Source organism: Telmatherina bonti, assembly GCF_933228915.1.
Source record: "Telmatherina bonti genome assembly, chromosome: 12".
NCBI classification, from domain to species: domain Eukaryota; kingdom Metazoa; phylum Chordata; class Actinopteri; order Atheriniformes; family Telmatherinidae; genus Telmatherina; species Telmatherina bonti.
In genome coordinates this window covers 18,323,440-18,384,700 of record NC_136610.1, presented here as the reverse complement: position 1 = coordinate 18,384,700, position 61,261 = coordinate 18,323,440, and the positions used below count along the sequence as shown (strand labels likewise).

At 37.8% G+C, this 61,261-nt stretch overlaps 1 protein-coding gene across 1 annotated transcript; it reads right to left on the bottom strand.

Moving 5' to 3' along the window:
- Nucleotides 1-767: 767 nt before the first annotated feature.
- Nucleotides 768-13,676, bottom strand: LOC306763281 (integrin alpha-6-like; the record flags this gene model as incomplete). Its single annotated transcript, XM_079250063.1, has 25 exons — nucleotides 768-854; nucleotides 1,390-1,515; nucleotides 1,623-1,727; nucleotides 4,025-4,135; nucleotides 4,259-4,357; nucleotides 4,448-4,624; nucleotides 4,732-4,834; nucleotides 5,004-5,078; nucleotides 5,176-5,255; nucleotides 5,333-5,416; nucleotides 5,565-5,721; nucleotides 5,834-5,955; nucleotides 6,095-6,235; nucleotides 6,393-6,532; nucleotides 6,801-6,865; nucleotides 6,951-7,040; nucleotides 7,139-7,263; nucleotides 7,379-7,467; nucleotides 7,725-7,921; nucleotides 9,200-9,413; nucleotides 9,587-9,706; nucleotides 10,883-11,153; nucleotides 11,238-11,317; nucleotides 13,267-13,388; nucleotides 13,501-13,676. The coding sequence occupies 25 exons, from the start codon at nucleotides 13,674-13,676 to the stop codon at nucleotides 768-770; spliced, it is 3,156 nt and encodes a 1,051-aa protein (XP_079106189.1).
- Nucleotides 13,677-61,261: the final 47,585 nt, after the last annotated feature.

Sequence of the window (61,261 nt, the reverse complement as noted above, 5' to 3'; positions counted from 1 at the left end):
GCTAGCTTGAATTATGGCTACAACTATGAGGCAAATTAATCATATTTTGCAAAATGTTGAATTTAAACGGTTTTTCCATAGCAATGCATGCTTTTTCAGGCACTCTTTTGAAATGCTTTTTAAAGCTATATTGACACCAGCAGACAAGCCTTCCAAGATAGTAGAAACAGTAACTGTGTACATGATTTTACTAAACTTATTGTATCGCAAATGAATCACAAAATAAAATGTTTCCCAGGCGTTTCAAATAATAGTGTTGTAATAATGTGCTTTTGATGGATAGCAGTTAGCTAATTCAGTGGCAGCTGCAATTGTTCCACAGAATTTCAGAAAAATATTTTGTCCTACTCCCTGTACTCTCACGTTCCTTCATGGTAAAAGTATGACACAACTTTTTATGTTAAAACTGTTGGTATAAAATAAGTGTTTTGTCTTTTTTTTCTCCAATAAAAAATGGAAAAAGAACATTTTTTTTTTTAGTTTATTTGAACAAAGACAGCCAAATGGACAGTTTAAAAAAACATCCCCCAAGTTGTGGCTTAAAAAAAGACTAAGTTAAAGCAGCAATATAAAATATTTAGCGAAATCTAGAGGTGATGTTTCAGAGTACTACCAAATTTAAGTTCTGCCTCACCTTCTATCAATACTAAAGTAATTACAAGTTTATACCAAAATGTTCTTCAGCTGTGTTAATATACAAAACAAGGTATGTGTTCCTGAGAAAAGTTGAAGCCATGCCATCACCAGTTCCTGCACATCAAACCTCATCAGCCTTTAAGGAGAGTCCATCCTGTCTTTGGTTTTTCAACATCTGTGAGCTTTTTGTTGTGATCAAAACAGTGGATGCTTCCACGCTGAAGAAAGAAAAAGATAGGCAATACAAAATAAATGGGTAACTTGGAAAGTGCAATATGGTGACAGAAAACAAGTAAATTTGTTGCTCTTTATGACTAAACGCAACAAACTAAAGTCCACATTCAGTGAATTTGAAAACTTCTGATGTTCCAAGCTTCAGTGCTTTCAAGACAATCAATATACCATGTTTATTATGTTGCATATTTATTTAGTAATTTTCCATCCTTTAAGAAAATGACTTTTCAACAAAATAATTTATAATTGTCAAATGTTGCTAACAAACCAATTTGGAAGACGGAAATATATTAATGAAAATTTTAAGGTTAAGGAGGTTTTAATTGGAAACACTGGCATCATTTGTTGTTTTCGAAGGTTTTTAAGGTTTGAAATAGAATAATAGGCTTGATAAAATTTTTAAAAACTGCAATTAACATGACATTTTTTGTGTAAAGGTAATATTACATTTACTAAACTTTTGTCACAGCAGGCTGAACAGAGTTTCTTTGATTATCACCTTGTTTTATTTTCACTCACCTTCCAAACCAAGAGACCAAAAAACAGCAAAAACAGAAGCGCTGCAATGACTGTCAGGAAGATTATCCACCAAGCTACTTTGATTAAGAAATCCATGTTTTTCTCAAGGAACACTGTCAGCTTTACCTGTGGATGACAAAATAATATGTACGTAGTTAAGTCACAAAAATGACTGTAAGATAGTAAGGTGCTTGGGAGAACTGATGTTATATTGTAAATTGCCTGGAACTTGCCTGAGTCCTGGTATTTTCTGTTTTCAATCCAATATTCTCTGGAGAGTTGGTTAGACCGAGAGTGGCCTCCAAGACGATGTTAAGGTAGTTTAAAGAGCCGTAATCCTAATATGACATGAAAATTAAAGAGTTAATAGTATTTGTGACCACAACTGATGGACATGCTAACAAAGCGGAAAATTTATGTCAATATTTTGTAAATAAAACCTTAAAACTTCAGTAACCTGAAATTACTCAAAATTATCTTTTCATTTCATATCACTTGAACATGGGCCCATAGTCAAGATGTAGTTATGTATACCATGGGAAAATGGCACTTTTAACTTAGAAGGGAAAAGTGTGGGTCAGAAATATAATTTATTTGCTCAAACTCCTAAAACTACTTAAAGTTAATGGAAGTTTAGGTAAATCATAAGAGTTTAGAAGAAAAATAATTATAAATTACAATATCTGTCATACATTATACATATTTTCTAAGTTCTGGTGCTGGTCTTTGCCTGTTGCAATAAATAGTTTTTGCATTTTTCATGTTAAATGACTAGTTTTGCGACATACATACTGTGCACTAACGTTTATGTTGTATATATACATGTACAACCTCAACAGTTAGGTTGTTATGTAAAATGTAATTAAAAACAAAAATATAATAACTTGCAAATAATTTTACCCCAAAAGTTATTGAGTACACTACAAGGAAAAAAAATGTAATATTCAAACTGAAAAACTTTGTTCTTTTATGGAAATATTTACTCATTTTTAATTCGATGCCTGCAATACAGTCCACAAAAACTGGTAGAGGGACAACAAAAGACTGGGAGAGTTGATTAATGCGAAAAAAGACAAACTAAAAAACTCATTTCTGGAACATTCCACAGGTGAACAGATTAATTGGAAACAGGTGAGTGTCATGATTGGGTATAAAAGAAACATCCCCAAAAGGCTCAGTAGTTCACAAGCAAAGATAGGTCAAGCTTTGCCACTTTTGGAACAACTGCATGAACAAATAATCCAAAAGCTTAAGAATATTTCTCGACATACAATTGCAAAGGACTTTAGGGATTTAATCATCCACATCCCATAATATCATCAAAAGATTTAGAGAATCTGGAGAAATCTCTACATGGAAGTGGAGCAGAAAACCAACATTGAATGCCTGTGACCTTTGATCCCTCTGGCAGCGCTGCATTAAAACCCAACATGTATAAAGGATATTACCATGTGGGATCAGGAACATTTCAGAAACCCATTTTTAACTAACACATCTACAAGAGCAAATTAAAACTCTAGTATATAAAGCCAAAGCCATAAATCAGCAACATGCAAACAGGCTTTTCTGGGCCCGAGCCCATCTTAGATAGACTGACATTAAACATAAAAGTGTGCAGTGATCTGACAAGTCCACTTTTCAGATTTTCCTTTTTTTTAAATTTTTTGTTAAATCATGAACATTGTGTTCTCTTGGGCAAAGACAAAAGTTACTATCTGAATTATTTATGTAACCTTCAAAAGTCACCACCTGTAATGACAGAGGAGTGCGTGAGTGTTCGTGGCATGGGTAACATTTTAAAAGGCACCATTAATGGTTAAAAGATACATACAGGTTTTGTGTAACAAATACTGCAACACAATCCCACATTCTGCCCATGTTACAGCATCATGGCTATATAGTAAAACTATGTGGACAGAAGACTGGCCTGTATGTCAGACCTATCTCCCATTGGAAATTTCTGCTTCATTTTGAAGTGCAAAACTGAAGTATGGAGAGGTGATGTAACACAATAGTAAACATGCCCCTGTACCAGCTGTTTGGAATGCATTGCAGGCATCAAATCCAAACTGAATGAATATTTGCAGAAAACAATAAAGTTCATCAGTGTGAACATTCAATAATTTCTTTTTGTAGTTTGTTCAATTGAATATTACAAAAGTTATATAGGATTTGGACATGACTATTTACGTTTTACAACTTCATTTGAATTGGAGTTTTAGTAGCCCAGTAAATGCTGTTTCAAGGGAAAAATATTCTTCACTTCATTAAAATAAAAAACTTATCTTCATACAAGAGTACGTGCTCTCATGAAGCCAAAACATGCATAAACAACTCCGAGGGTAATGTTTTAAATTGATTCGATTAGTGTTTATTTGATGTATTGTGTAACAGAAACATGAAATACCTGTGCGTAGTGTTTTGGTGGAGAGAAACAATTTTGAGAAAAGAGCTCATGATTTTTAGTGTTCATTTTGCAAGAAAGTTGTAAAATCTTGATAGAGTAGTAAACTCTCTTTAGGATTGTAGTGTAGAGAAACTTTGCTGCAATTTCTGTGAATCTGTTTAAATGCTTGGGAAAAACTCTAATATTTATGGTCTTATTATGGTTTATGGTATAGAATGAATCAAACACCTCTACTAAAGTTGCGTTCCACAGGCGAGCATGCAGAACCATCAGTGCAGTACTGTCCAGGCCCAGGAGAGGGCAGCGTATCTCCGCACATCTGAGTCCATCTGAGCAGGTCTGACAGGGAAGACAAGTCCCACACAAAATACACGAGGGATTTGAGATCCAACATGTTACCTTTACTTAACATTTTACAACATAGTAATATATTTAAAACGGTTCAGATTCATGATTTCTTACCAAAGTTTTGTATTTTCTTGTTGGGAGAAGTGTAAAGTCATCAGTAGAGAGTGCTTCGAATCCAGCTTCGCGTCGTTGTCTTAAGGGAGCATCCCAACCCTTGATTCCAGATATAATCATGTTAGAGGTTTATAAGCATGGGTTCAATTTTTTAGAAACTGAGGAAAAAGTGGAATAATTTATAGCTACCTTAACATGTCTGAGTGGATTGATCTCATTTACAGGTGAACAGGGGGCTGAATGTACACCTGTGCTGCTAACATGAGTCAAGTACAGGAGCCATTTTCCTACCGAGTTCTCCTTTGGCCAGAAAATGTTTAATGATGCATTTGCAAAAGACCTCAGTGGTCTACCTAAATTTGTAATCTGTGTAAGGAAATATAATGTTAGGTGGACCTACGTTTGAATAAAACGCAGCACAAACATGCGGTCAAATGCATTTTAAAACAAAATAAAGGCAAACATTAACTCACCTTAAATTCATATTGAACTGATGGTCCTATTTCGTCCATTGATTTAATGGCGCTTTCACCCTTCACGTTTTCACCAAGCGAGACTTGAGAAGGCTTGGCCAACCTGAACCATAGAAGGAAAATGTTTTTGGTAATAAAAACCAATTTCTTATAATGAACGATTCAGAAGATCTCTTTGCATGCTTGATTAGAAAAACAACAGTGGTATCAGAGTCATCACAACAAAACAAGCAATATCTGCATAATAAATAAAAACAATAGGCAGTACCTACCCTTGTATTTGCAACCTTAACTCAAAAACCACTTTGGCGAATATCTCAACTGGCTGTATCTCCTGGACGCTCGTCCTACATCACAGGCATAACAAAACATACTCATTTATACAAGTTTACAGTCCAATAATCAATTACTAGTGCAAATTTCTGAAGTGATCCGCCTACATACGTTTCAAGTTGCAAAGTGACTTTTACATCTTTTGCACTTAATGAGATGCTGGAAGTTGTGAGAATGACATAAAAGGTCACCTAGAGGGAGTAAAATAACCAGTCATTCAGTGTAAAGGGTGACACCCACATGGAGAAAACAAAACAACACCTCTCACCTCAGCATTCCTCTGGAGTGGATTCCCCAGTTCGCAGTCTATTAGTGTTCCATTGTCATTGGCTGAACAGCTCACTTGTGTTTCCTGTGGGTTCAAATACTCTCATAAAAGTGTGGTATGAAAATACAAAGTGTAACTCGTGCTTATTTTGTTTCACCCCAGTGTCCTTCTTGGATAATTTCTTACAGTAACAAAACCAGAGTACTATTCATTCAGGGCTGTTTTTACTCACATCTGTTCCACTGTGGACTATGGATGTGTAGTGCAATGTGTCTGGAAGCATAATAACTGAGCGACTCTGATGTGCATCATCCCCATTTCTGTTAGTCACAGTGATTTCCAGAGCTATATCTTCATCAGAAGGCGTGATGACTGCAACTCCGTCCTCCCTATATCACAGACGAGAGGGCGGTTTGGGTGGAAGGGGTTAGACTTTCATCACATGCTTTGCTGTGAATGTTTAAAACAAAACTCTGTTTTTGCATCTGCATTTCTGTTTACCTGACCAACGATTTATAAACATCTTGACCATTTTTTGTCTCTTTGGAGCAGAACTGGTACTGGAACTGCAGGTTACTTTGGCAGATGTTATCATTGCCACAGCCCTCATTTATTAGAGTTATCTGTATTTTTTTTTTTTTTTTTAAGGGATATAGAAACATTTTACTTGCTACATGTTCAAACTTCTATTACAAACAAGTTTTTAAAATAAATTATTTATATGGTTATAATGGATAGAGATGGACACTATGACAGTCATACCTCTGACAATGTGGTCTTCTGTTGGTAAAGATTGAGGATTGGAGTAATGGTTGACACATGTTTACTTTCACTGGTTGTCTCACTCCACAGAGACACAGTCACAGAGACGGGGATGCTGTGCAGCTTGTCGATGATATCTCTCTATAACGGAAAAATTTTTATGTTGGTTCATTGTGACGCCGTCAGATATTTGGAACTTAACTGCTCGAACAACAGTTTTCTGAGCATGTTTCAAAGAATTCACCAAAACACAGCGTATCTCTGTATATGTACATGGACAGTTATAATAACACAGTACCCGAAGTTGGAGCATTGTGTTTGTACAGATTTGTTTTCCTTGTTCAGGCAGCTCCAGTTTTCCTCGAGAAGAACCCAGAAAATTGACTCTGGGCCTCGATCTTCTTCTCTTAAAATCAGCCTTAAAAGTGTAGTTCAACACTGTGAAGTACATTTATTACAGAAGTCATCAACTGATTCGTTTCTACTGATAGCAGCAAACAACTATTGATAATACTAAATCCATGCCTCCCAGAGCAGAAATGTGTGAATATTTTTACTACTTCTAATATTTACTTTGCATGCAAGGCTGCTTCTTTCAAATTCATAAGGCAGTGAAACAGCATCACATGGTATATCCAAAAATATGTGTAAAAAAGTGAAAACATTACATGGAGTATGAATGAAAGTAAAAAGTAAGATAACTCACTCAGTATATGGTTAAAGGATGCTGGCTGTGCAGTGTAGGTGAAGCAAGCACGACCTGCAAAAGAACTTGAAGTTTGTACAAAAATGTGTTTAATTAAAGCTGCATGAGAAAAGAAAATGACAATCACAATTTCAAGTGTTAATGTCTCACCATGTCTGTTCATCACACCGTTCCTTTGTGATGTCTATTTGATTTGGCTTTATCTTCAGAGAGGTGCTGACGGTGATGACCGGCCGTGCTCTTTAACACAACATAAATTATTCAGCTGCTGATATGAAAAAAAACCTGTTTCAGACTGCTCTCTTTTTCTCCATGTCATAGTAAAATAATAAAATTACCTGAAAACAAAAACAGAGTCTGAGAGTGATCCAACTGCCAGATCAGGGTACTGATTGTCATCCACATCCAGGTTACCACTTAAAGAATATCCAAATAGACTCACTGGTGATACTGGTGATAGTACCTGAAGAAGGAGAGATTAAAAGATTGTAATCTTTCGAAATTTACTTCTCATGCCTGGCTATTTCCAAGCAGAGATTTGAAGTGCTGATGATTCAAAGCAAAGAAGACATGCATACCTGTGCAGCATTTCTGTTGATACCATCTGATGAGCCACAGTAAAGGAACACCCGACCAGAACCGTCATATGGTGCCCCCACAGCGATATCTGTTAACAAATGTTAAAATACAATGACAAATACATTAGTTTACTGTACAGCGATTTAAAAAAATGGTATTTTATACAAAGTTCTTGAAGCAAAAACTTCTGACTTCAAAATAAATATTTTATTTACTTTTCACTCGTATTTACAACAATATTCTATATGGTTAATTTGTTACTATCATTCTTAATCTCTTCAAGATTTTTTCAGCTTTTTTGGTCTATAATGATGTGTGCAAGATTAAAAATATGAATTTACTTACCTCCATAACCATCTTGATTGATGTCTCCTATATTTTCCACTGCAAGTCCAAACATGGAGTCTTCTTGTCCATGAAGTGCGATTGGGACAATCTTGTCCCAGTGTTTTCCCTCAGTGTTAATATAGATGAAGACTCCTCCCCCAACCCCCCCACCTTTCGCAAAGAACTGTGGTGCTCCTACAGCAAGATCATCCCACCTGCACCAAATAAACACAGCATATGTAAAAACAAGGGGTTTACAATCAATACCATGACCAGAGCCCTTTGCAAGCCTGTCCAGACATGATTTATATATAATTTAGGGAAGCCAGTGCACCAGCATGGACTCCTGCACTACTTCAGCAACTGCAGGCTACAAAATAGCAAATACAAAATGATCATAGAGTGAAAGGTTATAGCATAAACGCCTAACAGGATGTTACACCAAATATTGTGTTGGAACAATATTGTCTTTATAAAACTAAATATTCCCTGAAGGACTTGAATAAACTTTATCATTGTTAATCTCAATGTTAATCTGATGTAGCAATTTGGAGATTTCTTAGTATCCACTGCAATAAAACCTCAAACATAACTTCTGTGGACAGAATTTCTGAGAGCGACCGGGTAATTCTTGGGTTCTGATTTGTTCTCAGGATTGGGTTTCTGCTTTTTGCAGATCATGTGGTCTTGTCACCTTCATCAGACCATAACCTTCAACTCTCAGAGGAATGACTCCCAGCTGACTGTGATGCAAATGGGATAAGAATAAACACCTCCAAATTTGAAACCAAAGGCCTCTGCTGGAAAAAGGAGGAGTGGCTTCATTGGGTCTGGCATGAGTTCCTGCACCACAGAGAAGTTCAAGTATATCAAGATCTTGTTTGTAAGTGGATGTAGGAAGGAATGTAGGGATGTCCTTCAGATACAGGGTTTGAAGCTTGGTCCTCGAGGAGTAAGTCAGAGTTAAGCCACTGTTCTTCTGTAGTGACCAGGCATCAGGTTGGATGCCTCCTGGATGCCTCCCTGTGAGGTGTTTTGGGCACATCATATTAGCAAGAGGCTTTAGGGAAGACCTAGAACACACTGAAGAGACCTTATCTCTCAGCCGGCCTGGTAGTGTTTCAGAATTTCCCAGATAAACTGCAGGAAGCGTCAATAAGGTGAGTCTTTGCTTCCCTGCTTGAACTGCTGCCCCCATGATCAGACCTCATATATGTAGAAGATGGATGGATACTATGCATGGAAGTTAAACAACTTTATTGTTCATTGAACAGAAATTGTATCTGCTAAAATTTTGATGAAAATCTATCTGTGCTTTGAACTTATTTTGAACCAATCAAACATCTGACATTGTCAACCCATGCTTTTTAAATAAATAATATTCATGGTGATGAAGTATTAAAAATATGCTGAAAAAACATCTTTTGCACATTAAAATGACTGGAACTTAGTGATGAACATTATTCAAAGACTGAAGCAATAAATAAATTTACCCGTCACCGTTGAGATCCACCACTGCCACGTCATAGCCGAAGGAAGAAGCCAGACCTGGCCCAGAGAGAACCAGCATCACGGACAAATTTCTCTGAGCCCCAGGGTCTGCCTTTAGGAATGCCACCTGGCCGCTGTAGCCTCCTCGTGGTGCTCCTGATACGACAGTCAGCTCGCCCTTCTTGATCAGAGCCATTCCAGAGTCAATAGAGAAACCTGGAGACATGAAAAGAAGCTGCTCGACTACAAAGACCTCCTTCAAAACAACCAGAGTTTAAGACTTCGTCACATTGTCATATCACCATTTAAATGTTTATTATATTTTAATTAACAAGACTTAAGTATAAAAAAAAAAAAAAACCCTATCTCCTACTATCCAAGAGACTGACCCAGGTAGCTGTTTCTCTGGAGAGGAATGAGTTTTCGATCAAACTCGTCTATATCTCCAGTTTCCCGAGGAGCTTCACTGAAGATGTCCTGATTATCCAAAACTTCCATTCGTACAATTCCTTTGAGAAGCATCATGCACAAAAATACAGTGAAAAAGGAAAAAAAACATTTTAGAATAGAAAATATTCAGTAAATGATGCCATGTTTAAAAATGTGTGTTTAAAAACAACCAAGACAACTAAAATGATTGAATGAGGTTAAATATACATATGAAAGGGTTTGTGAAAAACATTTAAACAACCTTCAAAACTGTGACATTAACATTTAAAGGAATATGACTTATTATCGTCTATACTTTTGAAATGTTGCATTGCATAAAAACTGGCAAAACAACAAATGCATTATTACAACACCCATATTATGTGTATTTTAACTGTATAGTGTATGAGTGAATTTGATTCAGAATTAATTGTCAAATGATGCTTTATTTATTTTTGTTTGAGTATTGTTCTTGGGATGTTCATTTAATGTTGCTTTTCAGGCTGTATGTACATAAGACAAACAGCCATATCTGTAATGTGAAGTACTGCCCTTACAAGCAGGTATCTGTGACTCATGTAAGCATTTCCACATTGGAGCAGCCATAACAGTCCATTTTATTGTTTAACAAGCCACAAAATGGTTACATAATGTGACTGTCATGGTCATTGATAAAATTTTTCTGTTTGTCTTGGCTACATGTAAAATGAGTAATTTCCAAGCTTAAGGCTATAGTATCATTTAGGGGTAAAATATAGTTGTTTAGAATATATGGACACAGTTTTTACTATTCAAATTCTATTTGAATTGTATTTTACTATTTACTAATCTAATCTATTTACTATTTACTAATCTATTTTACTATTCAGCTGCTCTTACCACAGAGACCCTAAGTTCTTCAAGTGAAAATATGTTATAGTCCAGGTAATTAAAATGGATTCAACAGTTTGCTTTTCTGCACAATGACACATTAATTTAAATCAGGTGTATTGAAGCATGGAAACATCTAAAACTTGCTGAGTAGTGTCCTTCTGGGACCAGAGTTGTAGAGGTTGTAGACTCTAGTACTTACAAGCATGAACATGTCACATGTGTTTGGATTCAGTGTAAGAGAAATGTTTATGCTAAAATATTAGTGCACATTTCATTCATTTAGTTGTTTTCTGTGTATATTTAAAATAAATACTGAGCTCTTTTCAAATTACTTTCTCATTAACAAGATTTTTAAATTGGATTTTAAACTAGACTTACTCTACCTTTCCACTGATACGCTCCAGGTGCCCCAAATAATAAGGATTGGTTATCCTTGGCAAAAGATGCTCCATGACCCTGTTGACAGTATCCAAACCAATCATGGTTCTTTTGTCTTCGAGTAAGATGCTCATTATCACAAACCACCCTTCGCCATGTTCTGTCTTCCTCCCCGACCTGAAGGTTGTCTCCTAACAGGTAGCACTGACCTGTCAGCAGGTTAGGGACAGATAAACCTGAGCTTTCAATCCACTGCTGATATCGATGAGCGCAGGACTAAAAAGGAAAGAAGATATAGTAGCAAACTGACCACAACTGTGTATTTTATGTAGCTGTGAGAAAGTTGGATGATTTCCTTACCATAACATTTTTACCAGGACCTTGACTTGTGACTCTTACTCCCATCCACTGGTTGTTAATACCTTTACTATCTTGGAACTCTGAGGAAATGAAAAAATTAGATTTTCTTTCATGTTGTATTGTTACCATAAGTTTATTAAGTAGAAGAACCCAGACCTTAAAAATCCTCTCTAGGTAAATCTGGGAAATTAAATTATTGTGAAAGTATTTTTTATCGCAATAAGATACTCATTCTGCAAGAAAATATTCCAGATGACCTCTATCCTGATGCATTTTTCTAGTACATTTTTACACTTAAAGGAGTGTCTAGGATGGACTAATTTAACTAAATATACAACTTTGTTAGCAGTTCAGGCTGTGGTTCTCAAAAATTAAAGCCTATGGCCTTTCTTCAATCCTCATTCACATTCCCTTGGAGAGGAAAGAAGGAAGAAAAAGCTGTGATTGCTACAGGCACTTAACTTGGAGAAGGCCTTCAACACATGGCTAAAATCAGACAGATGATTGAACTACAACAAATCTGACTTTTGAATATATTTTACGTCTGTAAATACATCTAAAGCTCAGTTATCAGTCCTAAGAAAGATAAGAACATCCAACAGCATACACATCCTTGTGATTCCCCTCCTCATTAATCTAAATGGACATCACATTCTTTTAGAGGAAAATCATCTTTTATTCCACCTAAACACGTGGCTTATTGTTGGGTGATTGAAAGAGACATTTGGATAACTTTTAATGCGAAACTGAGAGTGGCTTAGAAGTATTTCACTAAACGAAGAGATAAAATCAAGGCCCTAAAGAATGACACATCCGCTGTTATCTAAAGTGCTGATAAAAAAAAGGTGTGGTTGTGATAGCATATTGTTGTCTGTATAACCAAGAAGTACAGTCTGTTATTCTGTAAAGAAAATGACTCATTATCAAACTACAAAAAAATGTAATCCTTTGATTACAACCCTAGTTCTGTAATGGAATGAGAAGGAATGACTAAACATGAATATTCCTTTATGATGGTTGAAATATTATCATTTTGTTTTATTACATCTTACTTAAAGTTTAGAAATTATTTACACCACAGGTGTTGTTAGCTGTTGTTACCTCAGTATCCTCATGTACGTGTGATTCAAATTATTCAGACAAAACCTTAGGCTACTAAAACAAACAACTTTCTCTGGATTGTTTGGACAAGATCTTTAATTCCCAGATGATCATAATTTTATCTGCAGATTCTTGGATCTCATGTGAAAATGAAGGTGGATACTGGTGTGATGGTGGAGCAGAGAAACAAGTAGCATATTGTGTTTGAGCAGCAGTAGTAAGCATAATGCAGAAAAAAGACAATGTGGGGCTTTATCAGCACAACTGGATTTGACATGTGGTATTTTAAACATGAGGCAGATAACATGGAAAACAACGGAATAGCTTAACTTGCTGGCCTGTCTTAACTACCTTGCAGGTGTTAATTCATAAAGAAGAATCAATCTTTTTCTGACTTTGGACAATTCTACAGGTCCCAGTTGTATTAAAAACTGAATTTTTGATATAGAACAAAACAACATCAAAGGATGGATCCATCCTGCCTGTGTCAACGATTCATATTGGTGGTTGTAGTGTAATGCTGTGGTGGATATTTTAATATCTTGATACCAAATAAGCACAGTTTAAATACCCTAGCCTACCAGAATATTTTGGCTGACCATAGCACCCATGTATTATTACAGTGTATCCATCTTCTGATGGCTACTTCCAGCAGCTTAATGCTACATTGCATGAAGCTAAAATCATTTCAACTGGTTTCTTGAACTTAGCAATGAGTTTGCTGTACTCTTATGATCTCCACAGTCCTTAGATCTAAATCCAATAGAGCACCTTGGAGATGAGGTGGAACAGGATATCCCCATCATGACAGTGTAAATGAGAAATCTTTAGCAACTGTATGAAGCTGTCATATGAATACAAACAAAAAATCTCTAAGTTAAGTTTCCAGCACTGTGTTGAAACAACAGTTCTGAATAGGTAAACAAACCTTCATTTTCAAACTCAATGGGCTGGCAGCGCTCAGTTTTTGTAGACAGATCACACCAGTAAACCACTCCGGTAACGTTTACTTGATTCTGGTGTTTTGCAAGTGGAGCTCCAACAAGCAGTCTGATGGAAGATGCCCAGTAATAAGAGTTGTAGAATAAGAAAGAGAAGAGTAGTTAGGAATAAAGTTTTGATCTGATTAAAATTTAGTTGAAAAACTTTGTCTTTCACTCACAGGTTCCTCTTTGCAGGGTTCAATTGCTGGTGGAAAGCTACAGAAAATCCAAACAGAGTACCTGGATCTCCTTTCTTCTGCAGTACATTCTCGGTGTCCATGTTAAAACCTCCAACAGAAAGGATTTGAAAATACCAGACAGTGCACAAATGCACTATGTGCCAGTGCTTTGCCATGATTCTGTACATGTTGTGCGCTAAGGAAACTAAATCCTCACAAAAGAGGGATTGGCTTCAGCAAGTCCTTACTGGCTATTGGTGTAGACACAGACAAACAAGGTGTGGTGACACGTAATTTATCTTCTCAGTGACAAACAGCACTCTTCAACTTTATGGTTGATAACCTTAGTTAATATTAACCAACTTCTGTTTTGAATAAAGTCAGATGTGAGATACAACCTCTGAGCAAAAGTCTCTTTTGGGGCGTTGAGACTTGAAATATAAAACATATATATGCTTCAGCGCCTCCTAGTGCTGCCAATGCAATTTGCAAGAATCCACAGAACCAGAAACATCACAGTCAGTCATGGCCACTTCTTGTTGTTGTGGTTATCTATCTGTGCTGTGCTTAACAACCTCTGAAGGCAGTCAGTGTTTCAGTGCCAGAGACAGGACATATGTCAACACTGTGTCCACTCAGAGGAGGCATAAACCCCATAACAACCTTTTCTCTAATCAGTCCTAAAAACCTGGATTTTGACGTCAGAAGATCACCGCTTGCTGTTTAGATCCCCTGCCGACAGGTCTTTTCAAGAATGTTTCAGCATAGCCTTAGATATTTTACAAACTGGAAACATATATCTGCTTTCAAGTGACTTTCCTCAGGCCCTAAATTCAGCCATCATCAAGCCTGTACTTAAAAAGAGAAATAACTTGTCGCTCATGTGCAGCAACATGCTTATGTCAGACTTCCCCGTTCTTTGTAAGATCATAGAAAATGCTATCTTTCAACACTTACACAACATCCTGACACCAAAGAACTGCTTTGATGTCTACCAGTCAGGTTTAACGCCCACACCACAGCATGGCGACGGCTCTAGTTAGGGTCTTCAATGACATCCACTTGAGCACAGATACATTTAAACATTTAAATCCTTTACTACTAGATCTAAGGGCTGCATTTGACACAGATGACAATTGCATTGTACTAGACGGACTGAAAAAACTTTTTTATACTGTTTTGCATTGCAATTAATTGGTTTTAGAACTATTCAAAAGACATGGACGATTTTTTGTCAATAGGTAACTTTAAATCTGAGTGCACTAAAATAACCGATGGTTTTTCTCAAGGCTCTATTTTGGGGCCACGGCTGTTCAACAACAATATGCTCCCACTAGCACAAATTATTAAAAAAATGACAAAATATGTCACCTTAGTTATGCAGATGACAAACAAATTTACATAACCATCTCACAGGAGACTATAATCTGATCAAACTAAAAATTGGATATGCCAGAACTTCCTTCAGTGAAATGAAGACAAAATGAAATTAGATTTTGAAGCCAAGCATGAAATTTAAAAGTCAACAATCAGCTTCAGACAGCTACAATAAAAATGAATGACAAAGCCAGAAATCTTGGTCTAGTCCTGAACTCTGACTTAAATTTCAGCAGTCACATTGAGACAGATGTGAAATCAGCCTTTTATCTCTTAAAGAACATATTGTGGATTAAAGACTGATGTTTAAACAGGATTAGAAGAACTTGCTCATGCATCTGTGATGGACTGGCAACCTGTCCGGGGTGTACCCTGCCCCGACCCGACAACTGCTGGGATGGGCTCCAGTTTCCCCTCAACCCTGGACTAAGTGGTATAGAAAATGAATTGTTCATGCATTTATCTTTAGTCGGCCAGACTACTTCCTAAAAAGTCCTGACAGCTGCAGTTAGTCGGGAACGCTGCTGCTCAAGTCCTCATTAAGACCGAAAGAGGGGAACATATAACTCTAGACATTAGATCTCTACAACGCTTCCGTTTTGTCAAAGAATAGACATTAAAACTTTCCTGTCAGTTCATAAAGCACTGAATGGTTTGGGACCAAAATACAGTCAAGATCCTCTGGTTTGTTATGAACCAATCAGATCCCTCAGGGTCACTCAGGGTCAAATCTACTTTCTATACAATTATGTATAATTTTATCATTATCCTTATTAAATTAGTTAAACAACTTTAAAATTTCCTTAATTTGTCACAATAGCTCATAAAAAAGCTGAAAAAAAACCCAGATACTCAATGCCCCATAAGGGCCTTTTGATTCCAGCCAAACTTACTACTGCCAAAGGAAAAACACTGTTAGAGGGTTTGGATTTTTAAATGAACCATCACGTTAAACTTCTCTTTTCCCCCTAAAAGTCCTTAAAACATTGTTTAAAAAAAAAAAAAAAAAAAATTAGACTCAGCATTTTATGTTCCAGCTTCCTGAGGGATCTGCTGCAGGAAGGGGGTGGGGGCATTTCTCCCTTGAAGTGCCTCAATAGGCTGCTGCCTGTCTCGGTCTTAACAGCATGGTTTCTATTTGGAGACAGAAAAGTGGTGCTCAAACCCGTTAATGTGCCTAATCTGCGTGCACCCCATTGCTGGTCACATTCCCCAGACCAGTCCTTGTTCCTCCTCATCCATGGTGACAGTGTTCCTTAATATGCATGTGCCACACCTGCTCCCTGTTAGCCAATTATCTCCCTGCCTTTCTCATGGCAGGGAGGGGAGGTACCAGCTGTAGCCAACTACCAGTTAGCTGCCTTGCCCCAATATCAAAACCAAAACCATAACAAGACATTTATGAATTAAAATATAACTTAATTAAAGCTCTAAAATCAAAAACTTGATGACAAAACAAACAAATCCGTCCCTCAGTCCATGTTTGACACTCAGTGTCATCTTAGGTACATTGCCATCATCTCATCCATTGACATATCATAAATGCTTTGAGTTGGGAAGGGTGATACCAAGACATCATTATTCAAACCTAACAATGGCAAAAGAGATGGTAACTATATGAGTAATATTTTTCATAACTACACATTTAGAAGATTACGTGCTGGATTCATATCAATGTTCTTTTAACCAACTCTGGTTAGATACTCTGCTACTCTGTTTTTCTTTCAAAATAGTCATAACAAATCTTCTTTTGCTTTGCCATTGTTGAAAATAATGAATAATAAAATCAATGATGACTGATTTTTGCATATATGTCCCACATGCACAGACCGACAAACAAACAATGATGCATGGAAAATTCAGTACTAGTGTGGCTGTGTGGTCAAAGTGATGTGTGAACCCACAACGGGTGTTTTTTTAGTTTCAAGGTAGGGGGCTAGCACTTGTGTAGCTTTTTCTAGCAAAAGCAGTGGAATAAAAACACATTTGACGACTTTTATTTTTCATTACAGCAGTGTAAAAATAGACTTACACATAGTGCTATGTTACACCACCTGAGTTCTGAGCATTTCCATTGCAGCAATGGTGGCGGTGGTTCTTTTCTAATGTAGTTCTTTGAAGGGGAGGAGAGAAGAAAGTGCTGCCTGGTTTGTTTAGTCACTGACCTCGCCTACAAGTTTGCAAAAGGTGTAAAGTTGTTAATTGGCCCCTCACAAATGTGCTTTCTTTCTTACTTAACCTCGCTTAGTCAAATAAAATTAGTATGATTCAGCGTCTTCACTGAATCTGAAAAATACCCTTCTAACTTCCTGTTTCAGAGTTACAAGGACCTTAATAGTATTCAGTTGAGGGTCTAATGTCACAGTGTCTTGCATAATGCAAAAACTGAGGCTATCACATGATTATTAACTACATAACATGTTGTCTGAATATGAAAAATGTGGTAGATCATCATTAGCTTAACCAAAAATGTAGTAAATTGGTTTAAAGATCTCTTTAAACACCTTAGGAGAGAGCAACCAATAAAAAGTTAGTTGTGTTATACTTTTAATGTTAGACCACGATGGTGCCATTGTTTTTCCTGTATTTTCTCTTTTCTGCTCAGGCACACACAAGTCAGACATCGGGTGGTCTTAAAAGTTGATGCTGAGAACAAAATGAAGATGCAGTCTGATCTCCAATTCAGAACTTTGACCACATAAACACTATCCCTTTATAACCCTTTAACTCAATATATTACTTTGAAATGAGACATTTTAACCTTAAAGTGTCCTTCTGGTATGTAAAAAGACCTTGATTCTGTCATTAAATTTAGAAAAGAAATTTTTTCATGCTGAAAATGAAAGAAATGAAGAAATCAAAAGTAGTCTCTCTTGCTCAATAAAGGGTTCAACATGTCAGTCATTATAAATATGTCTGATTGTTATTCATTTTAATCAAATCCATTCTGTGAGAATAATGTCTATCCAAAGAATTATTATTAAATGATAAAACTATAGTCATGGGGTAAATATTTTGAATCAGTAATTTTGTTTATCCATTTTTGCTATAAGAGCCCATATCTGGGAAAGCGGACCAAGAGCAACTCAACCCTTTTGGTTAAATTTAGCTTGTTGAGGCATCTGGTGAACTACAGCTTCATATCCTGTTGATGTCTTAAGTCACATTTGTTCTGAGTAAACATGCTCGGTGGTGTGTCAGAAGCCGAGAAATGGCCAGCCACAGCCTACGTTTCACAGTTCAACAGCCACATGTGGCTTTGCTTCCTTGTTTGACAAGTACTGATGTACAAACACTGCAGTGCTTCAAAAAAAGTGATCTTTGCTTTTTCAGAACAATGTGTGCTCTTTTGTATGTGAGCTGACTTTTGTTAGCATGTCTGAAGACCACAATTTCCCCAGTAAACAGATTTTTAGGGTATCCTCATAAATGAATAATGTCGCCTTTTTTAAATTTTATTAGCATTGCACCTAAGTTCAGACTAACTTTTATTTTTTAGCTGATATACACGGCAAAATGGGACGTGATCACCACAGCCTGATAGGCTTTGAAATAGTCTACATTGTGGCAGCCTTATATATAGAGACCAAACACTTTGATCTATTAATGTCATGTTTTTGCCTCAATTATAACTCCAAAAATGTTTGTAGAATATAAATAAATTACAGTAACAGTATGTGTACTTATAGTTTGATCTACCTGCAACAAGTGGCTTACGGAGATGTCTCACTCTGATTTCTGGAGAGGAAATATTAAAATGCCTACTTTGAAGTGGTGAGTTGTGTGAGTTGTCTTATGTGTAGCTCTGACATTTAGAGAATGGGGTAGGATTTAATAAGTTTACACTTCTTCTCACTTATTTCAAAGATGTAGATCACTCCTTTGTTGATTTTTATTTTTCATTTTTTGTGTCACGTGTGACCTCTTAATTTTGTTTGCTTTGTTGTTTTGTATCTATGTTTGAGCTATAAACTAACTACTGTTCAAAATAAACCAATAAATCAATCAACAATACAGTTTATGAGTAATTGTAGTTAGGTAAATAAACTACATGAAAATTATACTAAAGTCATTTACTATTTGGTATTTTTCCTGTTTTATCATCCTCCTAAGACCTAAGCTTTGCTTTGAGTTGCATTTCAGCTGTGGTAAGGATGAAACATTCAATATAACAAAAACAGCTGTTGTCTTTGAACATGAATCTCATTTAGAATAACACAAGTCCACATATGTGGACACTTGTTCCGAGTTTCCTCAGAACACAGTCAAGATACCACTTTGTAACAAAGAGTAATTCCATCCTGAACACTGTGGTTAACTATTTTATTGTAAATTTAGCTTTGTAAGGTTTTAACAGAAACACGAATGTAAAAAAAACAACTCTTCATTTGACAAAAACAGTAGTGCATCCTACAATCTTGAATGGTGCTTCTATTTCATGCTTTTTGCAGTGTGCCCAAACTGGATTTCTGGTGCACAACCTCTGCATGGACACCAACGTTGGCCAAGCAGGGGCTGAAGAGTATGATCATCCTGGAGGCATCCACATCGCCAGTGTGGACCATTTGAACAGCAATAGCACAGGGGCATGATCGGACTTTAGTTAAAGGCCCAGCAGCATGCCTAACGATTATTATTAATGCTGGGTCCCTTGATGGTCAGTTAATTCTGTCACGAATTAGCAAGGTGTGGGACCGAAATGCAGGCAAGACAAAACAGGAGACAGAGGGTATGCAAGAACTCATGTGTGATTCAAGACAAGGACAACTCGACCAACAACAGGAATGACTTAACACTGATGACAACAACGAACTGGCAAAGGTGAACTGAAACCAAGTTGTGTGCATATATTGTATATAATTCTCATTTGGCAAAATAACTCACTGAATAAAATCAGTCCATTTTCTGGAACAAAACTAAATGATTTACAAATAGAGTTGCCATCAGTTTAAACATTCACGTCACCAAGAAAATAGATGCAAGTAGAAGGATTGTCCTGAATAAATGGCATAATAAATGCCAATCTACGGAGGTATTTATCCTCAGTTTGTATGTATTCATCAGGGGCCTCATTTACCAAACTGTGCGTAGCAACGATGACTACAGGTGGCGTACGTACGGAAAACAGGAAATGCAGTGCAAAAAAACTTCCCGATTTACAAAGCAGTGCGCATGCACGTCCCACACTTGTTTTGCTTCATAAATCAGGATCAACACTAAATGTTGCGCACGTGAAGGAACATCTTGTCCCGCGCACGTGTTGGCCATAAAAAAGGTAAATATTAATCCATCTCATTTCCATGACGGTTCAGCAGGGAAAAAAGCAAAAAAGAGGACTTTTTTTGGAAAATGAGGTAGAAATTCTAATCGATGAAGTTGTAAAATGTAAAACATATTTTATCTGGTGGAGACAGTATGGACATCACCACCACCAGAAAGGCAGAGGAGGTCAGCAGGGGACAGATGCTGTCAGCTTGTCTTATCAGCGACTGGACTTATCCTGAAAGTAAAAATAAAATAGTCAGACAATAAAATGTAGGAAGAGAGCACATCTTCGTCCACAGGAGGAGTATATTTGCCAGGGAGGAAGGGGGGGCTGCTGCCCACTGCCACAGATTAGAAGCTGGTGGAGAAAATGAACGAGTCCAGAGATACGCTGGAACAAAATGCTCCAGATGATGCTGAAAGTGGTTCATTCCTTTGTTTCATATTATAAAATGAACGTACATAAATGAGACGTCTCGGACTCCAGTTTATTTACTGCGAACATGTAATGGTGGTACGATCAGAATAAAATAAATGATCTGGTGGAGCACACTATTGTCAAGGAAGATTACAGCAAGCCAGTTTGTTTTAAAATTATTTATTTTAAAACAAGTTTAAAAAAAAATACCCAGTAAAATAAATAAAACTTTAAAAGTTCTGTAAAAATTAAAACGGGCTAAAACCAGTTAAAAATAAAACACAAATGGTGTCAATCCAGGCCCGGAGTAGGGAGAGTTGGCTTGGCCACCATTAAAACCGGGGATCTCGCATGACGGCACGCACCAGGCTACCTGAAAGGACAAAACATATGCCAGCACGGAGGGTACTCTGCGCGGGAGCCTTAAGCTGCTTAGGTAGGGTGTGGCTACGATACTCACACGGCAGGCAGAGTTCTCCTCTGCCCTTGCGTGTATTCCACGTCGCCACACACTCACTCGTGCGACACCTCCGGCTGGTCCAGATCCCGATCCTGACACACTGGGAAACACAGCTGGCAGAGCCCCTGATCTGCCGCTACGTGTCGGCTGCCTCAAATGCTTCTTCTCCCAGTGGGTCTGCGATGCCCGGTGTGCGCAGCTTCTTCCAAACGATGTGATCCCTTCTGCTCCATGACTCTCCCTTTTTATACCAGCAGGATGAACTGCAGCAGGCGTGCTGATTCTGTCATGAGTCAGTGATTATAGCAACAAGGGGGGTTAAGTTTACATGAATAAAAACACAGCAAATAAACACACACAAATAAAAATGCAATAAAAGCAAAGCCAACTTAAAACTCTTGTGCCCGATCACAAACATACCGGTGTTCCTGTGTGTCCCTGCTGGGTTGCAGCACTGTAGATGTGGTCGGAGAGGGGGAGGTCAGTGATTCCACCGTGTGCCCAAGCTGCCGTGTCCTCGCAGAGGAACCAATAACTGCCATGAAGGAGGAGGTGCAGGAGATGGAGAGAAATAAAGACCACCCTAACAGAAACGACACTATGAGATAAACTAGGTAATAAATCGGGATTCTCCACCTCTGTGTTGCATCACTTCCAGACACTGCTTAAAGCAGTGAGATGCAACATGAGATGATGATCGACAACATAATCATTCAGATTGGATAATTGTACAGTTGAACGCAGGTGAAGCGCTGACACCATTTAGTACCATGTTATGTAGCATCTCCACTATCTGTACACATTCTACAGCTGTACAACAGGTTTCCTCCTGTGCAGGCACCTCCACCTGCCTCCATCTGCCCGATGTGTCACCACGGTGTGTCTGGTTGTGGCGCACATAGTTCTGTTCTGCGCTCTGGGTTCAGAAAAGGCGTGAGCAGCTCCGATTTGTCAGTCACTTCCCTTTGGAAGGTGCCGGGCTGGACTCAGAGTCTCCAAGCTCATCCGCAGGGACAGATAAGCCACTGTAGGCCTTTATGCATTTGGGTACATTTTATATCCAACTTCATGTTTTGTATCTGCAGGTTGGGGAACACCCCGATCAGCGTCATTTTAATGCAATTATTCATTTAGACTTTTATTATTATGGCAGCTGCTGTATGACTTATTGTGTGAAATGGCTTTTATAACACTGCTTCATTTCAGAACAGATTTTAGTGGTTGATGTTTTATGTGTTGGAGGAACAATATCAATTTTTTTTCTATTTTATTGCAAATGCTGTTAATGTACAACATTCTGCGTAAAGTTTTATATTTGATTTTGAACAAATGCATCAAATTTCACACAATTTCTTTGGTTTTATTTTCTGTGTCACCGTTTCCCGTTTCTCCATATTTTGTGCGTACGCTAGGGTCAGAGTTGGTGTGGAGGTAGGGACATTTTACCACCAAGTCATGTTTCGATAAATCCCAAAAGTTGATTATAATTGGCGTACGCTGGGTTTTGTGCATGCAACAGCTTCGTAAATGAGGCCCATGGTGTATCGACATTATAAATGATTAGCTTTTTAAAACAACACAATCCAATCCCAATTGCCCAGTCAACTCCCAATCTTATAACATTGACCAATTGTTCATATTTTTAATTTTACATAGTGGCCCCTGGAATTCTTTCCCGGATGACTTTAGCAACTGTCAGTTCTTGATTTACCCCGCATAAAAGTCCCTGTCTAGAATTTAGTCCTCACATGTCTTGTTTGGCCAGGAAGTCTCCTGGACACACAGAATGTCACAAATGTCCATAAATTTGACCATAATAACATGGCATTATTTATCAGTTTCACTGTGGGCGACATACTTTGCAGACTGGCTCTTGTGTGGAGCTGCAAGTGTACTACTTCAGTTCACCCCACCATTAAAAAAACACTTCCATTAATAACCTCTTTTTAACTATTTGGTTTCTTCTACTGTGTTGTTTATCATCATTGTCAGTAAATATGTAATCAATTCATCCGTTGTTGTCATAATTTCTGAATGCACAATTTCTGGTTCGCTCGTTCTGAGGAATTACTCCTTTAAATTGAGACTGTTTATTGAATTGAGAGTATTTCAGGTGTCTCATCCGCCTGAATCTTAAGTTAATTAAAAGTGATGAGTGGTGCTCCGAGGTAATTAATAAATTAATTAGTAGAGGCATATTCTGCTACACAGTAATATAGTTACTTTTAGCGGTGAAGCCCTACAAGCTGTTTCTACAGCATCCATGATGAGAGAAAACCTTGTGGCAAAAATGTTTCTCTGCTTGTTGTGGGGTTTTGATGACAAAGTTATTATAAGGATCCCTTTTTGTGACCTTTTTTTACATTTACGTTCCACTTTGGGGATTGTAGTTGCGGTCATGGCGATGTTACTGTCACATATAGGAGCTCCTGTTGTTGAGCAGCACTCACCAGCCCATTCATCCCCCTAGTAACATACTGGTGATTCCGGTTTCTAGTCCTAGGAGACAAGACTACCCAGGGGAACATGTTTTGGACTCCTTTAGACGAGCAGGGGTGGTTAGCCCCTATACCCCTTCTCGCGCAGAGCAGGCAATCCCAGGTTTTAGTCAGATTTGCAGTGCTTCTCCACCGCTGCTACTTGGCTGATCCGTGGCTGCAATAGTTGCCCCTCAAGTCCTCACTTACTCCTGCTTGTGTTTCCAATCCACTTTATAGGCCAGACACTTCTGAGCTCAACTGCCCCACTTGGCTAAGTCCATGTCTATGTTGCCTAACCTGACAGTTGGTAATTTATCAAAATAATGTGAAACAAACCTTGGCATATTTTCACTGCACTTCACACAGGCCTCAATGTAATTTGTGTCCTTGTGTGTGACATATCATGGTATTTGGGAATACATCTCATAAAAGTTATTTGGACTCCTCAATCTATTCAGATGAAAAACTGGTTGTCGTCAATAGAACAATATCATGGCTAAGGGTCTTCATTTTGACGTTTTTAGCTTAGTGTGGTGAGGAAGGCTTCCCCTTCCCACACCAATCTGCATCGACTAGGTGTAAGCCATTGAGGCTAATTAATGGGCCTTATATATAGGCAGGTGTGCATGCTCTTCAGTCTATCTCCTGGTTCTATCCTGCTCCGGCTGGCTGGCTCATTGACAAGTTGTAAGTAAAATCTGTTTGTGACTGCTTGGAAATTTTGTCACTGGGTTACTCACTGTGATTCCCTGTTGTGTGGGAGCCTGCCAGCTGTGGCAGCCGGGCGAGCTGAGCCATCCAATCCTCCAGCATCCGTTGGCCGTAAATCTGTTTGTGGGTAGGCTGCACTTGCCTTCCAGGTAGGATATCTATATATCCACAGGGATTTGCTCGTTACACCAATTAAATAACCTTCTCTTTAGGCACACTGGGGAGGTGTGTAACACAATGTGCCATTGCTGTCACGAAAACAGTGGAGATTTGGTGTGGACCCAATTGCAGAGATGAGGGAGGCCGGTATGCAGAACTCAGAACGATTTATTTTCCTCAGAGGAACCCAGGGAACTCAGAACAGACAAACTAAACTGAGGTACAAATTGATCCAGCCAACAATGAGTGAACATGAGTGGTATAAATACACAGGAAAAACCGAACGAGAAACAGGTGAAACAAATGAACTAAATGAACCCAGGTGAACCAAATCAATGAACAGGAAATCTAAGAAGCTAACCAAGACAGGAAAAACTACAAAATAAAACAGGAAGCCTAAAAACAAAGCACAGAAAAACCCAAATCATGACAGTAACCCCCCCCCCCCCCCCCCTCAACCTCCTCGGGAACATGGGTCAAGGGAGGAGCGTCCCGTCCTGGGACCCCCTCGGGAACATGGAGCAAGGGAGGAGCGTCCCGTCCTGGGACCCCCTCGGGAACATGGGTCAAGGGAGGAGCGTCCCGTCCTGGGACCCCCTCGGGAACATGGAGCAAGGGAGGAGCGTCCTGTCCTGGGACCCCCTCGGGAACATGGAGCAAGGGAGGAGCGTCCCGTCCTGGGACCCCCTCGGGAACATGGGTCAAGGGAGGAGCGTCCCGTCCTGGGACCCCCTCGGGAACATGGAGCAAGGGAGGAGCGTCCCGTCCTGGGACCCCCTCGGGAACATGGAGCAAGGGAGGAGCGTCCCGTCCTGGGACCCCCTCGGGAACATGGAGCAAGGGAGGAGCGTCCCGTCCTGGGACCCCCTCGGGAACATGGAGCAAGGAATGTGGACGGGTTCTGGGCGCTGGCGTGGGAGCCTGCAGCGCCGGACGGGTTCTGGACGCTGGCGTGGGAGCCTGCAGCGCCGGAGACGTGGACCAGGGCGGGGACACTGGAGACGTGGGCCTCGGAGCGGGCGGGGACACTGGAGACGTGGGCCTCGGAGCAGGAGGCAAAGGGGAGCAATGTTGTTTGCAGTCCCGCCTCCTCCTGGCCATCCCAGCAGTCCATTTAAGCCCTAGCGATGGAGGAGACCAAACAGCCAATCTGGACCCCCAGTATGGATTGGGTGCTGGCTTACCCCGGCTTGGAGAGTTCATAGCAGCCCGTCTGCAGAAGAGCTCATATGGGGTAATTTTCTCCGCTGGGTCCGCGTCGGGCTGGATCATTCTGTCACGAAAACAGTGGAGATGTGGTGTGGACCCAATTGCAGAGATGAGGGAGGCCGGTATGCAGAACTCAGAACGATTTATTTTCCTCAGAGGAACCCAGGGAACTCAGAACAGACAAACTAAACTACTTCACCTTGGGAAGAGACTTGTCCTAGCGGTTGTGGTTTCTGACATCTAACCATTTCTGCCCTGCCATATCTGGGTGTTTCTGGGCACGGCTTGGACTCATCAGTATGGAGGCAACCTGCCTTCAACGTTTTGTATGGTTTAAGTCTTCATATTTGATTTTGTTTTGCTGTTCTGCATGTTTATTTGAGTTGTCAGGTTGCTCTCTTCTGCAGGCCCACCCCTGTGCTCATTTCCAGGCTGTGCACTCACAGGGTTTTATATTTAGATTTTTAACCATTAAACTTTTTTATTTTATTTTATTTTTTTAATTGTAAAACCCACAGTCACTGTCTGGGGCTTTGTCGAACTTATGGCCGTGTAGGACAATTTTTTTTAGTATTTTATGATTATGTACGGCTTATAAAAGATGCAAATATATATCATCAGCCAGGCTGTGGCACCACCTGTGTCAGAGTCTGCTCTCATTCCAATATGATAATGGACCTCATCCAGAGGTCTCTCTATGCAATAGCATAATGGACTTCGTCCAATCAGTTGCCTCCCTGTCAATTATGATATTGGACCTTCTTCCAATCAACGGAAAGCTCGAAAGCTAATAATGGATGGAGCCAATCGCGGAGCTCATCTTGGAGCCTCGGTGATGCTGTTCGGGTTTTTCTGTCAAAGGTCGGGGGGAAAAGAAAGGGAAGAGTGGTGAAACTTTGGAAGTGAAGGTGAGTAGCTGTGCTTTTTATTTAATATGCTGGTTCAACTCGGCGTCCTCTGTCCGAAATAGATGTTCTGTCCTTTTATTTTAAGTTGTCAAAGTATGTAAACTTCCGTTAAGTTGGCAATCCGAAGACACGATTATATCCGTTATGTTCGCGTTGTTTCTTTTATACAGAAAACAGATTTGTGTTTTTAAATAAATCGTGACAATTTTATGAGAGCAATAGCTTTGCAATATACAGTATACGGAGTTAATGATTATGTGCGTTGTGCAATGAAAACATGGCGGCTGGTAACGGGAAAAATGTAAACAGCTAAGTGAGATTGCGCTGCTTACAAATAAAAAAAAAAAAACAAACAAAAAAAAACCCCACCAGTCCTAAGACTTAAGAGATTCATGTTCCCAATGGAATTATGTGAAAATGTGTCTACATTTTTTTACTGGTAGTGTATATGACACTAGAATCCTGCATCATATATACTCTCTGTATGTATGAATACAGTTTTTTGAGACATTTTACATCCCTTTATAGTAAAAAAAAACAAACCCCCCCCCCCCCCCAAAAACTTGGCTAAAAATCCTGTTGAACCCAATCTGATTCATGTCTTATGTCCCTTACTGGACACCCAAAAGCATGATTACACTGTAAGAATTTATACATATCACATGGTAGTAAATGATATCTCTACCATTTTAATGGGTGATAAGTCTAATTACACTTTGACTGCTGTGCCATAAAGAGTTAAAGAATTTAACAAATCTAAGGCAAGTGTAAGATCATCTTATTTTCACTGTATTCATGTTGTATTTAGATGAAGACATTATGTCTAAAGTCTGTGCTATCTTTAGATGACGACCAAGGGAAAAATGGGAGATGATGAGCGGATGACTGAGGGCCTTTGCCAGCACTGGAGCGTGGCCCCCAGGAGCCGACAACAGACCAGCACTACAATAACACAAGTGGCATGACCTCTACAGGTACAGTAAATGACATTTTGAGTTTTTGTACATTGCATCAGCTGAAGAAAGTAGGTGCTGTGATGATACAGAGTATGCTCATTTCAGAAAGAACTGAACAGCAGGTTTAGTAGCATTTGATGTTTCAGATAAAGAAATGCCCCATGCAGGCCTGAGGGCAGTCTGGTCTGGCCAGACCAGGACCTGGAGCTGTGGGTTTCATTCCAAGGTGATCCAGTTTAACAATATAATCTCATTTGTAATCTGGCATCACATATGTGCTACTGTGCTTTTGACCCCCCCCCCATGTCTCACTTTTGCAGCCTGCTACCCTGTCATCTCTCTCATCATCTGCAGCTGCAGCATCTGCTCCTGAGGACACGCCACACACATTTATTCGAGCCCCTCTGAGTCTGTCTGTGGTGAATATTATCTTACCATTTTGGATGGATCCTTCTCTGCTTGCTTTAACATTTTTATCATGTGCTCACAACACAGTACAAGTGTTTTTATTCGGAAATGATGTGATAAGTAATAACATGCACTGTCTGTTTTTATTTTACAGGAGAGCTTATTGGGGTAGACTACATGTTGAGCCAGACTGGACAGCCCCTCAATGTGTCCCCTGACTCAGAGGTGACAGAGGACATGCTTGAGGAGGTGGCTGAAGGGGAGCAAGAAGACGAGGGTTTTGAGGAAGACCAAGAGTTGGAATTAATCACGCCAACTCTTCTACAAGACCCAAGTTTTTCAAGCACCTGCCAGTCTGCTGCCCCTTCCACATCTGCCACCTCCTTTACTGCTCCGTTCTTGGATCCTGCCACCTCCTTCTCCTCCTCAGCAGCGGCTGCTCCTTTCCTTCATCCTGCCTCCTCCCCCTCTGTGGCTGCTCCCTCCTTGGACCCTTCCTCCTCTGTCTCAGTAAATAAATCCACCCTGCTGACAGTCAGACCTCATTGATTTTTTTAATTTGGTTTTTCAGGCTGTTGAGTCCAGCATTCCAGTCATGGACAGGGTTGACAGCCTGGCAGAGTACCTGGTTGACCTGAGGGACCAACCCTCTTTGGCGCTCAACAACCAGCAGGCTAACATTTATTTTCTTTGTATGACGTATGGAATTGATTTAAAAATACTTTTTTGATTGTCATTAAAATACTGTGCCATTTTAATCATAATTTTTGCCTCTGGCTGTTCTGATGGGCTGTTCTGTCTCTGTTTAGGTGAGCAGCATTGTTGCTCTGTGGCAGAACCTGCTGGATTTTGACAAGCAGAAGGTTGCGTTTGCTGCCAGACACCAGAACAAGCTGGACACAGGGAGGTTTAGGTCACCCAAGAAGCAGGAGTTCACACCATGGGTAGAATAAATGTGGGTAGTTTAGAACAGCAGAAACTGGGCACAGCCAATACAAAAGCATTGTTTATTGCCTCTCCATAGAGACTATGCCCAAAGTGCAGTGGTTGGAGGACATAAAAAAAAAAAAAAAAAAAAAAAAGTGTCACTTCAGTTCTGTACTTAGTTCTGTTTGTTTTGCATGCATATTACTTATGCATGTTACTTATGTATAGATTTTTGTACTAATTTGTCAATAGTTTAAAAAAAATGAATGTTTGGTAGTCCAAAGACTAACTATAGTAGTATTAAAACAAAAATAAAATGTAACATCACCACGGGTTTATGTGAAATGATGTCCAGAGATATTTGGAAATAGAGAAATAATTTGACCATTTTATTGAACAATATTAGTAAATTATATAATAACTATATGTTAGAGTGTGTGTGTCTGTATAAAATATATATATATAGTAAATCTAATGAATCGATAAAAAATATTTTCTCATTAGATATATAATAAAATAAATGCTTTATATAAATGAATGATCAAAGTTGCCAAAATATAGATGCCATTGGGGAATTCAAATCAAAGCTTGTAAGGAGGTATTTAGTGTTTTAAATAAATTTACATGATTTCCATTCAATTAAATGGACAAAATTACAGGCAATATTAAAAATATGCTCACGTCTGGGGAAAAAAAATTCCTCTGAGGTTAATTTGCTACATATTGCATCTTAGTTACAAAAGTTTGAAAAATTTGGTCTAAAACCTAAAGAAAATGGCGTAGAATGTGGTGTCCAGTTGGGAGTTCGATTCCAAGCTTCCCCTGACTATGTGCCAAAGTGTCCTTGGGCAAGACACTGAACCCTAAGTTGCCCCCCGATGTGCCTATCGTGGTATGATCATGTATGTAAGTCGCTTTGGATAAAAGTGTCTGCTAAATGACTATAGAATATCATTACTTTTAGTATACAGATTAATGAAATATAAAAGGGACCAATTCTCTTAGGCTAATGAACCATGGAAAATTTTAGTTGTGTATGCAGTGCTTAGTTGTGAAATATTACAACTTCAAAGATTTTCACGACATTAGGAGTTGACACAGTTTGCTGCAGTTAGTCTCTTTCCGGACAATCAGTGTACCATTGTGGTGACCTCTTTTCCCCCTCGCAGAAGTTGTGGCTTCTGTGAATACGTGCCTACAGTGCTGTGTCAGACAAAAAGGTCAAGTGTTGGTCACAGATAATGCCGGTGCCTCTAATCAATATCACACATTTTTATCACACGTATCATCCTAAATCTGAGATCAACCGTATCAGAAAAATCACTTTCATTAAAACTCAAGCAAACACCAAATATCATTTAAATTAAACTAGAGACCAACTTGTTTTCTACTATTTTCACAACTTGGTGCTTTTATTCTCTTTGGATGTCTCTTTAAGGTTTTTTTTTTTTTTTTTTTTTTACAAATGGAAAACTAACAATTTTCTCATGTGTACTATTTGTAACATTTCAAAAGTCATACTTCTAAAGATCAGACCAATCTGTATAATTATCAAATATAGATATCAGTTGGGGAAATCACAAATATTTTGTTTATTTCATGTGTAGCATTTCTAATCAAATGCAGCTAAAACCTTTGTAATCTGATAAAAATTGTGGAGTTGAAAGCAATGCTACATGTCTCAGAACTTAAGTACAATACAGGAAAATCATGTACGCTTGAACACTATCTAAACAGAGATAATTGAGTTGTAATAATGCTTAGAGCTTCAGGCTTTTTGTTAAAGAGACATCTAATGTAAACATATGAAAGTATTTCCCTAAAGCACCTTTGTTCACCAATTTTATAGCGGTAATGGTTTTCTTTGGAAGATGTCTAATCAAAGGCATATACGCAAGACAAAACTGTTGGTACATTATCATGAAACACAAGCAGACAAGGGGGACAGGGCTTGTCCCACAAATCTATATTTATTTACTTTAATTTCATAAACACAATGTAACTTCACAGCTATTATTAAATTGTTTTTTCATTTTATAAGTTTATAATTTTGTTGTACCATCTCTGCTGCATTCACTGCTTGCAGCATTGAACAACATAAAACATACAACAATTATTCACTGGGAAGTGATTGAAAGAGACAGAGTGATGTAACTGCCAATAACTACACAAAAAAATAGAATTCCATTAAAATCAACAACCTTATGTTCAATTCATTTCTTGTGAAATTTCATGTTAAATTGTCGGTAAACTCTGCCAGGTTGCTGTTCGGGCTATCTCTTGAGTTTTTTTCCCTCAGAAGTCAAAAACATTTGTACTATAGCTTGACTTATTTTCAGGTATCGGGCCAAAGCAAGAAAAAAGAAACAAGATTGACAAAAGTAGATGTTTCTGAACTATGAGTGTAACTATTAATAGAGCTGTATTCAATCTAGTGTTCACATTGCAAGCTGGTCATCAAAAGGAAACCATAACACATTAATTTGAAATATAGTTTTTATACAAATTATCTGATTCTATAAATGTAGGAAATTCTGTTTCCCATATTTACAAATATGTTCTTTTATCAGTAATGACTGTGTTGTCAAAATTTGCTTCATATCTATATAAGTGAAAAATCAAAAGAAAAGGCTGTAACTTTCCATGAAAATGGGTCACCACTGTACAAAATTGTAGGAAGTGCATTTTATATGTTTCAGCCAATCACTAAGGTTTTCCACTTTGTAAAGCTTGATCACATAGTTTCTAAACCTACCAACTGAGTGGGAAGGCATCAGATGTGCAGCAGAGAGGTAATGTGACACAATGATTAGAGGACAAGCTTCTTTCATTCTTCTAAGTACACTGGGTGAGCTCAATTCCTTTGATCTGTAAGAGGAATACTGCTATAATGTTAAAGTTCAGTTTACACTTGTAGCGTAAGACTTTTTTGTAAATCTTGTTTTTTTTTTCCTGTCTCTTTTATTTAGCTGTCATTCAAACCTTCGACGTTCCTCTTCAGATCTCTTTGACTGCGGTTGATCTTGGTGATAATGTGACTCTGACATGCCAAGTCTCTAAAGATTCTCAAGGGTTGTTTTACTGGCTTAAGATTAAATGTGGGTATATGTTTGAAACAGTTGCTCATGGGACTTTTCAAACAACATCACTTCAAGGACAATATATTAATTCCAGATTCAATGTCACAAAAGTGGATAATGTGTTTTCTCTCACCATAAGAAATGTGAGCAAAGAAGATGAAGCAATGTATTTCTGTCAGGCAGGAGCAGCATATAAAATGGCATTCTTTTATGGCACATATTTAGCTGTGACTGGTAAGTTTTATTCATTTTGGTCTGTTTCCAAATTTAATGCCATAACAAAGCAAATAAGTCAAATTTCTGTCTTTTTGGGAAAACAGATCCACAAAATAAGCAGAAAACTGTGTATGTGAAACAGAGTCCTGCTGTGGAAAGAGTCCCGCTGGGTAGCAACATGACCCTGCAGTGTTCACTCCTATCAGAGAAGAAAGAAAGTCCACGTCATTGTCCAGATGAAGACAAATTCTTCTGGTACAGATCTGGATCAGAATCCAAGCCAGGCATCATTTACACTGACAGTTCCAGCTGTGACAAAGAGGCAGGAAGAAGATGTTCCTCACGTCTGTCCAAAACCATTCAGAACCCTTCAGATGCTGGACATTACTACTGTGCTGTGGCCTCGTGTGGAGAGATCCTGTTTGGAGAGGGAACTAAAGTGGAGATAAGTAAGTTGATAAGTATATATCTATATAGTTTACCTGTTTAGGCTTCTTAAATTTGTTTAACTTGTATTTGAAGTGCTTACAGGTATAAATATGGTTATAACAATGTAACAGACAAATTATTTCCAAGAGTTGTGAACCAGCTGGAAACAGACATTATTTATGGGGTACAGTACAAGCAATGGTGTTGTCAGGTGGGGGTTTTGGTTTCCTCTGCTATGCTCTTTTTGTTTGCTTTGGTGTGTGTGCTCTTGTGTATTTTGTCTGTCACTTCAGTTACAGTGAGGTCTCTCAGTAATTCATGTCTCTTGGGCAGTATTTATAACAGTCCAGGTTGTTTTATGATACTGTTAACTTGATAACTTCTGGTAATAAAACTTGCAGTGCAGAATCAAACATTAGAAATTACAGACAAAATATTTATTTCAGCTCATCCGTATGATGTGCCTTTATAATATCTTAAGAGTTGTCACAAACATGTTACATGTTCATAGACAATAAGCAAAAAAAATGGTACACACTTACCCATTAGATGAATGTATAGGTTTGTCTGAACATTTGATGGGCAGTGTGTATTAGATTATAGTTTTGTTGAATAAACAAGACTTTTACAATCAAAATCACAATATCCAGAGGCAGTATCATGATGCAGCAGTGGACCCAAAAGGAAGGCAGGTGTAGGAACAAATATTTATTTTCAACTTAAATACTTGCAACGAAAATGCAACACAAGAAACAAAACAATACAGGATCTGACAACAGAAATCAAAGGTATAAATACACAGGAAAATTACACGTAGAGGTTAGCTAAATGAAACCAGATGAACTAATCATAGACAGCAGAAAGCAAAACACAACACACAACGGAAAAAAACTCAAAATAATATATGAAATCAAAACTAAACTTGACAGGACTACAAAACCACAAATCAGAACCCCAATAGACTGGGGGGAAATCTAAAATATATCGGGTATTTATTAATAAGCCAAAGTTCTATACTACACAATAAAGATTTAGTGTTCTAATAATGTACACCTTTTCTCAGATTCGTAAATCCACAGTACCAAGTGCGCAGACTTGTGGAAAATACATAATCAGCAAGATTTAACTTTTGGGGATTCATTGCCCTGAAAATATTAACCATGTGGCTCTTATTCATGCAAATAGAAATAGTTCTGGATATTTACTTATTGATTATACTTAGATCAATCACTTACCACCAACTGAATCAAGCAATTAATTTTTTCTATTTTTATGTTCAATATCTGAGTTTATAGTTAGTTTTATGTAACCAATTTACAAAACATGTAATAGCTACTGTACATGGGAGTAATTAACTGACATATTTTCTGATTTCAGGACAAGAATGCTCATTTGTCATCGTGCTTGGCACACTATTAGCTTGCAGTGTACTTGTGAATGTCATTCTGCTTATCACCAGAAAAAAACAAAAGCCAGCTTGTGAACTTTGCAAAGGTAGGTTCAGGATATGTCCTGTACTGTTTATAGAAGTGTAGTTTCTGATTTGTTTGTTTGGACATTAGCAACAGACCTTATAAGAAGAGTCTCAGTACCGATATTTGGCTTTGATCCCCAGCTCAAGCAGCAAGAGAAAGAGCAGCAGTGATATCAACAATGAATCATGACAAACACAACCTTATTTTCAGAGAGTCAGTGATAATCTGAAAAAAAACATAAGCAGCCACAAAAGCAATTTCATAGAAAACTCTCTAAAATATTATATCTCTATAAATATATGCTTTCCAAAACTCTGAATGCTCAAAAAACAGCATTTCTTTTGTTAATTCCGTTTTTTTTTTTTTTTTTTTTTTTTTTTTTTTTTGTCTTTAAGCTTTTTCCCGATATACATGTTTGACTTCACTTGACTTGGGGAATAAACAGTAAAAACCTTTCCCAACTCTGAATAGGTTAAATGTTCATAGTTTCACTGAGAAAGTGCAGACAACTAGATTTAACATTTTTGATGTCTTATTTTTTTGTGAACAGGTAAACTGGCAGGTTCCAGTTGTGCTGAACAGAATGGACTGGCTGCTGATCCCCATAGCAACATGGTAAATGTCAAGAAATAATCAAATTTTCCACAAGCAACACTTTGTTAGGCATGATAAATTCACAAATGTGTTTAAGCTGCAGAACTTTGTCACTTTAAATATTTGGTTGACAGTAATTGGTCCATATTACAAATCAATATAAAGTGTACTTTACATTGTGCATTGTACATTAAAGTGTTCTTTATTATATGTTTCTGCATTTTACTTCATTCAGACTTGAGATACTATGAAGGGGGTGCAGTGTAGTGACAATATAAGTGTTTTTTAAAATATTACATTTAATTTAATGATTTTTAACTTTACTAGTGTTTACCCTTTTTCATTCACAGGACGGTGAAGTCGATGGAATAAATTATGTTGCGCTGGATTTTCCGTCACGAAAAGCTAAAAGACTGAAGAACAAGAGGGAGTCACCTGAGAACTGTACTTATTCTCACATGAGAGACTATCAGTGAAATAGGTAGTTGGGGTGCTGATGTGGGGTCCCCTTTAATGGTAAAAATCTTCAATGTAAATATGAGCAATATGTAACTCCTTGAGGTGAAAGAAATAGTCTGCATGAAATAATATTCTGAGAGCAGATCATATATTTAATGCACAGTTACTGTAGTCTTGTGAGACAGATGAGGCTAAAAAGTACTTGTATTGTCTGAAGTTTTTTAAAATGACATTCATTACTATGTTATCTTTGTTGTTACTCCATATGACAGTGATCTTAAATGATCACCCAAAAATATGTGATAAAAATAATAATAATAATAAAAAAAGTGAGATTTTCTGTAAAAATAAATAAAGTATTATTTTTGGTGCATATTTACTTGTGTTTGATGAAGCCAATCAGTGCACATATCCGTCACCATAATTTAACTTTTGGCTATACGTGCTGCAGAGTAACTGAACCAAGGTTATTAATCAAAACCAGTGTTTCTCAAGCCAGACCCTCAGAACCCACTACCCTGCATGTTTTCAATGCAGCCCTCCTTTACATACTTGACTGGCTAATCCACAGCCTTGCAAATAACTTGTCAAGAATGTTTACTAATCTGAATTAGGGATAGTGGAGTCTGAAAAGTATGAAAGTATCTAAAACATGCTGGCCATGACTTCTAAGGACCTGTTTTAAAACCATAGGCTGACAGCTGGATGGGACTATTTTATCATCTAGCATGTGGCAAGGTGTTGGTGGATGCTGTTAGCATCTCTTTATAGATTCTGACCAATTCAACTGTATATCTTTTATTTGTAATATCATGATGTGTGGTTATGAAAAAATACAATTAAAAGAAAACCCACATTTCTCTGAAATAAATCAAAATAACAGAGGATGCTGACTTTGTGATTAAAAGTAGATGGTGTGATTTCAAATTGATAAAAATAGTTACATTTTAATGTGAGTCCACCATAAGGCCGTTGTCAGCTTACAAGAAATACTTTTATTTACAGATGATTTAAGTAGATAAGCCATTTAGAATCACAAAAATATGTAGTCAGCACGTGGGTTCTTTAGCATCTATAAAGTATAATTTGTTATAGATGAGTCAGTTGTCAAGGTTCCTGTCTTATGCAATTATAAAATATAAGCAAAATATACTTTATCCAGTTTTTACTCAAAACACCAGACTAACATCTGGTGGACTTGGTCATTCACATGAATATGAATGGACAGTGATTACATTTCTCACTACATGTACTGTACTAACTGTACTTTTGCAGTACAATTACTTACTTGAAAACCACTCTTACATGGTGGCTTTTAAGGTCTGTGGCCAGGCAAGTGTGGTTATAAAGCAGCATTATGTGGAGCTGTCAAAATAAAGACAAGAGACTCAACTGTGGTCGAATAAGATTTCTAATACATGCTCAGCTACTGATATGAAGAAAACCATAAACCTGCGGTGTCAAGCATGTACAGAAGGAGTAGAATAGCAGAAGTATAATAGGTGTGATTTTAATATAGAAAAAGGTTGTTCATTATTCATTCTGTCAAGGCAAATCTTTTTGATTCATTTCAGACACTGGGATCATTATAATGCCATTTTATAGTAGAGGAGAACAAAGAAATTAAATTTAAACTATTAAATTTACACAAAACTTGCAGTTTTTGTTTTTCATAGGGTGAAAAGCAAAGAAGTAGTATTGATTTCTATATCTAATCTGCATTATTTACTCATTATTTAACACAAATCACAACTTTAAAATCCTACTTTGACCTTTTGTAAGGATTTTTTGGTAGTTATGACAATACATGACATTGATTATCCAGTCACATAGAAGTTAAGCCAGCTGGACCTCAGCACACTGCTGTAGATAAAGATGGGGACTGACACGACTGCAGCTCACTGGTAATCTGTCTCGCCTGCCACAGCTCACTGAACCACAGCTTCAATCTACAGTGCTGTGAAAAAGTGCTTGCCTCCTTCCAGATTACCTCTGCCAAGGAAGTTATGTTTTACCCAGCGTTTATCCTTAGGTTTGTCTTTTTGATTTTTTGTGTTTAAGATAATTCAAAAAGTTATGGACAGATTTTCATGAATTTTTTTAGGAGTTGGAAACGTGAAAAGGAAGAACTGATTTAATTTTGGTGGTGATACGGATCACCGTTTGGATCGAGAAACTTATTAAAGGCCTTGGCGGAGGTTTGCGCTCTCTGAGCGCTTTTCCAGTTCCTTACTTTTATGCTAATTTGTCACATTTAAATGTTTCAGATGACTACGTAAATTTTAATATGAGACAATCCCAATATTTATTGAAGACCCAAATCTCCTCACTTGGTTTTGGCTTTAAGCAGCTTCTTTTTTGGCAGACATTTTCACCAACCTTTGAAAGAATCCTCTCTCAGGGGACTAAAGATGTTAGTGTGGAGAGGTAAGCTACTGCAGAGCAACTGAAAATATGTTGCTCTGCTACATATGTGTATATATATATATATATATATATATATATATATATATATATATATATATATATATATATATATATATATATATATATATATATATATATATATATACATTTATTTATTTATGTAGATATATATATATATATATATATATATATATATATATATATACATTTATTTATTTATGTAGATATATATATATATATATATATATATATATACATTTATTTATTTATGTAGATATATATATATATATATATATATATATATATATATATATATATATATATATATATATATATATATATATATATGTCAAATCGAATCAAAGATACTTTATTTATCCCCAAGGGGAAATTCAGAGTTCAAGCCAGCTCGTCCAAAGTCAGACATACAGACATGTAACATTTTTGGACTAGTTAGTTAGTTTACAACAGATGTAATGAATAGTGAATAGTGTGTTTGGCTTTTTAGACTTATGAAATTACTGTCAAATGCATTTAATAAGTGACACTAAGGTAAAATAGCAGCTCCATTAATCACATTTGTTGAATAATGTTGCTTCTGTTTACATTCTACATAATCATCATGTAAAATTACATTATATTATCGTACAATTAGCATGGAAAATTAGTGTTCGTGGTTGTTTTTTTTTTTTTTTTTAATGCTAGCTAAAAAGCAGAAATTAAAATGAGTGCCTGCCACCCTGATGACAACAGCATATACCAATTCTTTACGAGCAAACAGTGTAGTCGTTGGGAAGTGTTTGCTGTTTCACAGCTGCGAGAGACTGATAAGGTCTGTGGATGGCAGCTGAACCATAGACCTTTGCTGTTGTTGTCAGCCGCAGGTTATAGGCCACTCTTGAATCTCGGTGTCTCCAAGTGTGTGTGCAAGCTAAAATTATCTGTCAATCTATTGAACAAAGACAAGCCATAGTTTCAACCATAAGACTAACCAGGTTGTACAGGGTGTACATGAGGATGAGAGAATTTCTGTGAGAGAGGAAGAGTAAGTTGCCCAAAGAAGGAACTGTATGAATTTATTGTCATGAACAACTAATTTTTTGTGTGACGAGGGCTCACTAAATTAATTGTATGTGTGAAGGGAACACATTTACACTAGCCACCCTTCCCAAATCAACAAAAACAGTCCTCATAATCCTAAACTTAAATTCTTTTAAAAAACAAAAAAAAACCAAACCAATTATTTCTTTTTCTTCACCTCAAATTCCTGTATAGTTAGTCAATAATAGTGATTAAAGAGGAGATGGCCTTGACTGTTTGAATAATTTGACTGACAGAAAAAAAGAAAATGAAAAGAAAAAAATAAACAGCAACAAAGAAACTTAGGAGTCACCCCCTCTTTCTTTGAAAGCCGTTGTTGTCTGGTTGACTTCAGTGTCAGTGTATTCTGCTGGTCTTCTCATAAACTGGCAATCTATGTGACACTGGGAGGTGTTTTCTTTGCAGTTTTGAAGGGAAACACTAGGTGTCATTGTTACTTATTTCCCCTTTAAAGTCTGACCTATATATGTACTCATTGATCCATCAACCCATAAGAAAGCAGTGTGACATATATGATACATACATACAGTTTCTGAGATAGGAGTGTCAGGTGTGTTGCAGCAGGGAAATTCTGAACATTTGCAGTGTTGTGACCCTGGAGAACTGGAGTTGCCCATTGGAACAATTAATATTGCGCTTCCATGAGTGCTATGTCCTCGTCAGGGCTCTAAGCTTGTCCGTTTTATCTGAATGTGATTCCACTTTTTCAATGATAACTGAGAGAAGAAATGGATTTCACTAATTCTTCCATTCTCTCCATTTTTTTCAGCTTTGCATCCCAGATACTGTATAGCCTCTTCAACTTATCTGGGTTTGTGATTTTATTTCAGACTAATTTTGGGCTTTGAAAAGCTCAGTCATCCGCTTTATCTTGGCATATTAAATATTTTCTATGTTGACATGATTCCATGTAATATCAGAGGTCAAAGAAGAAAAAGTACCATTGCTCACAGACACAAGACTGAATATATGCAGCATGTTACATGGTGTTGCTTATGCCCAGAAGATTACTGGTTATTAAAAAAAAAGAAAAAACATAAAGAAACAACGTTCCTACAGACAGTTCATGAAGTGGTAAAAGGTGAGAGGATTTAGGGTTGGCTGTTCACATAAGACATCCTTTTCAAGCAAAGTTCATACCCACTGAAGTAAACTACATCAAAGACTTTTATATTTTAGAGATTTAAATTTTTTTGTTGTGATGATTTGTTAATATGGTTGAAATAATTATTTTCTGTTCAACATGCCCAACCCTTCAAATAAATCTTACTAACCTAAGTCTTGGTAATCTTGTGTACACGCTTGAACACATCTACTTCCTTGTTTGCTTCCGTGAGGCTCTGCATGTCTGTGAAGATAGCTAGTAGCAAAGCCACATTCAACAGCAACCCAGTTAGAAAAAAAGCTGTGGTGGGCTTTTCTCCCGCCTGTTTGCTAACCACTGAAAATGTTTACTTAGAACAGACCTGACTATGAGTTTCAATCAGTTAAGGAAAAAAAAATGCAATGAGAAGGCCTTTTAAGTTTAACCCTATAAAGTCAAATGCAGCATATTTGATACAAACAGTTTATGAGACATTTTGCATCATTTTAATGTAAAAACCCTGCTCAAAATCCTGTTGAACACAATCTGATACTTCTCATCTGTCCCCTAATAGATACCAGGAAGGAGAAGATTACACTAAAATCATTCTGACAAATCACATGGTAATGGTAAATATACCCCTCTAGAATTGCATGTTTATTTCTATTTTGTTTAAATGCCAAATAAAGACCTAAAAAATACTTTTGTTAATATTATTTTCATGGGCCTTAAAGGGTTAAGTTTACTGTGGTGAAATGCACTGTTTGATTTTGGAATACCGGTACTTAAATTCAGCAAAAGAGAAAGTCTGCTTCTGTACATATTTTTAAATTCTAACTCATTAGCATTCTACAAAAACTGTAATCTTGAAAAATTTTATCTTTACATTTGTTTTATACTTCGTTTTACTACAGTTTTAATACTTCACTTACACTTATTTGGCCAAGCTGATCACTTAGTCAAATCATGCTCACTGGAACAGACATAAAGCTGTGACACCTGAAGGCTACTTGGAAAAAAATCTAAAATTCCACTTTTGCCCAAACAATTCAAAAAGTATATGATTAGCACTTTTCATGATTTGTAAGCAATTATATCTGAAAAATACAAAACTACAGAAAAACAAACAGTACATTTATCCTTACTGTTCTCTTGCCCCTGCAAGCTTTTCTGATATTTACAATTGCCATAACAAAAATGCATTTATAAAATGCATTTATAAAAGACATTGAGCAGTAGTAAAACACCATTTCTTGAATTATTAAACATCAGTTGGAAATAATTCATTAGTGTGTATTGTACTTATCAAAACTCTTTTGTCATTTTTGACAAGCCACTGAAAACACAAACAGGAACAATGGGATGACACAATGCTAAGTGACAGTAACACATTATTAACTGCAATGAAACCAGGCCACTTTGTCTGTTTTGTTTTGAAGTCATCTATATGGTGATCTCAACCAAAATCTTGTGTCCAGATAAACATTGCTGCAGTCAAGCAGATAATGCAGTTTCAAAAAAATATTCCCCATGTTGGGAACATTTTTTTTTTTTTTTTTTTTTAAAAAATATTCATTGTTGGACTAAGCTGCATTTTATTTCTATACTTTAACTTCAACCTAGAGGAAAATCTTTCATTTTATTTGGTACCATACTCTTATCATGTTACGTGAGTTAATCTTCCCACATTTACTGCATTTGCACCAGTTGAGTCTGACACTTTTGATCACCTCAATGTGAATATCCTTCAGTGAGACTGTTACAGCAGTGCACTGCTACTGCTTCTCTGTTTACAGAGATAAAAGAATTGTAGAAGATGTAGGGTGACCACATCCACCACACCAAATCAGTAATGTCTTCTTCCTGATAAAGTTTCTCACAGCAGAGGAGGCTGGGTCATCATTTGTGACATGGTTTTTCCTGCAGTGGCTGGAATATCTTTAATATTATATTGATTTGTTCATAATCGTTACATTTCAACAAAAAAATGATTTTACTATTTTATTATTATTAAAAGTAAAGAAATCAAACAAAGTGATTAAATACCCAAAAAGAGAAGAAGTAATAACTCTATTTTGGAACCATGTTGTCACAAACAACATTCCTAATGTAGTACAATAACTTCACTTCAAAAATATCTCTTTTAAGCCTAATATAGATACCAATTTCACACCGTTTGTGACTTCCATTCCATTTTATATACCCTTATTGTAATTCCATGGAAACTGCCTGCAGTAAGAGAAAGAACAGAGAGCAAAGGGTTTGTCTGTACAGCATTGTTCTTTCTGTAAATGCATGAAAAGTGGGTTAAAAATGGCTACTCTGAGAGAGGTTCATGCTCATTTTGGAGAATCTTAAAAATAAGTTTACAGAAGAGGCTTCAACACTAGAAAGATAAAGCAACTTCAGCAGTGTGAACTAACGGTGTGTTCAGACCAAACGCATTTTGAGTGTCAAAAACGCTCGACGCTCCAACCCTAACCCTAACCCCTAACCCTTGACGCTGGTCACTAAACTGCCACTTTTGTGTCCGATGCCCAAAACGCTCCTGACGCCCCTGCCGCGTTTGCAGCTTATCTGGAGCGAGCGGAAAACGCGGCAGAAAAGGGAGGGGAAAAGGCGGAGCTTTCCTTCCGGTCACTTTGGTGGTGCAGTAGAGAGATGGCATGGTTTTATTTAATAAATAAGGCTAGAAAACGTTGTCGTAGGGCAGTGATAGTTACTGTTAACGCAACAAGAGCCGCACTCAGCAGAGAGACGCCCCCCCACCAACGTGTCCTGCTACGTTGCCAAATCAGTAACATTCAGCTTTTTAGCAAGGAATGGTTATCCTAAATATTGCACCGAGTAACGGCATTCTTATGCAACAGTATATGGTGAAAATACAATAATGCCTCCAGAATGTGGGTGTTTCTTTATGTGTATATATATATATATGATATATATATATATATGATAAACAATATAAACAATACAATATAAACGCGCTTTCACTAGACTTTCTGTTATAATATGTTTTGTAGTTTGTCATACTGTCAACCTCCTATTCTGGATCCAATTCTGGGTCAAACGTTAGCTAATACATTTAGCTGGACTTCAGGTAGGGTCATGTTTGAAAACAGCACTTTTGACCATCCTTCCATTTTCCTCTGCATGTCGAGGGATGGGCCGCTGGGTTCTATCCATCCATCCATCCATCCATCCATCCATCCATTTTCTGCCGCCTATCCAGGTTTGGGTCAGAGGGGCAGTACCTTAAGCAAGGTAGTCCAGACTTCCCTATCCTCAGTCATATTTGCCAGCTCTTTGGGGAGTTCGCAGACTGGCAAAGAGATATAATCCCTCCAGTGTGTCTTCCTCTAGCAGGGACGTGCCCAGAATACCTCACCAGAGAGGCGTCTAGGAGGTATCCGAACCAGATGCCCAAGCCACATCAACTGGCTCTCTTGATGTTGAGGAGCAGCAGCTCTAATCTGAGCCCCTCCCAGATGACAGGGTTAGGGTTAGAGAGAGAGCCCTGCCACTCTATGGAGGAAACTCATTTCTGCCGCTTATTTGCAAGATTTTGGTCTTTTGGTCACTATCCACAGCTCATGAGTTTAGGTGAGGGTCAGATTACAGATCGACTGGTAAATCGAGAGCTTTGCCTTCTGGCTCAGCTCCTTCTTCACTACCACAGACTGGTGCAGAGTCTAGATTACTGCAGACATTGCACTGATCCACCTGTTAATCTCACACTCCATCCCTCCCTCACTTGTGAGCAAGACCCCAAGATATTTGAACTCCTCTACTTGGGGAAAGACCTCAATCCCAACAAGGAGTGGAGATTGTACCCTTTTCCGGCTGACGACCATTATCTCTGATTTGGAGGTACTGATTCTACCCCCAGCTGCTTCACACTCGTCTGCAAATCGCTCTAGCAAGAGCTGGAGATCACGACCTGATGAAGCCAACAGGACCATGTCACCTAAAAATTCTGTCCATAAGAGTTATAAACAGAATCAGTGATAAAGGGCAGCCTTGGCAGAGTCCAACCCTCATTGAAAATGAATCCGGCTTACTGCCACCAAACTCTGACACCAGTCGTACAGGGACTGAACATAGCAGTCCAGTACACAATAATCCCCCACAAAGCACATTAGGCTGGTTGGGAAAACTCTTATGCCCCACATTGGTCCACATTTCTCTTCCTCAATCTGAGATTCAACTATCCAATGGACCCTCCTCTCCAGGACCCCTGAGTAGACCTTACTGGGAAGGCTGAGGAGTGTTATCCCCCTGTAGTTAGTGCACATCTTCTGGTCCCCCTTCTTGAAAAGGAGGACTACCTTCCCAGTCTACCAGTCAAAAGATGTCCCAGATGTCCATGTGATGCTGCAGAGGTGTGTCAGCAAGGACAGCGCCACAGCATCCAGTGCCTAAAAAACTCTGGGTGGATCTCATCCACCCCTAGGGCCTTGCCACCAAAGAGCTTTTTAACCACCTCAGTGACCTAAACTCTGGAGATCTGAGAACCCACCCCTGAGTCCTCCAGCTCTGCTTTCCTCATCAGGAGATGTGTTAGTAGGATTGAGAAGATCTTCAAAGTATTCCCTCCACTGACCCACAGTGTCCCAAGTTGGGGTCAGCAGCTTCCCACTGTACACAGTGTTGACAGACCACTGCTTTCCCCATTCTGAGTCACTGGATGGTGCACCACAATCTCCTCAAAGCCAGTCATTCTGCATGGCTTCACCGAACTCCTTCCATGCCCGGGCTTTTGCCTCAACGACACAGGCAGCCGCATCTCACTAAGTCTGCCAATACCTATCAGCTGCCTCCAGAGTCCCACAGGTCAACAAGGCCTTTTAGGTCTCCCTCATCACCTTGATGGCATCCCTCACTGCAGGTGTCCACCAATGAGTTCTGTGATTACTGCCAAAATAGGCGCCAACTACCTTATGACCACAGCTCCAAGTAGCCGCCTCAACAAGAGAGGCATGAAACACAGTCCACTCAATATCCCTCATCTCACTTGGGACATGGTTGAAGCCCACCTTAACAGGGGACTCAGGCAGACATTCCCAGAAGACCTGTCAGGGGTCTGGGTTCTCTGAAGTATTTTTCAGGTTCCACCAGAGGGTGCCAGAGGAACCTTTTCTGGAGGGTGATGTTTTTCCCCACAGGTGTGCAGGCCAGGACACCTGTGGAGAATTAGTGATCAACTACCCAGCACTATATCTGGAACTGACTGCCAGTCCTTCGTTGCTTGAGCATTGAGCCTTTGTGGTAAAACTTAAGCCCTCCTGTGAATTCCTGTGTCCTCTAGCTTTCGTGAGAAACTTTAAAAACTCTTGTTTTTTTTCCCAGAGAAACTACATCTTGGCTTCTCCTGAGCACCCTGTGATTTCCTCCCAGCGGTCAATCATCTCCAGCAATCACTTCTTCCACAACCAACAACCTGGCATTTTCTTCACTGGCTATCCTCCGGATCTGATCATCTTAGTGCTGCCTGTCCGCCCTCCATCGAAAAGACCCTCACTGGCTCCCACTGCTAACACCAGTCCTCTCAGATCATTTGACACCACCCTAATTTACTGCAACTGCCAAACAAGTAGGAAAATCTTCACTTCCACAGATATTTATTCCATCATTCCGTTACTCATCTCTATCATTGCAGAGAACCCCGCCTTCGGGTCTTCCGGAACCATCCCCTTCATTCTCCAATAAAACTAATTCTTATTCTCCATTTTGCTTGATCTTACATGTGGGTCAAACATCTTTACGTCATGACAAGACCCTTACAACACACTTGGGCCTGACCGGCTTCCTCCCCACCACCTGAGCCAACTCACCACCAGGTGGTGATCAATTGACACATGGCCACAAATCTGGTGATATGATTACAAAGCCGATCATTGAACTGCAGCCCAAAGTGTCCTTGTGCCAGTTGTACATATAAACGGTCATATGTTCAAACATGGTATTCATTTAGGACAATCCATAACAAGCACAGATATCCAACACCAGAACACCACTTGGGTTCAGAGTGGGTGGACCATGCCTCCCAATCATTTACTTCCAGGTCTCACTGTCATTGCTTATGTAACCATTGAAGTCTACCAGCAGAACAAGGTAGTATCCCCCTCCAAGGGTATGTTGGAGCCCCCTCCAACATACCCTTCAAGAACTCCAGAAAGTGTGGGTACTTCAATTTGTTGGTGCATAAGCACAAAGAGCAGTCAGGACCCATTCCCCCACCCGAAGGTGGAGGGAAGCTACCATTTCGTTCACTGGGGTAAACCCAAACATACAGGGACAGAGCTGGGTGGCAATGAATTCACTTGTGAGGTCTCAAAAGGAGAGATCGTAAATAATGAGCTTGTTTAATTTTTTTTTTTTGACAGCTTGTATTCACAATCTAATTTTTTCAGTCACTGCCCACAGCTTGTGATCACAGGTGAGGGTAGGAAGATAGATTGACCAGTAAATAAAGAGCTTTGCCTTTTGGCTCAGTTCCTTCTTCCTCATGACAGACACCAACAGTGTTAATCACTGCAGATGCTGCATCAGTCATCATTTCCATAGTCCCTGATTTGGAGGGGCTGATTCTCATCCTAGCCACTTCACACTTAGCTGTAAGTTGCACCAATGAGAGTTGGAGATGTGATTGACTGTCACGACCGGCGCAGAAGGCTGTGACAACAATGAGGGAAGGCCACGTTGTTCATACACAAAGATGTATTTTATTAAAGAAAGAACTTAAAGTACGTGTATGCAGCATGTAAACGTGGAAATCACTGGTGCAAAGTGGTTGCAAGTCAGTGTCTGAACAAACCAAGCTGTGGGCTGAGAGAGAACGAGAGCAAACAGCCCACAGTCTTATATAGGCAGGTGCGCTACTGCCAGGTGCTCTGATGACTGGAACCGCCCAAAGCACACCTACCTACCTACAAGATAAAGAAAAACAGTTAAGGCCAGACCGTCACACGGACCCACCATTATTTTGTCATTTTTTAATTGTTTGCCTCTGAGCGTTTGCAGGTGCTGTCCTAATCAGTGGCATGAGCCACAGCCTGGGCCCAGTGTGCTCTGCCACATGTTAAAAGCTCCATCCAGCTTGAGCTCAGTGTCTCTCAGGCTTGGGCTGGGAGATCACCCTGGGTTTGTGCAGGTGTGGCACTGTTGTTTTACTTTGGTTTAAGTTGTTTTGGTTGTGTTGTGGTTAATTTCCTATTTTGATTATGTTTCTTTAATAAAGTTCTTCTTTGTAAACACCCACTTTTGTGCCTGCCTCCCTTCTTGGTTGCAGCCTTTTGAGCCGAGCTGTAACAGAGATCACAGCCTGATAAAATAAACAGAACATCACCTGCAAAAGCAGAGATTCCCTCTTGAGGCCACCAAAGCAGACCTCCTCGTTATAAATGTTATAAAGAAAATCAGTGACAAAAGGAAACCTTGGAGAAGTCAAGCTTCCTGCCAGAAATGCTAACCAAGCCCTGGCACCGACTGAATCTGAAAGTTCAAGTTTATTTGCAAAGCATGTTTGCAACAACCCCAGCTAGCCACACAAAACAATAAAATCGGTAAAGACAAATCCATAAGACCAGAACAAGAAATTACAGTTAGTCTTTAAACTATTATTTCAATTGAATGGTGGTTGGAGCCTGTTTAAGGCACTGGAACTTTCTGATCAGGAGTTTTTGGGAGTAGAGTGGACATTTTCACTCCCCAAGTGATCACAGCACTGTTAACTCTAGATCTAGATAGTTGCTGGAATTTGAAAACAAAACACCTTTTTTTTGTTCAGCCATTTAAGAAACACATGGCCACATTGCTGGAATGCCCCTTTTTGGCATCATAATTTCAGTCACAGTTAATTGACTTGTGCAACAAATAATGATTGCTTTATTATATTAGCTATTATCAGTGAGAAGTAAAACTGTGAGGAAATGTGTTGAGGACAGTCTGGATTAATACTGTTCAAAGCTTTTATACAGTACTTTTATACAGTACTATAACAATCGGAAATTACCATCAAGCATTTAGTTGTTTGTGCTTTATGTGTTCTGGTTGAAAAAAAGTTTGACATTGTTTCCATTGTGGTGATACAGTGAAATATCAAGACCAATCAGATTAAAACAAAAAAGTTCACTCCCACTCTGCATGATCATATTAAAGGGACCCACCCTTTGATGTGCTTTTATTTGAATGAAGTCACTTGAGGATTAAATCCAAAAATGTTGGTCATATTTTATGCACTGTTGATGCTCAGAGTGGGGTGTAAATACCTATGAAAAAAAGGCAATATAAATATGAAATGTACCAATTTATTTTTATTGTTTATTATGATTTTGCAACTATTGTTAAGTGTGTTTTTATTGCTGTTTCAGGTTGCACAGATGATTTTAAGTTTTCAACAAAGATGGTTACCGCTGGACAAAATGCAGCCTTGGCCTGTCCTCTTCACAAATTGCATTTGTACCAAGAAACCATGTATTGGATCAGAGTTGTTTCTGGAAAGTGGCCTGAATTTTTGGGAAAAACATTTAACTTCGATTTTGAAGATGTTAAAAAGATTCCTTACATTACAGCAAAACAAAAGAATGAAACATTTGTTCTACACATCCGGTAGGCTAAGATAAGTGATACTGGTCTTTATTATTGCCTTAAAGTCAAACAACTAGACATGACCTTTATAAAAGGAACATTTCTAAAAGTTAAAGGTAAATAAAAATTATTTGATTAATGTTTGTTAATGTTATAAACAATGCGATTCTTGATGGTTCAGTTTGAAGTCATCAATGATTTTATTCCCCAGGAACAGACCCAGATATCACTGCTGTTACCCAGAAGTCTCTATCGGATGAAGTTCGTCCAGAAGACCCAGTCAGTCTGCAGTGTTCATTTTTCTTTAACCCTGAAAAAAAAACCTGTACAGTAGATCACAGTGTGTTCTGGTTCAGAGCTGGAGCCGATGAGTCTCATCCCAGTTTAATCTATCTACACGGAAACAGCACTGGCAAATGTGAGAAGACATTTGTTGCTGACAACACACAGAAATGCAGCTTCACTAAAAATATCACCTTTTCTGAAAGTGAGACTTATTACTGTGCTGTGGCCACATGTGAAGAAATTTTATTTGGCAGTGGAATCAAACTCCAAGGTAATTCAATTTAATTCAATTCCGCTTTATTTGTACAGCGCCACACAAAAAATGTTGTCACAGGGCACTTTACATACACATAATTTCAAGCCAATTCATACATAACCTATAATAGAAACCAACTGATTGCTTTGAATCATAACTTCGATCGATAATAATTTCAATAATAAAAGTAGTTCGACAATAACTTAACTTTTCTACTTAACCATTTTCATGATTTAGAAACTGGAGAAATCCCTTTAAAATCATCACAAATATAATATTTCCTAATAATAGCAAAATAATTAACTATGATTGATGGATACTTTTACATTTTCAGCAACCGGTCTATGGGATCTGCAGGCATCCAAAATAGCTCTGTTGCTGTTGGGTGTAGCTTTGACCGTGAGCCTCATTGTTATATCGATCTTAGTCCATAGAATGAAGAGGAAAACTTGTGGCTGTTGGAATGGTAAAATAATTTTTAAATATAAATTTCTCAAATATTTTGCAGAAAAGCAGAATATGGGATTAATATCATTACTTTTCCATGTTGCACTGCAGATGCTGCAACAGCTCGTGGTGCTTGTCAAATTGAACAGGTAAAGTGAAAAAGATGAACATGTATTGTTTTCTGTGCTTATTTGATAAAATGTTTTGATCAATTTAATATGTTTCTCAGATGAACGAGGCCTCACTGATTTATTCTGCACCGACATTCACCAAGAGAAAAGATGGCAGAGCTCAGAGAAGGAATGAAAATACATCTCTGAAGGAAACAGTCTACTCTGATGTCAGAGTTTTAGAGATAAATTAACAATGTTTTGAACTTTCTAATCGATTGCAGTTTTTCTTTCTTTTCACACTGTCAAAAAGATGATGTTTAGGCAGCAATAAGGCTTTGTATAAATGCATTTCTGATTGTAAAGATACTCATACATGCTATCCAGTTTGGTTCAAGTCACAGTAAAGATTCATTTTAAATCTTATCCTTTATAAAATAAGTTAGTCGTCCATTAAATCATTTTTGAGATTCACTTGTCATATTTAGGGCTCTTTCGAGGAGTGTCTTTATTATATTATCAATATGTTTTCTATCTCTTGCATTTGTTATTTGTCGCTTTGCAGGCATTAACTTGTATATGCTGGTTCAGAGTTAAAGTGGTATAAAAAAGAAGACATTTATGTATATAAATATATATATATATATATATGTATATATATATATATATATATATATATATATATATATATATATATATATATATATATATATATATATATATATATATATATATGATATTGGCATAAAACTGTGGTGGGCCATTTCTTTCTCCTTCCACATATCACAGAAGCCCTTTACTCAAAGCAGCTTTCCAGAAGTTGGAATTATTTTATTTCTTTTAAGTTTTGAAAAGTCTTACATGTTTTATTTGTGTGAGCTGCTTCATGCTTCCATGACATGTGCTATTAGATCAGCTGACGCTGCTTACTGTATCTATTAATTTCTTCCAGAGATGTCCTTTAAAAAGCATTTAAAACACATATAAAACTTGTTTTTGCTTAGTTTCATTGACTTTTGTTTCCTCTGTTTTTTGTTTCATTGTGAAGCACTGTTTGATTTTTTATATATTTAAATAGAAATGGAATTTACTGTATTTTACTTTGTGGTCATGAATATTTTCTCCACAAGTGTAAAGTTTAGAGGTTAAAATCTTTCACATGGAAGAGAACAAGTGTGGCAGGAAATGTGCTTTGTTCATTCTGTGATAACCAATCACAGATGTTTAACACCCTGCATCACTACAACTTTTTTCTGTCCCTTATATACGGACATATTTCCAATAAAGACATAGTCAAGATGATTCTGTTGTGGGTTACACTGCTCCTCCTTCATCAGGGATGTAAGTTCTTTGCAATTACACAGAAAGCTGTATGTCTTTCATATTTGTAATTTCTTATTTATACTGTGTAAATGTACTGCGATATTTGCTCTTTTGGTTTGCACTGACACATTTTTATATTCATTCTTTTAATTCACTGCAGATACGCTGGTTCCAGTGATCACAGGTCATCTCGGTGAAACTGTGACTTTGACCTGTAGTGTGACAGATGAAGAGAAGAGTAGTACTGCTCTCCACTGGTACAAGCAGGGTCCAGGTGATACTCTGAAACTGATTGTGCAGCAAGTGAAAAATGATTTTCCGAAATATGAACTGAAAGATTTGGCCTCAAGACTAAACGTAACATATGATGGCAAAATAAGCCACCTGACCATTTTTAAAGCAGTTCAAGAAGATGAAGGGATGTATCACTGTGCTAAGATTGACTGGACTAAGAACACTTGGAACGGGATCTATTTGTCATTGAAAGGTAATTGCATGATCTTATTATTTGAGTTTTAATACTATGTTATGACAGAACTGTAGTATGATTGTACAGCAGTGAATTAAACATAATTCCAAATACAGGATGATGGCAAAACTTCAAAATGTGGAAAAATGTGTTAAAAGAAATTGTCAAAAGAAGCCACCAAGATAAAACCAGAAAAGAAAACTAAAAAAAAAAAAAAAACTAAACTAAAAAAAGAATTTGTTTGTAGAGCGGTTGAAATAAGTCTTCAGTTTTTTAAAATGGTTATCTTTTTTATTTACTAATAAACAAGAACACGTTTGACTGATTTGATTGAGATATAATTTCAGTTGTGATGACTTTTAACAGCAAGAGTGTCATTTAACTTTTTGATAAAATGATAAAAAATTCAACATTCAGTATTAATGCCAATAAAAACATGTTGTGATGGAATCTTGTACAGATGGAGGACTGTGGTCACAAATGGAAAGATATCATTTGGAAATAGATCCAAACTGATTTTCACAAATTTACTTGTCTAACACAGATTTGTATTTTATAACACAGAAAACAGAGAGAAGACGTTAAACTACGCTGTTGTTCAGACAACATCAGATCCAGTCCATCCAGGAGACTCAGTGACTCTGCAGTGTTCAGTCCTTTCTGAATCTGAGGATCACACATGTCCAGGAAAGCTCAGCATCTTCTGGTTCAAAACTGGATCAGACAAATCTCTTCCACACCTCATCTACACTGATGAAAACAAACATACAGAATGTGACAAGAGATCTCACCCTCAGAAAAAATGTGTGTATGATTTCTATAAGAACATCAGCCCCTCTGATGATGGGACTTACTACTGTGCTGTGGCCACATGTGGACAGATTTTATTTGGAAATGGAACACAACTGGTTCAAGGTAATTTTATTATTTCATGCATTACTGATGATTTTTATTTTTAATGTAAAATATAAACCAAGTGTTTTTATATTTATTATTTAGTTTAACTTGTCTGTAGTTGTCTCAGATTTTTATATTTGATTATATGTGCTAGCTACATTATGTGGAAATTTTATTTGGATTGGGAACAAAAAAGGTGTTTACAGTGACTTTTATCATTAGATGTATTACTTACGTTTTATGTTTATTGTAAAAAAATAGCCTTCATATAATGTTAACAATTCATTTCTTTACAATTATCCAGGCCGGTCCAAAACACAGTGGATTTTTAATTATCTGTAACTTTTTCTGTTTTTTTCTTTATGATTTCAGGAGTCAGCATGTTTTCACGTGATGTGAGTCCACTTATTGTCCTGCTGGGTTCTGTCTTGGCTCTAAGTGTGATTGTTATAGCTGTCCTCCTTTGTGCCATGAAGACAAACAAGTGTGATCATTGTCAGGGTGAGAAAAGTTACTCATGGTTCCACTGGTGACAAAATCCAAAGTGCCGAACACTGATTTATTATCTATTCATTGAATTATTTAATAATCCAGCTGCTGCTGTGCTACAGAAACACAGTGATGGCCAGAAAAGCCAACAGGTAAAAAATTTATCTCATCAAACACAATAGAAATATTTTGATACTCACCTAAATGTGTAATGTAACAATTTTCCTAGAGAGACAAGGACAGACGGATTTATTCTGCTGTCGTCTTCTCTGTGATGAAAACTGACACCAATAAAAGAAACGGCAGAGAGACAGAGGAGCTACGCTAACATCAAGGCTTTTGGCTTTAGTCTTTCGTTCACGGCTTTCATTTAGTCACTCAATCAATGTTTGATGTCTACTCATGTTTGCTGAGAGTTATTTTAATTAATATCATTGCAATTAATGTTTGATTTTTTTCTTTTAGATATTTTGTATTTTTGCTGCTTTCCTTAATTTTTCATGCTTATTTGCGCCATCTGTAATGGTTTTATGTAAAGCACTTTGAATTGTCTTGTACATGAAACGTGGTGAATAAACTTGCTTTGCATTTTGCTAAAGTCAAAGTTCTGTATTTACAACCTGTGTATGAACTGAATATTATGGTCTTTATGTTTATAGGTATTTTGAGTAAAATTAACTTCATTATGATAAAGAAATACCCACAAACCAATTTCCATGAGAAAAAGGCTTAAAACTTTGACAATATAATTGTTATAACTCAGGTTTCAAGTCAAAGTATGTCAGCCGCGTTGTTACTTCATTCTACCACTTACACGAAATAATTCGCTTTGTCAACTTGACATTGTCTATAAGATAATTATTAGGCATACCAGGCAAAATGAGTAAGAAAGTAAGATGCTTGGTAAATTGCAAATTCCAATCATAAAAGAAGGACACTGGTTTGAAATCAGACTGGGAATCTACAGTGGCGCAACAACACTTTCGAAATGTGAAACAACTATTAATAAAAAATTTCTTTGGAGGCTTTGTGATATAATTTGTGCAACATTTTTTCATGAAAGATTGCAAAGAACTTTGATCTTTTAGTATGTACATGTCATAATATTGTTAAAGGAGTTCGGAAATCTGTAGCAGTCTGAGTGCATCAAGGGACAGAAACTCTTGTTGATGCATGTGACTTTAAAGTCCACAGCCAACAATACATGAAGCATAATGATGCCAACAATTCTTCCATATGGGTTCAGTAGTGCCTTCAAAATGATTTTTATCAACATTTTTTAAATCGGCGTTCTGCTGCTTCCAGACATTGAACTGAATATTATATTACACAGCAATAAACTCATTAACCATAAACTTCAAATCTTTTGGATACAAGTTCATCTCAGGTCAACTAGAAAATATAGCTGGAACAAAATGAACATTTACACTATACAACTTTCTGACCTAAATACTCTATCCCTGACTTGTTTGGTGGCACAGTGACATTTATGATGTGTATTTTTGTATGTATCGCTGCCCTGCACCACCTCAAGGTAGAAAAACATTATTTCTGAACTTTTGCTTCTAGGACATTGCTTTACGCACTATGTCACACACTAGCAAGTACATATAAACTCACCAGCCATTTTGAAAGCACAAAGTGAGTGTTACAGCAAAGAATGGGCAAGAGGAAAAGAAACAGAAAAACAAACGGAGCAAGAGATGAAATGTATCTAAGCAGGAATTTTACAGTCTGTGCTGGAATGTTGCAAGATAGATGCCAAATTAGCCCTTGTGAGGAAGTGACCTGCTGAGAAAATTCACCTTGGATCCACAGTGCCTCTTTAAAAATGTAAGAAAATACTAAGTGTAAATGTTCCGTCAGAAAGATAAATTCATATGGTGAAGATCTCATTTATCATACTTATTTCACTTTAACTGGCCATTTTCCCTTTAATTTACCTGTATAAATGCTAAGAGAATGGCTATAATATCGCCCTTATTTTTCTTTTTTTATTTGGTGCTTTTAGTCTTGGAAACCTGGTGAGCACTCTTGAATGCCTGTTTCCTTCTTGTTGCCTCAAAGTTAAGGTTTTCTTTGTCATGACAATGTGAAACGATATTCAGCGGCAACACTGACAGTCAAAAGTTGTGGTGAAGTTTTTTTTTTCACCTTTGACCAACCAATGGAAATAAACACGCCTGACTAGGAGCTTCAATCAGATATGAAGCAGAAAAAATAGCAGCCGCAATAGGAAAGTGCATCAATGTGGTTAATTGGTTAAATGGAACGTTGCATTCAAATTTAAGACATTTTAACCTCTCTGTGTGTTCAGTAAAAAGCAACTTAAACTACCTTGACTAGAATTTTTAAACATTAAATTTTCATTTAGGCTCCTGTTAAATTTAATTAAATTAATCCTCCATCACTTTGAACAGGCTACCAGTCCATCACTGTGTCAAATAATACGCACAAAAACAGACTTTAGCAGGGCAGTCAGATTCTGGAGACATCCTGTAGCTCCCCCAAAATATGAGCAGCTATCATAAAAAAAAAAAAAACAACTAACTGGAATTAACTGGATTAAAAATATAAATGATCTTCATCACTCATTTTATGTACCTATAATTCTTTAAAAGCAATTTAGAAAATTGCTACTTGGAATAATGTAATGTTCCACTTTAATTCTGAGGATTAAACATCAGTCAAAGACCATCCTCTTGACACTAAAGTAGTTGGTTAAACAGGAAGAAACACCACTCTGTATTCACACCTATGTTTACAAGCCAAACCACAACAACACTTAAGTTTCCATGAACATGAATTATATTTTCACGTCTTTCTGTCTTCTATCTACAAACAGTGCTGTGCATGTAAAGATGGAGCGTTAAGTAAAAAGTAGTAGAACTGAATGTCCTCAATGTTTTTTCCCTGACTGCCCTACTTACCTATAGTAATGACATTTTAACCACGATACCTTGAATAAACTGTGATGGCAACACATCAACTCCAGTCAAACTGATGACATTGTGTTTTTGTGTTCTTGATGCTTTGTGTATTAAGAAGAACTTTATTAACAAATCAAATTTGCTCCGTACTGATGTCAGAGTGCTGCTGTCTAGTGAACACTGCTGTATTTTAATCTCTTATATTTATATTTTGCAAACAGATGAAGTTGTTTCAGAAATATCTACTCTGGTAACATTTTAAAAACAACAATCTTTTCTACTGGATGATTCTACATTGTGTAATCAGGCCTTCATGTCAGTGCAGAGATGAGTTCTTAAAGGTAATCTTTACATTTGTAACATTTCACCACAACTCAAAGCAGTTTCTCTCAATTGATTTGGTATTCAGGGTCTAATTATTTCAGTGATACTGCGACAGCAGGTCGCTGCCTCTGTTTTTAAATTTTCTACAGAGATGAAGGAAGTATAAAGGATGGAGGCCATGAACACACCACCTCCCTGATGATGAATGATGTGCTTCTTCTTGCTAACGTCACGAGGAGGCTGGTTTAACATTTGTGACATAACACTTCTGAATTGCTTGGAATATGTTCAGCATTATACCGGCTCCTCTAAACAGTTAAATAATTTCACATTTAACAAAAATAACAAAAACACTACATTATGACTCTCATTTGACCAGTGAAAGGAACATAAAATAGTGTTAGCAATAGGAAATGCACCAAAGTGGTTCATGGTCAAATGCACTGACTGGTTCCAGAACATCTTATTTTGAAAACAGAAAACAGACTTTAGCAAGGCTGTGAGATTCTGCAGACATCCTGTACCTCTCCTAAAATATGAGAAGCTATCATAAAAAAACAAAAAAACTGAATTAACGACATTAATGGTCTTCATCTGTATTTTTTGAATGCCTTCACTTCTTTCGAGAGAAATTTAGAAAATTGCTACTTGCAATAATGTAATGTTACACTTTAATTTGGATAAAGATTAAATATCAGTCAAAGACCATCCTCTTGACACTAAAGTAGTTGGTTAAACAGGAAGAAACACCACTCTGTATTCACACCTATGTTTACAAGCCAAACCACAACAACACTGAAGTTTCCATGAACATGAATTATATTTTCAAGTTTTTCTGTCTTCTCTACAAACAGTGCTGAACATGTAAAGATGACGTGTTAAGTGAAAAGTAGTAGAATTGAATGTCCTAAATGTTCTTTCCTCTGACTTCCCCACATATAGTAATGCCATTTTAACCAAGAAGCATTGAAAACACAAACAAGATACCTTTCATAAAGTGTGAAGGCAACATTATCATCTGTTCCAGTCAAACTGAGGATGCTGGGTTTTTGTGTTCTTGATGCTCAGTGTCTTAAGAAGAACTTTATCAACAAATCCAATGTGATCTGTTCTGACGTCATTGTCAAAGGAACACTGCTGCAGATAAAGTTGTTCTAGAAAAATCCACTCTACTTTGGCAACGTTAAAAAAAACTGTTTTGTCTTTTTTGTTGGATGATTCTGTATTGTATTATCAGGCCTTCATGTCACTGTTGTTATGAGTTCTTAAAGTTAATGTTTACATATGTAACATTTCTCCACAACTCAAAGCAGTTTCTCTCAATTGATTTGGTTTTCAGAGTCTAATTATTTCAGTGATACTGTGACAGCAGTTCTCTGCCTCTGTTTCCTGGTCTCTTACAGAGATGAAGGAAGTATAAAGGATGGAGGCCATAACCACAACCACCTCTCTGACGATGAATGATGTGCTTCTTCCTGCTAATGTCACAAAGAGGCTGGCTTAACATTTGTGACATAACACTTCTGTATACTGACTCCTCTACAATTGGTGTGTCATTAGATAAAAATAATTGAATATTCTTTTCCTCATAATTTCACATTTAACAAAAACAACAAAAACACTAAATTGTGACTCTCATCTGACCAGGGAAAGGGACAAAGAAGAGGAAGTTGCAGTGTAGTTAATAGCTGCACAGACCACTCAATATGCAGTGCTCTCTTATGTCTCAATCTGAGAGTGTACATTTTCATGATCTCCACCATTGCTGTGTTTCTGTTGTCTGAAATGGATGCTGGAACTTAGAAGTGCACTCTGAACTCTGTGCACCCTTCTGGTATACTGCCTTGACCTCACCGACTTGAAATACAAACCAGTATAAGGACACTTACAATTGAAACAGACTTTTTTTTTCGCTTTTTTCCTCAAATAACATCCTCTTGACTTTATTTGTTTAATCAGTCATGGTGAAAACCCAGAAAAGCTATTGTGTTAAAGGTGTTGATATCGAGTTGCATTGCAAGTGAAGCAAAATGTAGCTATTAAATAATGCTTCAGGCTGAAGCATCAAGGTGGCTAGTCAGCCTTGGTATGCGAGATAGGAAAAACAGCTCTAGCAATGTGCGTGATAAGATTTATAGAGTATTTATATTGAGGATGCTTAAGGAAGGGGCAGGAGGGGGCAAGTCCCCCTTAAAGAAGCACCTTTCTCTCTCAAATCAAATAGCAGAATAAAGAACAAGCTTCCTTAACTCTCTGCCCTTAACACTGAGCTGTGTAACGAGGGTAGGGGATCTACTGCAGTAGTTGGCAACTGGTGACCCATGGGCCCTCAGTTAATAATATCTGGCCTGCCAGAAGTCATTGATAAAAACTGATTGCAAGAGTTATTTTTTGATGTACAGACACAGTGCTGTTTACAGCGCTGTTAAAACAGTGTGGGCTCGGGACTTCCTGTGACGTCATGACCAAAGAAGCAGCCTGACTCTTCGGCTCCGGGGAATGACCCAAAAACTAGCCAATAAAGTTTATATTTCTGGTTAAGAATCAACGTGAACTTCTATAAAGATGTCGGGAACTAGAAGAGACTCCGAAAAGAAACCCAAAAGCGCTAAAAAGGATGCACGACTTGCGAATGTCGATGAAGCCTTGGACGTGAGTGAGCCCGAAAACAACATGGCGCCCGTGCTAGAGGAGTTGAGAAACTTTAGAAAAGAACATGCGGATGCCTCTAAAGATACCAAAGCTGCATTGAATAGGGTGGAAACAACATTAAAAGATGTGCTTGACCGTACGAATGCTCTTGAACAACAAATGACTGAAACACAGCAAAGAGTGAGCGACACCGAAGACCAGCTACAGCGCCATGAGAGAGCCATTCGCCACTTGCTACACCGAGAAGCTAATCTGACTGCTAAATGCGAGGATATTGAATCAAGAGCCAGACGCAACAACTTGCGCATATACGGGATAAAAGAGGGCGAAGAAAAGGATGGCATGATTCCTTTCATAACCGGATTGATCCGCACCTCATTAAATATGCCGGACGACAAAGATCTCGGCATTGAGAGGGCGCACAGGTCACTAACGATGAAGCCAAAAGATTCTACACCACCAAGATCTATTATCGTTAGATTTTTGGACTACAGAGTGAAGGATGAGGTACTTCGAAAAGCGTGGCAAAGTAGTGGCATTATTTATAATGACCGGAAAATATATTTCGACCAGGACTACACCGCGGATACACAGAAGAAACGAAAACAAGTACGAGATGTTATTAAACAACTCAAAGAAAAGAGGATAAAAGCCGTGTCACCTTTTCCTGCCCAGCTGAAGATCTACTTTGACCATGGCCCGAAGACCTTTTCCACGCTCACGGAGGCAGCGCCAACCCTCAAGGATATGGGGATACCCGTCAAAGTGAATGAGCGAGAGGACATCCGTGATAAACTATTGCGCAACACCTGGGCTGCTGCATCCAAGGGAGCAGCCGGAGACACAACGCTGAGCATTGCGGATTTGCAAGTACTGGTTTAAGGTGACAAATAATACATGACCGATGAGTAAATGTGACATCTATGAAAAACAGGGCTAACTTTCAAATAATATGGCTAGTTAACATAAGACACGTTATATGATTATGTTAAGGGCCCCCCCCCTAGTCAAAGGGGACGCAATATTACTTTTGATTTTTACTTTAATCGATTGCTTTACTTTCTTTATGCGAGAGCAGCTATGAGTGCAGCCTTTTGCTGTCGGAAAGTTGCTATTACACAGAGTGTTCAACACGGGAGGGTTTCGTCACGCCCCACCGTCTCTACGGTAACCGTTGTTAAGGAGGACTGGCAAGTTTGTTCAAAATTTGGGAGTCAGTTCTTTGTGTTGTTCATCATTTCTGTTCTTTTATGTGTTAATTTTGTTTTGAAAAATGTGTCAAAAGTGCATCCATATGTTTATAGGTACAAATTTTACATGTGTAACGCTTTCGAAAAAACATTAAGGTACTTCTTCTTAACATTATTTAAACTATTATGGGAAAGTTGACTATTGTTACGTATAATGTCCATGGCATAAACCATCCTATAAAAAGAAAAATTTTTTTTAGCCAGTTGAAGAAATTGCAATGTTCCATCGCACTATTACAAGAAACGCATTTAAGTGAGCTGGAACATAAGAAACTTAAGAGAGAATGGGTAAATCAAATATATAGTGCTTCATTTGGGAAAAAAAAGGGGTGTAGCTATTTTAATACATAAATCACTGGCTTTCTCAACTGAAAAGGTAATTCAAGACAAATTGGGGAGATATGTAATGATATTTGGCCGAATGGAGGGGGAGGAGATTTCTATTATAAATCTGTATGCTCCAAATGAGCATGATGAAAATTTTTTCAAAGATCTTGCAAACACCATGGCAAAGAATGCTAAAGGGATGATAATAGTAGGGGGAGATTTCAATGCTGTGCAAGACGGTAAGCTAGATAGAACACCAGCAGAAGTGGGCCCACAAAATAGGAAAACAAAGATCCTTAATAATGTGATGATGGAATTGGGACTGAGAGATCCATGGAGATATAATAATCCTAGCAGGAAAGATTTCACCTTCTTCTCTAACGTCCATAATAGTTATTCAAGGATAGATTTTTTTTGCATATCCCAACAACATATGTACAAAGTTATTGACTGCCAGATTGATAATATAACATTGAGTGACCATGCGCCTGTGATTTTGCATCTTGACACGGGTAAGGAGAATGTCTTTAAATACTGGAGATTGAATGTCTCACTACTTACAAGTACAGCAGTAGTTCAAGAATTAAAACAAACTTTTATTGACTATCTAGAGACAAATGACACTGGAGAGGTTAACCCATCTACCCTGTGGAGCGCAGCTAAAATTGTGATGAGAGGGAAAATGATTGAAATATCTTCTAGATTAAAAAAACAACGTTTGGAAGAACAATCAAATCTTGAAAATAAAATAAAAGTATTAGAAATGGAACATAAACGTAGTGGAAAAAATAGTGTCTTATTAAAACTAAAAGAAACTAGGAAAGAATTAGATAAAATCCTCACATATAAAGCAGAAGGGGCTTTAAGATATTCTAGACAAAAATACTATGAGATGGGAAACGGAGCCAGCCGCCTGTTGGGTTTTCAACTTCGTAAAGCACAGTCAGATAGAATTGTACACAATATACTGGATCCAACACTTAAAACGAAAGTATGCAGACCAAAAGAAATAGCCAAGGCATTTGCAACATTTTTTAAAAAGCTTTATGAGGAACCGAACCCAATGAATGATAAATTAAAAGCAAAGTGTGATACTTTCCTTAAGAACCTAAATCTTCCTGTATTATCCAGAGAAGAAGCGTCAGATATGGTTTCAGACATAACGGAAAGTGAAATTCGAGAGGCAATCAAAAAATTGAAAAACAGTAAATCTCCAGGAACCGATGGGCTTCCTGGAGAATTTTATAAATGTTTTATTGATATCTTAATA